General features: G+C 44.7%; 1 long non-coding RNA gene across 2 annotated transcripts; it reads left to right on the top strand.

Annotated features, from left to right (window-relative positions):
- The first annotated feature begins 5,846 nt into the window (after window positions 1–5,846).
- On the top strand, window positions 5,847–17,550 carry Gm41738. Of its 2 annotated transcripts, XR_003952569.1 has the most exons (3): window positions 5,847–6,139; window positions 14,614–15,015; window positions 15,144–17,550. It is a non-coding gene; the product is annotated as a predicted gene, 41738 (long non-coding RNA). The 2 variants fall into 2 exon arrangements; XR_877447.2 differs by lacking the exon at window positions 5,847–6,139 and having other exon boundaries at window positions 11,096–15,015.
- The last annotated feature ends 43,398 nt before the right edge of the window (window positions 17,551–60,948 follow it).

Below are 60,948 nucleotides of genomic sequence, written 5' to 3'. Positions count from 1 at the left end.
TTATAAAGACTTCCTAATAGTCCTTCCCTGCTTGGCCTCCTCATGTTTCCTGAAGACTTCGTGTTCCAGATCAAAATGAAAAAAGATAGGTGGCATCTTTTCCCGTCCCTGCAACTAGAGTTCAGGAAAGCAAAGCAAATGGGTGGTTGGGGGGAGGGGGAGGACGCAACATCTGTATGGTCAGCATGGAAATATAAAACGGTGAAGTTTCAGCCAGATAGCAATGAGTCTCCCGGTCCCATCCTCGAGTTGTCATTCTTCTGAGATTGTTAGACTGAGCTAAGGTTTCAAGAGTCTGACTGAACCAGCTCCTTCCACTTTAATCTTTCCACACCTAATAAAATTCCCAACTGTGTAAAGGACAGGTGGAAGCCAGGTACCCTGTGAGACTCAAGCTCTTTAGTCACACTCGTGGGCTGAAATGAAGGTAGGGGTTGAGGCTCAAACAGTGAAGATGATTTGTGGCTCACAGAAAAGTTGCCCCCCATCCCCACCACACCGCATTCCCTCTACACTGGATCAGCAGAGCAGGGTCCCCCAGCAACCTTATCTAGAACTGTGGCGGTCAGCAGCATCAAAAAGACAGCAAATAGCAGAGCACTTGCCTAGGGCTCAATCCCCAGCACCGAAACCAAAAAACAGTCCTAAGGGGTAAGATAAAAGGATCATCTGGCCTAACCTGGGTGCCAGATGCCCAGTTAGATAGTCAAACTTCATTCTAGACGTTTCTGTAAGGCGTCCAGGTGGCGTTTAATTTCAGTCAACAGTCTGAGTGAATGGGAGGCTGGGATAGGTCAGGACTCTCCTCTGAGGAAGGAAAGGGGGATACTAGCTAATCTCTGGCTTGATCGTCAGCCTTTCCCAGACCTCCAGCCTACAACCTACCCTGTATATGTTAGGCTCACCAGCCTTGAACCAATTCCTTAAAATATACCTGCCCAGTATAAATATACACCCTGTCTGTCTGAAAGGTTTTTAGGAAAACTAGACTAATACACCCTCCTTCTTCATCCAAAAGGTCTGAAAGAGCTAATGAAAGCCTGCAGGTTGGAGTGAGCCACTGAGACAGGAAAGATTCCAACATCTGTTGAACATAGGCATGTTGTGGTCTAAGGCTCAAATTACACTATGGCACACTACATACCGAAGAGAAAACACTGGGGCAGGTGATCGCCACTCCCAAGGTCTCACATACATGACCTAGGCCCCAGCTACCGAGGGCTGAAAAGCCAGGAGCAAAGTAACAATTTAGGAGCAACCAAGGGCTAAAGGTGTGTGGGAGGAGGGAGCAGAACAGACAATCTGTGAGCGGGCATCTAAGAATGTCAGCCTCCAGGGATTGGCAAATGGATTCGATACCTTGTAGAGACCTGAAAATGCCAACCCACAGCCTCCAGGGGGAATCGGTGGAACTCTCAGGTGGCGTCCCTAATCTCCTTATGTTGTGCTTTTTGTTGTAAACTGCGCCACACACGGGGAGTGCTTCAGGAAGTGACGAGGGATGGGGATTTCAGTCCCAGGGCTGGCCTTCACAAATCAAGGAGGATGGAAAATTGAAGACACTACTTTATTATTAAAACAAATAAATTGGTTAAGATGGATCAAAAATAAGAGTAATCTCTTGTCTAAAGCAAAAGTGGAAAGCCAAACAGAAAAATGTTCTTGCATACCTACTGTGTGTAAGGCACTGCTCTCTATTCTTGAAAAGAGATTTCTAAAGACTGGGGAGATGGCTCAGCAGTTGAGAGCACTTGATGCTCTTGCTGACAACCCAGCTTCTATTCCCAGGAACTTTATCTTCATCTCTGTAATCTCTGTAAACTCCAACATCCTCTTCTGGCCTTCAGGAATACATTATGCAAACACATACATGTGCCTACTTACAAACATGCAGGCAAAATACTCATATAAACAAATCTCAAATAAATCTTAAAAGAAAGAGAACCCGGCATGGTGGAGAGCAAGTTCCTGGACAGCCAGGGCTACACAGAGAAACCTGTTTGGGAGTTGTGGGGAAATGAGAAAGAGGGAGATTTATGATTGCAGGCCTAACATATGTGATAGAGGTACCCAGGGCGGGGGGACGGGGGGAGGGAGGGGGGTCCTGGAGCTCTTTGAGCAGTCAGTCTTGCCAATTGGTAAGCATCAATTTCTGGGAGAGAATCCTTTACCAAAAGATAAGGATGATAAGGTAATTGAAAAGCAATTGAGCAAGATACCTAACGTCAACTTCTGCTTTCAGCACATATAATAACACACACACACACACACACACACACACACACACACACACACACTAAAGTAGAATTTGACTGAATATTTGTTAGAGAAGTTTTACAAAGTTTATGAATTGGGGGCTGGAGAGATGGCTCAGCAGTTAAGAACATGAACTGCTCTTGCAGAGGTCCTGAGTTCAATTCCCAGCAACCACTCGGTATCTCACAGCCATCTGTAATGGGATCCAGCGCCCTCTTCTGGTGTGTCTGAAGACAGCAACAGTGTACTCATATAAAAAAGTAATAATTCTAAAAAAAAAAAATGTATTAAAATTTTATGGATTTTCCCCTGGGCACATGAGGAAGGACAGGCAGTGCACACCTCTCAGATTCGAGGGGCACATGGGATTTCTCCTGTTCGTCAAGGGGTCATGAGGTGACACAATGACGGAGAACACAGAGATGTGGGACTACATGCTGAGCCTTATCTCACTGGGACTCTGAGTTGCATCCAGGACTGTCAGGGTAAGTATCAGATCAGAAACAAAGCATAACTGTATCAGAGGAGGTGCCGACACAGTTGGGCCTGCAGAAATGACCCAGCACCTCCGCATCCGCTGGGGGAAAGTGCCCTCCCTGGGTTAACCCCTTCACAGCGCTTCCAGAAGTGTGTGGTCACTGGTAAGATACGGGTTTCATTTCTCTAACTTCCTCAAGCTTTCATTTACTAGACTTCCTTTAGTGGATCCCACTTGGTTGACCTTAAAGTGAAGGATGGAGAAATGAAATCTCAATTGTCATAGGAAAAAGGGAAGTCACCAAATTACAGGAGTCCAAAATTTTTATTTTTTATAATGTTTTTGTTCTTTGAAATTATATTTACATATTTACACCTTCCCTTTTCTCCCTTCAACCTCTCCCGAGCACTGCCCCACTGCTTTATCTCAAATTCACGGCCTCTTTTTAGTTCATTATTAAATATGTACACATATGCTCTCTCACACAAATACACACACACACACACACACACACACACACACACATGATTAAATACATGTACAGCCTGCTCAACCCATGTAATGTCACCTGTACATATATGATCTCAGGGCTGACAGCTCGCTATTAGATAACCAATTGGGAGGGCACTCTCATTTCTCCCACTGTCAGCGTCCCCCAGACACCTGTAATTCTTTTTCTAGGGTTGCGGTCCTTTCATGTTATCATGTGTACTGGTGTCATGCTTGTTCAGTTCTTGTTTAGGCAGCCATGTTGGTAAAGCTTTGTGCGAGTAAATATCTGACGTTCCTAGGAGAAACAATCTCCCAGCAAATGAGCCCTGAGCCCTGGCAGCTGTGTTGGAGGTTTATCTGTTTGGCACCATTTTTATTTCTAAAAGTAAGTTAAGGGCCAGTGAGACTCCTTCCTCAGCAGGTGAGGGTGACTACTGTCGAGACTGGTGAGGTGAACTCAACCCCGGGGACCCACATGGCGGAAGGAGAGAACTAACTGACTCCCACACGTTAGTGTCCTCTGAGTTCCACACAAGTGCCATGGCGTGCGTACATACATAAACATAAGTAAGTGCAGTTTTTTAATTGAAAAATGAAAGTGCAGAGCTGGAGAGATGGCTCAGTGAGTGAGAGCATTTGTTCCTCTTGCAGAGGACCCAGGTTTGACTCCCAGCATCCACATGAAGGCTCATAGCCATCCCTAACTCCAGTTCCAGAGGATCTGATGCCCTCTTCTGACATGGTGGTGCACATACATACATTCAGGCAAAACACTCACACAAAATAAAAATAAAAGTATCTTGAAAAACTTAAAAACAAATAATAAATATGTGAATAAAAGCATCTGTTTTGGGCTGGTGAGATGGCTCAGTGGGTAAGAGCACCCGACTGCTCTTCCGAAGGTCCAGAGTTCAAATCCCAGCAACCACATGGTGGCTCACAACCATCTGTAATAAGATCTGACTCCCTCTTCTGGTGTGTCTGAAGACAGCTACAGTGTACTTACATATAAAAAAAAAAAAAAAAAAAAAGCATCTGTTTTATTTTGTCGTGGACACTGTTTATCTTAGTGTAGCATTGGTGTTAAGAAAATACTGACTAGTACATACAGTGATTGAATTGTTGTAGCTTGATTCAATCTTCTTTCCTTGTTTGTTTTCATTTGGGTTTTTTGTTATTCAAGACTGGGTTGTTCTGTGTAGCCCTGGCTATCCTAGAATTCACTCTGTTGACAGAGATCCTACTGCCTCTGCCTCCTGAATACTGTGACTGAACAGGCTGAATTTAACAAACTTTCAATGAATACCACCGCACGCCGCTCCAGAGAAGTAACAAAGGCAGTCTCCATCCCCAAAAGTGTTAGGGGAAAGGTCATGGTCAGTCTCGTGACTTATGCTGCCTCACAATGACCTGGAAGTCAACCTCTCTCCCAACACAAGCTGCTCAGGCTGCTGGGTGATGGCCAGTCACTTCCCATTGGTGTCAAGGCCTGAATAGACACCACGCTATTGCAAAAGGCCAAAGGAGATAGGATCTATGTTTCTTAGATACAGTATTTAAACAGTCCACCACTTCCACAATTTGAAAAGAAAAGTGAATGTGAGCTTTCTACATGACTACCAGACCAAGCACTGTTGCCTGCTGGACAGAGAAAGGAGAGCATTAAAAGTGCAGCCATCTGCATGCCCTGGCTCCTGGGGAGGCTAGACAAGCTAATTGGCACCCTTACCCACCTCTATACCCACCCTTACCATTATGCCTCCACCATCTGGCTAGACAGTCCCGTCTGCCAACACCAGCTCCTTCCAGCTTTCTTTGGCTGAAGGAAACCATAGATGCGCATCTTCCTAGGAAGACAAAAACAAGCTTCAGTGTAACTTTTCAGCCTTGAATTTGTAAAATTTCAAAAGAAATGACACAGATCGTCCTCTTTGTCCCCACAAGCAATACCCCATCCCTCACTGGCTCTTGTCATCTTCTCCATCTAGGCAAAGTGGTAGGTGTGGGATCCAGTGTGGTTTGTAATTGACAGTTGTCTAATGATAGCCGAGAGACTAATCCCTGTAGTGATGCTCCCCCGATGGTTTCCCTCAGATAGTTAGGGGCATACATGGGATTCAAGTACAGTAAATATAAGGTCTCTTACTATGAAGCCACAAGAAACGGTGACAGGTATGTTTCTGGGATGCTAAAAACTCAGATAGCGTCGATCCTTACAGACTCAGCGGAAAGAGCACCAGTAACGCACACTAAGGTTTTGAGGGGTTTGAGCCTTCCAACAAGTAAACACCAAGTAGCTAACAACAGAGAAGAAATAGGACTCCGTCTGTCTGAGGACAGATGTGACCTGGATAAGCTGATGCTTGGACCACCCATTTTGTTTTCATTTAACAAAATCCTGTTTGTCTGTGTTACACACACATCTTTCCCTATTAGTTCTTTCTTATTCTAAGGGTTTGTTTGTTTGTTTGTTTGTTTGTTTCAAGATAGCATCTCACTTTGTAGCTTTGGCTGTCCTAGAATACACTATGTAAACTAGGCTGTCCTCACAGAGCTCCACCTGCCTCTGCCTGTTCCCCCATGTCTGACCTTTTTTTTTTTTTTTTTCTATTTTGAACTGCAATCATTATAGACTTTACATATATGTCACATATAATATAATGTTTAAATATATTATATATAATGTGATAAGGCCTGTTCGAGACAAAAAGCCATTGAATACCCACTTTGAAAATCACAGAGCTCTCATTGACTCAGAGTGGGAATCCTGGTTACGATGTTGGTAATGGGCTGCGGTTAGCCTGTGATGAGAAGACGTGCTCTGTCTTTCCATTGCAGGCACAGCAGTGTAAACTTGGAAAAGGGAAGAGCAGCAGGGTCCTGGTAGCCCAGTTTTTGCCATGCTGAGATGAGGTAAGTTACTCGAAGAAAACGTCCAAGTGTACTTTTTACTTTACAAACAGTGTAGAATGTTTTTCTAAATTAGGTGAAATGAAGTTGTGGCCCAGATCTGTACAGAACTCAAGGCACTCCTACCTGCAGGAGATTTTTTCTATATTTTTCACCTCTTCGTCCACTCTACTGAGTCTAAGTGTCCGGGGAATTCCTCACCATCTGAATTTAGCAAACAACAGGTACTACCTCCCTCCAGTCCTCATCTTCTTCTCCCTCCTCCTCTTCCTCCCTCTCCTTTGAAAAGGAAAGAACAGGAAGGCAAGCTGTAAGCCCTGGCAGCCTCTGGAAGGGGGAGGCTGGAGAGAGGAAGAAAGATGACCGTAGGGTGTAAGAAAAGAGCGTAAAAGTGAAGGGTCAGCAGGACGATGGAGGCACACGCTTTAGTCATAGCACAGGGAAGCCGCGGCAGGAGAATCTCTCCCTTTGAAGCCAGCCTGGTCTACAGAGTGAGTTCGAGGACAGGGCTGTTACACAGTGAAACCCTGTCTGGGGGTGGGGCATGGGGGTGGAGAAAAAGGAGAGGATGTAACTGGTCTCCAGAAGAACAGTGAGGATCCCAGAGTGTCAAGGAAAGAATGCTTAGGCCTCTGGACCCCTTCCAAAGAAGATATGGAAAGGCTATCCTAGAACTTGCTTTGTAGACCAGGCTGGCCTTGGACTCAAAGAGAGTGAGTGCTGAGATGAAAGGCCTGTGCCACCACTACCAAGGTGGAAAAGCTTTCCTGTTTTTGAGTTTGAACTTGGAAGAGCAGACAGGCTTATTGCTGTTAGCATTGCTTTTGGAGGCTCTGTACTGGGGAGCAGCTCCAGGGACGGCTGAGTACACCCTCTCATTAAGGAGGTAATTACTCCTTCCAACTCGAATTCGCTTTCCTGCAGGGTGGTCTCCAGGCGATTGACAGGCTTGGTTGGGTTAATCCTCAAGGGAGAGAATAGTAGGCAGTTTTAATCTTTGGTCAAAGCCGCTTCTCACCCTTGACACTAAACCTCCAGCTGCCCTTTTCTTAGGCAACTTTGGCCACTCAGATGAACCAGCTCTGTATTTTGACCCAAAACCCAGTGGTCCAAAGCAAGACAAAAGCAGGGAATCCGTTGGCAGTGGGGACATCAGGAGCCTGTAAGTACAACCTTGTGTGATGGCAGCTGTCTAGACTATGCTTGTCGTCTATCAAGAGCAATCTGACCAGAGACGACGTAGGACTCCTGCATTAGCCTTTTTTGACCCTGAACTCTAACCTTCTGAGGAGTCTGTGAGCTACATGGTACATTTTCAGGGCTCCCCTCTTTTGCTTATGTTGAGACTGCTTTCTACTGTAACGAAGAAGCCTAGGAGAAAGAGCCTCTAATAGTAACTTACAAAGATTTACAGCCAGGGATGTAGGTCAGTGGGGATGTAGGTCAGTTGGTAGAGTGTTTGCCCAGCATCCCCGAAACCCTAGGTTTGCTCTTCAGCAGGAGAATCAAGAGGTTCAGGGTCATAGTCAGCTGCTACACAGCAACTTCAAGGCATGTCCCCTGTCTCAAAAAGAAGAGCAAAAAGAAAGGAAGGGGCGGGGAGACAGCTCAGAGTGTAAATCACTTCTCAGGCAAGCGTGAGGACCCTGAGTTTGAAAAGGCTGAGCACAATAATGAATGTCCCAGTCTTCCTACAGAGAGTCAGGGCAGCTGAAAGAGAGTCTCCAGGTGCTCAGGGGTCATCCAGCCTGACACAAGCACCAGTGAGTGACAGAGACCATGACGCAAATAAGGCGGAAGGTTATCAGTCCTCTGGCGACATATGCTGACACCCAAAGTCTCTGTCTCTCTCTCTGTGTCTCTCTCTCAGACACACACACATGATTTCTTTGGAAAGAAGTAGAGAGGAAGAAAGAAAAAAATAAACAAATTATAAGAACTGTTGTGGGGGTGCTGGAGAGATGGCTCAGCCGTTAAGAGCACCGACTGCTCCTCCGAAGGTCCTGAGTTCAAATTCCAGCAACCACATGGTGGCTCACAGCCATCTGTAATGAGATCCGATGCCCTCTTCTGGTATATCTGAAGACAGCTACAGTGTACTCACATATAATAAATAATAAATAAATAAATAAATAAATAAATAAATAAGTAGGGGTATCCACCAGAGAAAACTCCTGAGACACGGCAGACACAGGTTTAAGCCAACAGAACGTCTTTATTAGCTGACCAGCAACTACACGGGGTGCTCCAGGTCCCAGTGTGAGGTTTTTGTTTTGTTTTGTTTTGTTTTGTTTTGTTTCACAAAAAATCATGTTCTGGGTGGACATCAGTTAGTAAGAACAGTTAGCCAGAAACCAAACTACAGAAGCCAGAAGGCAGGGTCAGCACAGTTAGAGACTTTCCCAGAACTATGGGCCTTGATGAGTTCGGTCTTTGCTTTCATTTTGGCAGGTAGTGCTGTCTATGTGCAGAGTTATGGCCTGAATGGTTCTTCTAACATGGGGTCAGTTGTGCTAATATCCGGGGGCCTGTTACTGAAGCAAGGCAGGGAGTATAGGATCTCTTAAACGTGTTCAACTGCTCATAAAGCCATGAGTTGAGGGAGGGCCAGGTGGTTCAGGAACACGTGTGTATTTTACTCACTAGAGAGGATAAGGGAAACTTTTACTGCTTCTTGAAAGCAAGGAAGAGAAACCTCATCTTTTTCTAGGTCTGGGTCCCAAAACATGTGCAAAATATAGGACTTGTCTCTAAAGGTCTCTTGTCCACATGCCTAGTACCATTTCCGCTGCCCTCAAGTCTCCTGAAATGAAAGATCCTCTAATGTAGATAAATGCAGAACAGGTAGATCCTGAAGGTAATGTCAGATCCTTCGAAGTCTATAGCTCCCTGCTCCGACATTAACAGTCAGCGGGGGTTAGAACAACACCTGCTGGAGAGCCATGGGCAGTGCCTGGCAGTGTCAAACTCTTAGTCTCCCCTCCCCACACCCCCCTTTTAAACATTCTTAGCCTAAGCTTGATCAGAGAGCATATTAATCAGGGTTCTCTAAGCAGAACCAATACAGTGAGTATTGTTAAAAGTATCTTTAAAATGAAAGTTTTGTTGGTTTGTTTTATAAAGACAGAGTTTCTACATAGTCCTGGCTGTCTTCATTATGTACATCAAGCTTGCCTTGAATTCACAGATCCCCTCCAGCTCTGCCTCCCAAGTGCTGGGACTAAAGTCATATGCCACCACAACTGGAAAAAAATAAAATAAAGATTTCTCAGACTGGGTTACAGGATGTGATTCAGGCCGGGTAGTCCAAGAATGACTGACTGTCCCGAGACAAAAAGACAGAGAAGATGGTAGTTCCTGTCCATATGGTTAAATCTTCTGCAGTCCCTCTCTGGAGTTGGAGACCTGAGGATTCCTGGAGAGCTGCAGGTCTTCAGTCTAAGTTGACTTCAACACTGGCCAAAGCAACAGGAGTCACTTGCCAGCCAGAGTGAGGCAAGCAGGCAAAAAACAAAGTTTCCTTCTCCCCTGTCCTTTGTATCTGGGCTGCCAGCAGAGGCTGTGTCCAGGTATAGGGTGGCTCTCCCTCCTTCAAATAATCAGATTAAGAAAAATCCTTATGAGCTGGAGAGATGGCTCAGTGGAGGCAAAGGCAGGCAGATTTCTGAGTTCAAGGCCAGCCTGGTCTACAAAGTGAGTTCCAGGACAGCCAGGGCTACACAGAGAAACCCTGTCTCCAAAACAAAACAAAACAAACAAAAGAACACTGACTACTTTTCCAGAGGTCCTGAGTTCAATTCCCAGCAACCACATAGTGTTTCACAACCCTCTGTAATGGGATCCAATGCCCTCTTCTGGTGTGTCTGAAGATAGCAACACTGTACTCATATACATAAAATAAATGATAGAAAAACCCTTACAGGAGTGGCTAGCCTCTTGGGTTTTACTGAATTCCAAATACAGTCAAATTGACAATAAAGATCAATCATCACAGAGAGTATAGCAACATTTCTACATTTTCTTTGAGGTGGATGGCTCATTGGGTAAAGGTGCTTGCTACCAAGCAAGCCCTGAAACCTGTGTTTGATTTCCAGGACCCACGTGGTAAAAGAGGAGAACTGACTCCTACGAGGTTTTCTCCATCTTCCACATGTGCTCTGTGACACACATAGTCACACATAGTTAGACACACACACAAGCTAATATACATAAAAAATAAATAAAGATAGCAAATTTTGCTTTATAAACATTTAACACATATTGATTTATTTTGTTGTTGGTGGTTTTTTGTTCTGTTTTTTTTTTGTTGGTTTGTTTTGTTGGTTTTTTTTGTTGTTTTTTTTTTTTTTAGTCGGGGTCTCTCTATGTAGCCCTAGCTCTCCTTTCTGTGTAAACCAGGCTGGCTTCGAACTCATAGAGATCTACCTGCCTCTGCCTCTCAAGTGCTGGGATGCAATACTACACCCTACCTTTACTTTATATACATTTTAGAAAGAACTAATGTTAGTAGACATGGTATCTGCGGAGGTTTGGATGAAATATCCTACATAGCCTTGGACTTTTTTTTTTTTTAAGATTTATTTATTATATATAAGTACACTGTAGCTGTCTTCATACACTCCAGAAGAGGGCGCCAGATCTCATTACAGATGGTTGTGAGCCACCATGTGGTTGCTGGGAATCAACTCAGGACCTTTGGAAGAGCAGTCAGTGCTCTTACCCGCTGAGCCATCTCTCCAGCCCAGCCTTGGGCTTTTAACAACATAGTCTTTCCAGTTGGTGGTACTTTTTTTTTTTTTTTTTTTTAGTTTTTCAAGACAGGGTTTCTTTGTGTAGCCCTGGCTGTCCTGGAACTCACTCTGTAGACCAGGCTGGCCTCGAACTCAGAAATCTGCCTGCCTCTGCCTCCCAAGTGCTGGGATTAAAAGCGTGCGCCACCACTGCCCGGCTTGGTGGTACTTTGGGGGAATGTTTAGAAGGTGTGGCTTTGTTAAAGGAAGTACGTCACTAGTGGGGGAGGGGGACTCTGAAGTAGACTCTAGACATCCCCCATATCACTGTCTCTGCCTTGTGCTTGCAGTTCAAGATGTGAGCCCGTGCCTGCTGCCTGCTGTCTCTGAGCCACCGTTTTGGACCCTAACCCTCTGGAACCATAATCCCCAATAAACTCTCCCTTCTATCAGTTGCCCTCCTCATGGCATTATCACAGCAATAGAAAAGTAACTAGTGCCGTGTTATGCACGTATACTAGTGGCACTTAGAGACTGAGACAGAAGGGTAGCAAGTTCCAAGACAGCCTTGCCTATGTACTAGGCTCAAGGCAGACCTGGGCTACATACTGAGACCCTGACTCCAAAAAACTTAAAATCATGTTACACTTCAAAAGAAAGTGAATTAGCCAGGTGTAGTGGTCCATATCTTTAAATCCCAGCACCCAGGCAGGAGGCAGATGGATCTCTGTGAGTTCAAGGCCAGCCAGGGCTTTACAGCAAGGCCCTGTCTGGAAAAAAACAACTTCTTATAAACTTTTGGTGGGGCTGAGAAATGGTTCCTGTTGTTTAATAGACTTAGTCACTTTTTCCTTCCCAATGAATTACTGTGTATATCAAGTACGATAGAATCACCAGTGGCTGAAAGTTTGTAATGATACATCAGAGATTAATGCAAAGGGAATGCAACTCCATAAAACTAAGCGTGGCGCGATGGTATGTGCCTTAGAAGACAGGCAATAGAATCACAAGTTCAAGGTCATCACGAGCTACACAGCAGTTTCAAGGACAGCCTCTACTGTACCAGCCCTTGCCTCAGCCAAACAAAAACAAACTAGAGGGGACAAACATCTGTTACAATTTTGATATAAAGTATCCAGGTGTTTAATATTAGTTATCTGTCTAGTGGCAGGAGAGACAAACATCTGTTATGATTTTGACATAAAGTACCCAAGTATTTAATATTAGGAATCTATCTGGCATTATTGAAAGGTAACAGGGTCATGAGAGCACTAATTTCATTGAAGAGATTGTAGCTGTGGTGATTTGAATGAGAATGGCCCCTCATAGACACATAGACTAGAAATACTTGGTCACCAGGGAATGACATTGTTTGACAGGTTAAGAGGTATGTATGGTCTTGCTGGAAGAAGTGTTTCACTGGGAGTGGGCTTTTAGGTTTCAAAAAGCCCATCCCAAGCCAGAGTTGCCATGGCTGCCTGCGTGCTACATTGCTTCCCACCATGATAATGGACCAAATGTCTGAAACTACAGTTTAAAATAATGCTAAACTACAGTTTAAAATAAATGCTTTCCTTTGTGAGAGTTGCCATGATCATGATGTCTCTTCAGAACAGTAGAACACTGAGACAGTAGCTGAATGGAATATTGGGAGATGGGGGCCTAGTTGGAGGAAGCAGTCACTGGGCTATTCCCTTTAAAGGGCATATCATGGCTCTAGTCCCTTACCCTCACCTCTCCTGTCCCTCCTCCTGTCTGCCATGACTCTCTTGAGTCTTATGTCTCACATACAGGAGCCCAGAAACAACAGAGCCAAGTAACCACTAAGGACTGCAACCTTTAACCCCGTGAGCGAAAACAAACCCTTCTTCCCTTAAGTAGTTCATCTCAGACAAAACACCAAGTGACACAAGATCCTTACCTAGAATGTGGCAGTGTGGCCAGACCAAAGTGAAAAATCACCAAGTGAAAAGGAAAGCTGGGCAGTGGTGGCGTATGACGCCTTTAATCCCAGCACTCAGGAGGCAGAGGCAGGTGGATTTCTGAGTTGGAGGCCAGCCTGGTCTACAAAGTAAGTTCCAGGACAGCCAGGGCTACATAGAGAAACTCTGTCTCGAAAAAACAAAACAAAAACAAAAACAAGCTGGGCATGGTGGAGGAGATGAGAGTGCTGCATCCAAATTAGGAGACAACTGGAAGAGAGAGTGACACTGGAGACAACTGGAAGAGAGAGTGACACTGGACCTGACTTGAGCTTCTGAAACTCAAAGCTCACACTCCAGTGACAGTGTTTTGTTTTTGTTTTTGTTTTTGTTTTTTCCAACAAGGCCACACCTTCTAATAGTGCCACTTCCTCAGGGCCTAGGGGGTCGATTTTCATTCAAACCACCATATGTGGCCTGACGTGGTTGGTGGCACATACCTTTAGTCCTAGCATAAGGGAGGCAGAGGCAGGTGGATCTCTGAGTTAGAGGCCAGCCTGATCTACAGAGTGAATTCCAGGACAGTCAGGATTACAGAGAAACCATGTCTCAAAAACATAAATAAATAAATTACTTAACTAATAAGAAAAGAAAAGATAAATAAAGTGAAGCGCATTGGAAAGATATTGGTTAAGTGCACTGGCTACTCTTCCAGACAACGTAAGTTCAAGTCCCTGTACTCACATAGCAGTTCACAGCAATCTATAACTCCAGTCCCTGGGAATCTGACTTCCTCTTCTGGTACCAGCCATGTTGCAGTGTACTTATATGCATGTAAGAAACACATACACATACACACATCTGTGTGTATATGTGTGTGTGTGTGTGTGTGTGTGTGTGTGTGTGTGTGTGTGTAATTGTAGTACTCTGGAGGCTGGGACAGGAAGATCACCAGAGTTCAAGGTCAGCCTAGAAAATCTAACAAGTCCAAGGCCAGCCTGGGCTACATGGTGAGGTCTTATCCCTGTCTCACAATTCAGAAAAAAAAAATTAAAAATGAGTAAATTAAAAGGCTACTGTGCAGCAAGGGGAAGAATTGGAGTTAAACGCTTCCAGAATTGGAGAAAATCTTTTCAGCTATTTGTCAGACAGAGGGTGAATATCCAGAATACAGAAACAGTTCCAAAAATTAAATACTGGAAAGAGATAAAAATTCTTAAAAAAAAAAAAAAAAAGTAGGATGAAGTATTCCTTAGCCATCAGAGGAACGTAGACTTCACTGAGAGCCCACCCTGGTCAGAAAGGCTATCATCGAGAAAACAACAAATCCTGGAGAGAATGAGAGGGATTCTGACATGGTTGGTGGGATGTAGGTTAGTGTAGCCACTTTGGAGTCAGTATGGTAATTCCTCAATAAACGAAGTACAGAAATACCATATGACCCAGCTACACCACTCCTGGGTAGATACCTGAAGGAACCCAAGCCAATAAGCAGCAGTGAGTGTGATACCTTCACACCATATTATCAAGGCCCTGTTCACCACTGACAAAAGAATTAGCTTGGTTCCCATCAACCAATAAACTTATGGCTAAAGCAGAAACCTGGGCTATGCAGAAAGTTCCAGAGCATTCTGAACTAGAGTTATACCCTGTCTCAACCAATCAATGGCTAAAGCAAATACAGACAGCATTACTCAGCTATGAAGGAAGGGGAAATCACTTTGTCTGAAGGAGAAAAGCTGGAAGTGGAGACCACACACATTAAGCAAGACAAACCAGACTCAGAATGACAAGATCCTAAGTTTTCTCTCATGTGTGACTCTAGGACACAGGGTTAAGAAGGCATGAAGAAGAAGAAGTGGTCCATGCCTATGATCCGACTATCTGAGATGCTGAGGCCAGAGAATCAGAAGCCTTAGCTGCCTAGCAAGGTCAAGGCCAGCCTGGGTTACACGCTCAAATAAGCAAACAGAAAAACTGGAGCAACAAAGAAAGAGAGGGGAGAACATCGGAGAGGGGAGAGAGATACACAGACAGAGATTGACAGATAGATAGATGTTCATTAAGAAAGAGAAAACAAACACATTGTAAAAACAAAAGAACACTGGGCTATAGAGTGAGTTCTAGTTTAGTCAGGGTTACACCGAGAAATCCTGTCTTCAAAACAAAACAAAACAACAAACAACGAGGAAAACAACTGGGGAGAAGAATTAAGAGAAGTTAAGAGGTGAGTAGAACCCAGCCATGTCACATGCATATATACATACATGTACAATGTACGTTAAAGTAACGTACAATGAAGCCAATTATTTTGTATAATTAATATATACTGATAAAAAGTTTATTTTTTTTCAGTCTGGAGTAAAGAGTTCTAGGAGTCTCACAAGCATTAAGCCCTTGAAAAAGGAGAAACTGCTTTCTGTGTTGTCAGGGAGTGAAGAAACTTTATCACCTAGACAGGAAGCTCATCTCAGCCTTCCTGGTCTGCATCTCAGAGCTTTGGCAAACACTAGGAACCCAGCCAACTGGTCTGGGGCAGCCCTCTTCCTGCTGATGCCTTGTGAGACTTGTGACACAGCAGGTGTGCTGACCCCTTCTGCATTCCTGAGAGAGAATTTCCAGTCTGTCCAGTAACTCCAGAAAGTTGTTCTCTCACCTCCATATATGGACAATGGCATGTGTGCAACCGCCCCCTCCCGTCCCCCACTCACACTTAGAGAAAGAAGAAAAAAAGACCAGCGTGCACTATGCAGAAAGTTCCAGAGCATCCTGGACTACAGAGTTCGACCCTGTCTCAAAACAAACAAACAAACAAACAGGAAATAAAGGGGGAAAAAAGGAAGCTAAGGAATTTACAGAGAAATGTTAGGACTGTTAACCTAAAGATTTCTTTCCGTTTGGGGTCTGGGTTGAGGAAAATCCATCCACTTCTCAGGAGACTATGAATTGTCACTAGAAGGCCATTCACCTTTTTTCTTTTTTCTTTTTTTTTTAAGATTTACTTTATTATTTTATGTGTATGGGTGTTTGCACATATGTTTGTGCACCACGTGTGTGCCTGATGCCCTCAGAGGTCAGAAGAGGAGAGTCTGATTCCCTGCAATTGGAATTATTAGCCACCGTGTTGTTTCCAGGACTCAAACCCGGGTCCTCCACTCTTAACCACTGAGCCAACTGCCTAGCCCCATCGTTCCACATGAGTCAAATGACTCTCCTTGGACTTAGTCATCAAACATGAACGCTCTTGCCTACCTATGCAGGAAGTAAAAGTTCTAAGTCACTGTGTGCCAGTGAGGTTAAAACAAACAAAACTTAAATAGAAGGAAATGGAACAAAACCATTCCTAGAGCAGGCGGTGTCCTGTCTTGCCATAGCTCATGCTACAACAGCTCTGGGCTCATAGGCTCTGGAAGAAGGTACTAGATGCTTGGTGCCCAGACTGGAGCAGGCAGCATCCTTTAAGTCCCTAATTCTAAAGTTCAGTTGAAACCAACCTTTCAGTTTTGCCTGTTGTTCAGAGTTTGTCTCCAATTGAACTGCACTCTCAGAAACCTCCCTGCTGGCTGCTTTTTCAGAGTCTCTGTCATGAACGTTTCTACACTCCCCCAGCCCACTCCCAGAAGCAGCAGTGCTGGTCACTGGCACCTGAAAGTCTCCATCAGAGGATAGATGAGCATCAGGGACGTTGTCTCTTATGGCCCTGTACTGGCTGGTTTTCTGTGTCACCTTGACACAAGCTAGAGTCATCACAGAGAAAGGAACCTCAACTGAGAAGATGTTTCCATTAGACCCAACTGTAGGACATTTTCTCAATTAGTGATCAATGGGGAAGGCCCAGCCCATTGTGGGTAGTTCCGCCCCTGAGCTGGCTGTCCAAGGTTACAGAAGAAAACAGGCTGAGCAAGCTATGGAAAGCAAGCCAGTAAACAGCACCCTCCATGGCATCAGCTTCTGCCTCCAGGTTCCAGCCTGCTTGAGTTCCTGTCCTGACTTCCTCCGATGATGGACTATGATCTGGAAGTGTGAACTAAATAAACCCTTTCCTCCCCCAACTTGCTGTTTTGGTCATGGTGTCGCAGCAATAAAACCCTAAGACAGATCTCCAACAAAATGATCTAAAACTGAGGGCCTGTTGGGTACAATGACAGGAGAGATTTGGATGAGTCTGTAGCTAATTGCACTATCCTGTCACTGAATTCCACCCTCCCACTAACTTTTTGTTTACAAGAGCTTATAAGAACTTATAATTGTTTATAAGAACTCTGAAGAGAGAGTCTTGCCTAGCCTTGCTAGCCAAGAACTCACAATGTAGACCAGCATGACCTCAACCTCTCAGAGCTCTGCCTGTCCCTGCCTCCCTGATTAAAGGCATGCGCCACCAGCCTAGCTCCCTTTGAACCTTTGGTCCTTCCTCCCCCCTCTCTCAGGACTGAGACTGTAAGCCTGCACCACTACATCTGGCTTGTATGGTGCTTTGTCTCAAACTCAAACTTATTAGGCAAGCACTCCACCAACTGAACCACCTCTCCTGCACCTTGTAAAAGGATTCTTATAAGTCCACGCTCTTCCTGTTCTGAGAGTTTCAAGCATCCCTTAGAGGTCCTTGAGACAGTTCCAGTAAGTGAGTCTCGCTGTCGACTGAAATGGACAATCCCACTGTCCTGAAACAGTCCCTGAGAGCTTGGTATAATCCATCCTTGCATCCCTCATGCCTAGTGTCACGTCTGCTATTCAGAGAGTCAATAAATATTTGTCAAATCAACATATCTTCTGTGTTTTCCTACAAAATTTTTGTTCTCAGAGACAATGAAAGTCTGTCTCAGGAGGCTGGGAAGACAGCTCCGTTCACACAGTAATTTCTACACCATCGTGACAGGAGTTCGATGCCCCAGGAGCCATGTAAAAATTAAGGGCAGTGGTGTGACTCTGTAACCCCAGCTCTGAGGAGGCAAAGTTAGATATATTCTAGCAAAAGTGGAGAAAGCTTGCCGGCCAGCCAGTCTAATCTAGTCTAATCAATGGACTCTAGGTGCCGTGAGAGAACCTGTCTCAAAAACAACAATACAAACCAAGGTGGTGAATGACTGAGTTAGGCAGGTGGTGTCAGCCTCCATACAACAATACACATACACTATTGTATGCACACACACACACACACACACACACACACACACACACACACACACACACACAGTATATCTTAACATGGCATGTGGTAGACACTTGTAATTCCCATATATCCGTGGTGGATGTAAGAGGATTCATAGTAGTTCGAGGCCACCCTAGCCTCCATGAGACATGAGCTCCTGTCCGAAGGAAGAAAACAAAAACAAACAAAACAAACAAAGGGCCACTTTAATACATATCTATCAAATTCAAGAAAATGTACTATGTTCAGCAAGCACACAAAAGTGTCAAATATAACTTGAATATAAAGAACCTTTGGTTACACTGTGAAAACTGAACAAGAAATCACAGCAAACAAACAACGATGCAAAAACAAAACAAAACAAAAGCCAAAAACTTCAGGGACTTTGTGCTTGGAACCAGGATTGTAATCCCAAAGGAGAGGAAAATTTCACCCAGTAAGTTTCAGGAAGATGCCCTGAGCATGGGATTCTCTGATCTGAGGAGGGAGCCCTCAGACCTCGATGACTGCCCCTAACAGGACTCTAAGACACTTTATTCTTTTCAGTTGGTTAATGAGTCAAACCAAAACTGTCATGCAGTCTACCAGGGTTTCCCCTCTTTCTTTCTGTAACTAAGACAAGATCCTTCCTCTGTCTATTAAAGGGAGGTCAGATTATACCACAACAAACTTTAGCAAAAAGAATATTTTGAACTAAAGACCGTTTAAAACAAAAACCAAAAAACCAGGAAATGTCACTCATGTTCCTTCTGCCCCAAAGTAGGTCACAAACACCACCTTGTAAACTCCCCTCACCTTTACTAGGAAGAAAAGACTGACTCTTGCATGCAAGGCACTTACTAAGCACCTGAGTCTACTAGGCATTTTTACGCACCTCCCTATACACGGCAGCTTCTAGAAGCCCAGGCCCCTTTCCTCTTTGTTAAAATGATACATAAACTCCTGGATCCAACCAGCTCTTTCAATTTCTACTTCTTTTGCTTGAGGCCCATATGCACATAAAATACTAACGTTGTCTTAGTCTCTTGTCTATTGCTATAACAATATCTGAGAATGGCATGTTATTTTTGGCACATGGATCTACTAGAGTCTGGAAAGGCCAAGAATTTAGCACCAGCATCTGGAGAGGGCTTTGTGCTGTTCCAAACCCGTGACAGAAAGTGGGACCGCAAAGGAGAGAGAACTCATGGTACAGTGAGCCATCCCTGCTGGAAAGGCATGACGTCACACTTGAGGGTTTGCTGCCACCACGCAGACACGGCCCACAGGAACCCACCTCTCACTACTGCTCTGCTAGGGATTTGGAATTCTACACGTAAACTAGGGGTGGGAGTGGATGAAAATGAGGATGTGACCACTCCTAGGAATGGTTCAGAAGATGGCTTGTTTGTTTTTGTTTTTTTTAAAAACAGGGTTTCTCTGGATAGTACTGGATATCCTGGAACTCACTCTGAGACCAGGCTGGCCTTGAACTCACAGAGATATGCCTGTCTGGGGTTAGTGATGTGTGCCAACATTGTCTGGGAAAAAAAAGATTTTTTTTTTGTTTTTTTTTTTTTTGTTTTTTGTTTTTTTTTGAGACAGGGTTTCTCTGTGTAGCCCTGGCTGTCCTGGAACTCACTCTGTAGACCAGGCTGGCCTCGAACTCAGAAATCTGCCTGCCTCTGCCTCCCGAGTGCTGGGATCCTGGCTGTCCTGGAACTCACTCTGTAGACCAGGCTGGCCTCGAACTCAGAAATCTGCCTGCCTCTGCCTCCCGAGTGCTGGGATTAAAGGCGTGCGCCACCACGCCCGGCAAGATTTTTTTTTATTGTAGGTATGAGGGAGAGAACAGCCAGAAGCCCTTGGAAGGGTCCTAGTCTAAACCAAACCATGAGAGAAGTGAGAGAGAATGTTAGAGCAAGTGAAGAGAGAGGGGGCCAAGTGTGCACATGGGAGCCAAGAGGCCGAGATGGTGTATAGCTAAAACGATTGAGTTCTATAGAGAGCAAAGCTGGGAGAAGGGAAGGCCAGCCCAGTCTCTGGGCTGGAGACAGTTACAGGGTGGGGTAAGAAGTGCTGGGAGGAGCAGCCAGTACTGAGTGAGATTTGTGTCCAGTTTCTATGAGGCCTGACATTCCTGAGTGCTGGGATTGAAGGCATGGGCCACCATGGTCAATGTCACAGGCATCATATTAATTAACTTACCAGGAGTTCAACCATGACAGGGTTGGAGTTGGGGTGGGATGGGGTGGGATGGCAGGGTGTAGCACTTAAACCAGAGGATCTCAAAGGTTTTCAACCTGTGCATCTCAACCATTAAAAAAACAGATATTTGCACTACGATTCATAACAATAGCAAAATTACAAAACAATTAATTCATTCATAACAACTAGCAAAAGTTATGAAGCAGTAACAAAAATGATTTTAGGGTCACCACAACACGAGGAACTGTACTAAAGGGTTGCAGCATTGGGAAAGTTGAGAATCACTGACTTATACCACAGCAAACATCAATCAAAAGCAGGCTTTTGTCCTGACTCCTTCCACTTTCTTTCCTTCCTTCCTTCCTTCCCTCCCTCTTCTCTCCTTTTGCCCTAGTGTTGGAAACTGAACTCTGTAAGCCTTGTGCTTCGAAGCTGAAGCCTCAGCTCGGGCAGTCTGTAAATCTACAGATCCCAGAAGACCTGGCTGGCAGCCAACAGGGGAAACCAACAGAAATCCAATCCCAGAAAACAGAAAAACTGTGCGGTCGGAGTGGACTTACTTGCTGTCTTTGGGAGTGGTCACTGAGGGGTTAACTCAGTTCCTCTTCTCCCCAGGACCTTCTGGGAAGGGAGAGGGAGCTATGCGCATCCCTGCTTCACAGACTTCTATGCATCATGCTCTGAAAATAACTCTTTATCTGGGACTCACATGGGAAAGGGGCCAATGGAATTTCACATGTAAGAGTGTGGTGGTTGTAATATGGAAATAGCTAGAATGGCAAGTGTTACCGAAATGTATACTTTAATTATGCTTTTATTTATTTGTTTGTTTATTGGTGTTTTAAGGCAGTTTATGTAGCAAAGGATAGCAATGAGTTCCTGGTACTCTTCATCCATCTCCCAAGTGCTACGTTATTTTATTTTATTTTATTTTATTTTATTTTATTTTATTTTATTTTATTTTATTTTATTTTATTTTGGTTTTTCGAGACAGGGTTTCTTTGTGTAGCCCTGGCTGTCCTGGAACTCACTCTGTAGACCAGGCTGGCCTCGATCTCAGAAATCCACCTGCTTCTGCCTCCCAAGTGCTGGGATTAAAGGTATGTACTACCATGTCCATATCATTTGTATTACTGGTGCGTGTGTGTGTGTGTGTGTGTGTGAGTGTGTGTGTGTGTGTGTGTGAGTGTGTGTGTGAGAGTGAGTATGTGTGTGAATGTGTGTGTGTGAGAGTGAGTGTGAGTGTGTGTGTGTGAGTGAGTGTGAGAGTGTGTGTGTGAGAGTGTGTGTGAATGTATGTGTGTGTGAGTGTGTGTGTGTGTGTGTGTGAGTGTGTGTGTGTGTGTGTGTGTGTGTGTGTGTGTGTGTGTGTGTGTGTGAGTGTGTAGATGACCAAGGAGAACAGAAGAGGATGTCTGATCCTCTAGAACTGGAGCTATAGGCTATTGTAAACTGCCCCATGTACGTGCCCAAACAAAACTCTGGTCTTCTGCAAGAACATCAGGTGCCCTTATCACTGAGCCATTTTTCCACACAAACACACACCACACTCCTGAAATTTAGTTTTTGACTTGATATAGAATTTCACTTCGCAGACAGACTAGCCTAGAATTCACTAGCTAGACCAGGCTAGCCTTGAACTGATAGAGTTCTGCTCATCTTTGCCTCCTGGCTGCTGGAATAGAAGTTGTGCCTCATCCGGACCCACTGAAATGTATATTTTAAAATGATTAATTGATTTTATGGTGTGATAATTTTACACGAAGAAAACTTGACAAGCAATGAAGTGGCTGTCTCTGGAAGTCATACCATAGTCATGAGATATGTCCATATCGCTTCGTGATTGTGAGTTGCTAGATAAAGCCTAGAGGGCTGAGTGCTCAAAGGAAGGTAAGCAGGGTCTGGGATTCACTCTTAACAATGCTACAGCTTGAGAGTGCTATAATTTTTTGTTTGCTTGTTTGTTTTTAAAGAGAACCAACCCCTTCTTCTTCTTCCTCTTCTCCTCCTTCTTCTTCCTCCTCCTCCTTATCTTCCTCCTCCTCTTCCTCCTCCTCCTCTTCTCCTCCTTCTTCTTCCTGTTCCTCTTCTTCCTCTTCTCCCTCCTCCTCCTCCCTTCCCCTTCCCCTTCCCCTTCCCCTTCCCCTTCCCCTTCCCCTTCCCCTTCCCCTTCCCCTTCCCCTTCCCCTTCCCCTTCCCCTTCCCCTTCCCCTTCTTCTTCTTCTTCTTCTTCTTCTTCTTCTTCTTCTTCTTCTTCTTCTTCTTCTTCTTCTTCTTCTCCTTTTTTCCGAGACAGGGTTTCTCTGTGTAGCCCTGGCTGTCCTAGAACTCACTCTGTAGACCAGGCTGGCCTCGAACTCAGAAATCCACCTGCTCTGCCTCCTGAGTGCTGGGATTAAAGGTACGTGTCACCTCGCCCGGCCCTCTTCCTCTTCTTCATCTTCTTCCTCTTCTTCATCTCCTTCCTCTTCTTCCTCTTCTTTCTCTTCTTTCTCTTCCTCTTCTTCTTCCTCTTTTTCCTCTTCTTCTTCTTCCTCTTCAGATTTATTTATTCATTTCATGTATGTGGTTATACTGTTGCTGTCTGGTGTCAGACACACCAGAAGACTGCATCGGATCCCATTACAGATGGTTGTGAGCCACCATGTGGTTGCTGGGAATTCAACTCAGGACCTCTGGAAGAGCAGCCAGTGCTCTTAACAGATGAACCATCTCTCCAGCTAGAGATTGCTATAATTTTAATTCCTGTTTGCATGTACTTATTCATTCACTCTCTTGTTAGGAAGGACCCACGATATCCACCCCCCTTCCATATTCACATGCCTACGAGTGCTGGACTTGTATAGACCTTGCTTAGGCAGCCATACTTTTGAGGTTTCTCACGGAAAACTTTCTTGTCATTTCTTTCTTAAAAAAACAAAAAACAAACAAAAAAAAAACCCTATTTTTGTTTTATGTGCACTGTGTTTTGCTTGAATGTATGTCTTTGTGAGGGTGTCAGATCCCCTGGAACTGGAGTCACAGGCAGTTATGAGCTGCCATGGGGGAACTGGGAATTGAACCCAGGTTCTCTGGAAGACTAAACAGTGCTCTTAGCCACTGAGCCATCCCTCTAGATCCCTTTTTGTCTTTTTTTTTTTTTTTTTTTTTTGGTTTTTCAAGACAGGGCTTCTCTGTATAGCCCTGGCTGTCCTGGAACTCACCTTTTAGACCAGGCTGGCCTCGAACTCAGAAATCCTCCTGCCTCTGCCTCCCGAGTGCTGGAATTAAAGGTGTGTGCCACACTACCGCCCGGCTCCATTGATGCTTTAAAGTGTAGGTTACCAATAAAGTTTCATCTAAGTATATTAAAACCTTTTAATTAATTTCTTTAAAGATGTATTTATTTATTTTATGCATATAAGTACACCATTGCTCTCTTCAGACACACCAGAAGAGGGCATCGGATCCCATTACAGATTGTTGTGAGCCACCATGTGGTTGCTGGGAATTGAACTCAGGACCTCTAGAAGAACATTCGGTGCTCTTAACCTCTGAACCATCTCTCCACCACCACCCCCTTTTTAAAAAGATTTATAATTAAATCTTTAATTTTTTTGAGACAAGGTCTCATGTAGGCCAGGCAGGCTTTAAATTCTCTATGTAGCCAAGGTTGGTCTTGAACTTTTGGCCCTCCTGCCTCCACCTCCCAGTTCCTGGAATTACAGATAGATTTGTTTGTTTGTTTGTTTGTTTTTGTTTTTTGAGTCAGGGTTTCTCTGTATAGCCCTGGCTGTCCTGGAACTCACTTTGTAGACCAGGCTGGCCTCGAACTCAGAAATCTGCCTGCCTCTGCTTCCCGAGTGCTGGGATTAAAGGTATGGGCCACCACTACCCAGCTAGATTTTTTTTTGTAATAATAATCTGTCTCTCTTAATACAAAATAAAAGTCATTTTAAAGAATACTATTTTGTGCTGGGCGTGGTGGCACATGCCTTTAATCCCAGCACTCGGGAGGCAGAGGCAGGCCGATTTCTGAGTTCGAGGCCAGCCTGGTCTACAAAGTGAGTTCCAGGACAGCCAGAGAAACCCTGTCTCAAAAAATCCAAAGGGGGCGGGGGGGAGAGAGAATACTATTTTGTTACATAGGCATGCTATGTTAGTAAGGTTCTCTTAAAAAAAAAATTTCAGAATGGCTAGAATGAATAGTCTGGGTAGTGCAACACTGGTTGTCTCATGACAGAAAAGCCTAAAATCATGTAATTGTTGAGGGGACTGGATGTCCTACCAGTCCCCTGGTGCTGGAGTCCCTAAGGATTCCTAGAGACCTGGTCCTCTACAGTCTATGTTGAAGTTCTGAAGAAGTCGGTTCTAATACCAGAGAAAGAATGCCTTGGCTACAGCATAAATCAGCTTGCTAGACAGAACAGGGCCAAGCAGGCAACAAGCAAGTGCTTTCTTCTTCCCTATGAGCCGCCACCAGACTCTGTTACCTAGATTAATGGCGGGTCTTCCCAACTCAAATGATCCAATCAAAAAACCCTTCACAGGTGTGCCCAGATGCTTGGGTTATAGTTGATTCTTGACTCAGTCAAGTTGACTGCCAAGATTAGCCATCACATGTGGCCTATATTTTCCCCTGGAAAGAAAAATAAACTCTGGGCAGGGCATAGTGGCTCATGTCTGTAATCCCATCACTTGGGAGGCTGACCAGATTTGCTGGGAGTTTAAGGGCAGCCAGCTCGGGCTACCTGATCACAAATACAGACCACACAAATACACACCACACACAAAATCACATACGTGCGCTTGCGATCGAGCCAACAAGAGAGAGGGCCAGAGTGTGTGTGAGGGTGGAGGTTGGGGGAGAGGAGGCATAAAACCGGAGTCACTTTCCCTGAGAGCCCAAAGGGTGTAATTAAGAACACCTGGAGCAGTAATGGCTCCATCCTCCACAGGGAAAAAAAAACCTAGAAGTGGAGAACTGAAGGCATCTGGATAGCCCCCCAGGGTGGGGGACGGTCATTAAAGACTGGAGATTCTCCCGTAGCTAGCTGTGGGTAGATAGAAGCCAACACGTACGCACAGCAGGAGCCAGAGAGGTGTGCTCCAAACCAGCTGCTAAGTCGCCTCAAGCGGGTGTCGGGAGATAGCGCGAAGCCAATGGAGTCAGGCTGCCCGGAAGATAAGAGTGAGGAATGTCCGGATCGTGGGGCTCCGAGGCTCTGGGGGTAGAGCTTTTACAGTGTTCGCGAGGAACTGGGGTCAGCCCCCAGCAGGAGGAGTGAAGGGAAAAGACGTCTGAGTCGGTTTTAGATTCCCGGCAATCACCTAAAGCTAAGCTTTATATCCTGCTGATTTCAGAATATTTCGCAGTGTCACCTACAAGTTTAGGGTTGGGGACCAGATAAATTTAAGTCCGAGCATCTGGGAGAGCCCACAGAGTCAGTATTTATACAGTATAAAGTTCTTCAATTCCACCTGTTTGCTGGAATACCAAATCAAGGCAGTGTAGGGCAGGGGCCTTGAGTGGGTTCATTTTCTCACCAGTTAAAGAATTAAAAGGAGTCGGGCAGTGGTGGCGCACGCCTTTAATCCCAGCACTGGGGAGGCAGAGGCAGGCGGATTTCTGAGTTTGAGGCCAGCCTGGTCTACAAAGTGAGTTCCAGGACAGCCAAGGCTATACGGAGAAACCCTGTCTCCCGGTCTCGAAAGAAGGAAACAAACAAACAAGAAAAAAGAATGAAAAAGAATGAAAATCTCTGGCTCAGCAGGTAGCAGCTTGAAACACAGCAGGCAGAATTAGCATGTTTTTAGCATGTTTGTGTTTTTTGGGTTTTGTTGTTGTTGTTGTTGTTTTTTAATTGGAGTTGAGGAAACATACCCACAGAGCAGACACACTGAGCAAACCAAAACCACAGTCACTTCTTGAAAGCTGAGTTTTTTTGTTTTTTGTTTAAACTTGCTGAAGGATCCTCCAACCCTAATTTATACAGTTGGTCAGTTTGAAGACAGGCCCAACAAGTACTGATCCTACTGGAACTTGTCCAGCCAGTCCACCAGCCTGGGGGGTGGAGGGGGTTGGTGTTTCCGGGTAGAAGAAAAAAAAAAAGCCCCACTAGACCTTTGTTTTATGCTGCCTGGCTTTTGTCTCAGATCAGGAGGGGGGAGTCAGCCATTTTGGAAGTTTGCAATCTTTATTGCCTAGCCACCGCCCCTCTGTCTGTCTGCCTATCCTGTGTGATAAATCCACTCGCACCTGGAATCACAGTACTTACGAGGCTTAGGAGAGGATTCCAGCTCTCACTGCCTGGTGAGACTCTGTCTCAGAAAAACAGAAAGCCGCCTGTGGAGACCAGAAATCTTGATTCTTTGGACCAGGCAAGAGGCAGGAGAATTGGGAGTTAAAAGCCACCCCTCAGTCTCTAAGCTAATTAAAGGCCAAGCTTGGAATGGGTGAAGAAACTAATTTAACTAGGAATAAATAGTGTAGTGTTTGTGTTCTTTTTTTTTTTTTTTTTTTTGGTTTTTCGAGACAGGGTTTCTCTGTGTAGCCCCGGCTGTTCTGGAACTCACTCTGTAGACCAGGCTGGCCTCGAACTCAGAAATCCACCTGTCTCTGCCTCCCCAGTGCTGGGATTAAAGGCGTGCGCCACCACGCCCGGCTCTGTTTGTGTTCTTTTAAAAAAAATATTTCTAGGCCGGGCATGGTAGCACTCGCCTTTAATCCCAGCACTTGGGAGGCAGAGGCAGGAGGATTTCTGAGTTTGAAGCCAGCCTGGTCTACAGAGTGAGTTCCAGGACAGCCGGGGCTACACAGAGAAACCCTGTCTCGAAAAACCACAAAAAAAAAAAAAAAAAAAAAAAAAAAAAAAAAAAAAAAAAAAAAAAAAAAAAAAAAAGAGGGGTGTGTGGGGTGTTTTATAAAAAAGCCAGGATATGTATTGTAGGGCACAGTATGGTAAGGTGGGAGGGGTGCCTCGGAGGGCTCATGCTGAGGCATCCCTTCCCCCTGAGGTACCAGCCATACAACGGGTATAGTATAGAATAGAATTTATTTGTGGGTATAGGAAAGGAAGTTGAGAAAGGAGTAGAGACAGAGAAAGAGAGGAGGACAGAGAAGGATAGGGAGAGAAAGAGGAGAGAAAGAGAGAAGAGGCCGGCTAGGAACACGTGGAGAAGGGGTGGGGGTGGGGACAAAGGGTCCCGGAGAGCAAAGGAAGTCAGAGAGAAAAGGAGCAGAGAGATCGAGGAGGGGCCAAACAGCCCCTTGTATAGCAAGCCAGGCCTCCCTATTGCCAGGTAACTGCTGGGCGGAGCCTAAGAAGGAATGCCTACATGGGGTACCTGGAGGGCTCATGCCAAGGGACCCCTGAGAAATATCACCATGCAACAAATTTGGTATAAAGAGGATTAATTGCGGGGAAGGCCGGGGAGTGAGGGCCTGGAGAAGGGGTCGAAGCAGACGGACAGGAGCAGAGAGATGAGGGCGGTGAACGAGGAGGGAGGGGGAGGGGCAGAGAGGACAGAAAAAGGCAGAGAAAGACCAGCCAAAAACACGTGGGAACAGAGAGCGCCAACTGAAGTGCTGGGCTATGCTTTTATATGCTCGCACCTGGTGGCCAGCAATGGCGGCAGGTGATGATGATGTAACCATTGCTTAGGTCACTGGGAGGAACCTAGTGAAATCGCCTGCAAGCTAAGATGTATGAATGAATAAAAGCCATGTGTGTGGGTGCTCGTGGGAGCCAGAAGAGAGCTGTTATAGGAATTAGAGGAGTTTGTGAGCTGTCTGCCGTGGATCCTGGGAATTGAGTTCAGGCTGTGAGACCAAATCGGTAAAAACATACCTTGAAAGTTAAGAGTTCTGTTTGCAGTTAAGACAGTTAAAAAAAAGTTCCTGTTTGTCCTATGTTAAGTCCTTGGAAGTTAAGCTTTCTAATTATAATTAAGTTCCTGTGTGTCCTGGGCTAAATCCTACTTAAAGAATAAATTTTTGTTTGTTCTGTGTTAAGTTCTTGCAAAGTAAGGCTTTGTTAATCCCACCAGGCAGGAATAAGACCACGACCTCAATTCTGAGCCAAATTTGAAGCAAGCTGTAATTTCATACTGGCTAGGATGATGAAGTCTGGCCAGGTCCACTCCTTGGGTTCCCAGAAAATGGCGACGAGCCACATTTTTGCAGAAGCTTAAAAAAGGCAACCCCATAAGGCCACTGTATTTCCTGTCATGTCCAATCAGGGACAAGCATACATCCTGACGTGTTTCCTGCTCATGTGCCCACCCCTGCCCCCCACACCCCTGCCACCTGCACTTGACCAAGCACGTCCTGTGCAATTGAGTCAAACCAACTTGTGTGGGGAAGTGAAAATGGATGGCTTGTTATTTCCCATAAACTCCAGCATTTCAGGGACTATCTGTCCTTGGGAAAGGGGCTTACAGGTCAGGGGCATTCTTGTTTCACGGATCTCTTAGCACAGTAGTTGAAATTAAAACACAACTTTAGTTCTCACTGTTTTTATTTGTAATTACGAAGCTCCTGTCGGCTCCGTGTTAAGTCCTCACTAAGGGGCAAATCAATCGCTGTTAAGTCCTTGCAAAATAATGTTTCTATTTGTAATTAACAGTAAGTTCCTGTTTCTTGGGTGTGATGTAAACTGCTTGTACTCCATTTACATGCTTTATATTCCTGCCTCAGTGCCTTCTCTTTTCACTGTCTCTTTGTAACCTTGTAGAACTCTAACCCCTCTCGGTCCTGTGAACACCTCTTCTCTCCTATAAGAGGGACTTCAAGAGGCCTCACTTGAGGTGTGGCAGTTGGGGGGCCAGTCATGGGTGTACCCCAGAATACAGCTTGCCTTAACTGGACAATTGTGGACTTGGCCTTTTTTTCCTTGAGAATCTCATGTTTTACAAGGTTCCCAATAATTTTGTTTGCATAAGAAATTTATTTTAGAGCTGGAGAGATGGCTCAGCGGTTAAGAGCACTGACTGCTCTTGCAAAGGTCCTGAGTTCAATTCTCAGCAACCACATGGTGGCTCACAACCATCTGTAATGGGATCTGATGCCTTCTTCTGGTGTGTCTGAGGATGGCGATGGTGTACTCATATATAAAATAAATAAATCTAATAAATAAATAAATGAAATGTATTATATTTGACATGGGGGCAGGGTAGGTAGAGGGCAAAGGACAGCTTTCTTTCTTTTTTTTTTTTTTTTAAAGATTTATTTATTTATTTACTTATTTATTTATTATATGTAAATACACTGTAGCTGTCTTCAGACACTCCAGAAGAGGGCATCAGATCTCATTACGGGTGGCTGTGAGCCACCATGTGGTTGCTAGGATTTGAACTTCGGACCTTCGGAAGAGCAGTCAGGTGCTCTTACCCACTGAGCCATCTCACCAGCCCGACAGCTTTCAGGAATCAATTCTTTCTTCTACAGTGGGATCCAGATAGCAGACTCAGGACATCAGGCATGCATAATGACTTAACACAATTCTATGCTTTTATATGATTAGCCATTAATACTTTTTAAATATTTTTTTAAAGATCACCGTGGTGGTTTGAATGAAAACGCCCCCCCCCCAAAAAAAACAGGCTCATAGGGAGTGGCACTATTAAGAGGTGTGGCCTCGTTAGAGTGGGTGTGGCCTTGGAGATACTGTGTTTCTGGGGGTGGGCTTTGGGGTTTCAGAAGCTCTGGCTTGCTCTCCCTTCCTTCTGCCTTCTGATCCAGATGTAGAACTCTTAGCTCCTCCAGCACCACATCTGCCTATGCACCAACATGCTTCCTGCCATGACAAGAATGAACTAAACCTCTGAACTGTAAGCCAGCCTCAATTGAACATTTTTCTCTATAAGTAGCCGTGGTCATGGTGTCTCTTCACAGCAATAAAACCCTACCTAAGACATGATCTTATAATGTAATATTTTTAAATATTTAAAAATGTGCGAATTCCCCTTTTGTGAAGGCATCCCTAGCTCTGCAAATCCCTCTGTAGGGAGACTTGTCCTTTTTGTTTCTCAGTTTACATTGCTGGTGGGAGTGCCTGCTACACCGTTCAAAAGGTACTCAATTCATCTGGCAGATGTAAAGGGAGAAGTAAGATGAGGGAAAGAACCTTGAAGTCGGATGAACCAACCATGGTCTCTGGGCTTGCCAAAACCTCCCGGGTGTGTCTCACTTCTGATTGTTTTGACACTTCACGCTGGCAAATTGGAACTTGTAACATTTCCATAACAAACAATTATGACTGATTATTTCTCAACCACATAAAGGGTATTGAAATGATCTCCCACAGCCGGATTCCTCTCTCTCTCTCTCTCTCTCCCTCTCCTGTGTCGGTGTGCTTATGCTGGGATGGCATCCACAGAAAAATCTCTCAAATATACCCATTTGTATTATCTGCTTATATAATCATCCTGGTCCAGGCTAGCTTTGAACTCCTGGCCTCAAAGGATCCTCCTGGCCCAACTCAGCTACACCCAACTTTTTATGAAGAGGTAGGACCCGTTCCGTAAACATCAAGGGCCTGCCACATGGACCATTGCAGCTAGGATGCTTGTACTGGATGTATGTTTCACACATCTAAACGTTTCTTCTAGTTGCTTGATCAAATCACACTATTAGATCCCTGTGGTATCTAAAGGTTTGGGAGGCAACAAGATGGCTCACTAGGTAACAGTGCTTACCATATAAACTTGATGACCTGAGTTCAATTTCTGGAACCCACCACTGAAGAAAAGAATGGACTCCTGAAAGTTGTTCTCTGATCTCTACATGGGCACCACGACAGCATGCACACACAGACACACAGACTCACATAATAGTATTACTAATAAATGAGGTCAAAGGTTTTAACCCAAAGATACAGAAAGACAAAAATAAAAACAAGCAGAAATATCATTTTTAAAAAAGATTTATCTGGGGCTGGAGAGATGTAGCCTCCCCCAGCCTTGAGTGCTGGCTTTGACCTTACTGCCACTGAGAATGAGACTACCTGGGGTGGAGCCGTCGGACCTAGATGGCTCTATTATTCTGTCACTCTTCTCCAAGACACTCCTACCTGCTGAGAGGCCCTGGAGATATTCTAGAGACAGCATTGGGCAGATCACCTACAGGCTGGCAACAGGCATCAAGAATGGATTGGCAGGGGATGGGCCTCCCCGCTTTGTAAGCACAGACTCTTAGTAAACTTGGGGGCCTTGAATAGAAACATGTCTTGGCCTCCATTATTTCTCTCAATGTTCCCTTCCATACAGCTCTGGCCTCCCACTCAGGAACCCAGTTAGTGTGGCCGCAGGTGGCTTACAGAGAGATGGCTCAGCGGTTAAGAGCACTGACTGCTCTTTCAACGGTCCTGAGTTCAAGTCCTCACAACCATCTTCTGGGAATTGAACTCAGGACCCTTGGAACAGCAGGTCAGTGCTCTTAACCACTGAGTCATCTCTCCAACTCCAGAAACATCACGTATTAAAATGTCTTATAAGTAGATGACTGGGAAAATCATAAAGATCTGAGACTCAGCTAAAGTAGAGCTTGCCGACTATACCCATTTGTTAAGTTTGTTGTTGTTGTTGTTGTTTGCCTGTTTGTTTTTGCCAATTTGACACATGCTGGGGTCACCTGGGAGGAAGGAACCTCAGCTGAGAAAATGCTGCAATGGACTGGTTTGTATGCAAGTGTGTGGGACATTTTCCTGATTAATGATGGATGTGGGAGGGCAAAGTCCACTGTGAGCAGGGCCGCCCTAGGCAGATGTTCCTGGGTTGTATGAGAAAGCAGACTGAGCCAGGCGGTGCACGCCTTTGATCCCAGTGCTTGGGAGGCAGAGGCAGGTGGATCTGAGTTCGAGGCCAGCCTGGTCTACAGAGTGAGTTCCAAGACAGCCAGGGTTACACAGAGAAGCCCTGTCTCAACAAAACAAAACAAAACAAAAACAAACAAACAAAAAAAAAACAAAAACAAAAAAAGGCAGACTGAGTAAGCCTTGAGGAGCAGCGGTCTCCTGTGGCCTCTGCCTCAGTTCTTGCCTCCTGCCTCTAGGCTTCTGCCTTGGGTTCTTGCTCCAATTTTGCTTCGTGATGAACTGTAAACAGTAAGCTAAAATAAACCCTCTCCTCCCCAAGTTGCTGAAAGTCATGGTGTTTGTCAGAGGAACAGAAATGTAACTAAGACCTTGGTTTTGAACCCTACCAACACAAAGAGTAAAAAAAATGTAGGAAGTCTTCTATTCTGTTGTAGGAATGTCCAGAAAGGCAGAGCTGGACTTTATGCAAGTAGCAGTTTCACATCTTCTGGGACGAGCTTGTGTAGTAAAGTTTATCATTTTGTTTCTCTGTATAGTCCTGGCTGTCCTAGGACTCACTATGTAGACCAAGCTGGCCTCGAACTCAGAAATCACCCTGCCTCTGCCTCCCAACTGCTAGAATTAAAGGCGTGTGCCACCACTGCCCGGCCAGTTTATTTTATTTTTGAGACAGGGTTTCTCTGTGAGGCTCTGGGCTGTCCTGGAACTCACTCTATAGTCCAAGCCTACCTATGCTGATGCTGGGATTAAGGACGAGCCCTGTGCCCTTTTCCCAGCCGTGAGCAGCCTAAACAGACCTTAATTGTTTGCCACAGTCGGTCTCGGGTCTTCGGCTGACCTAGCCCATTTCTGCCAACTGCTGACCTAGCCCACCTAGGGTGGAGTCTCCCTACCAAGGTGGAAGTCTTTAGTCTTGTTGCACCTGCAGTCTCCTGCGGGAGCCCACTGTCTGTTGAGCTTGTTTTGTATCATTGTCCAGCTAAAACAAAACAACATAATCTAGCTGAAACAAAAGGATGGGTCTGTAGGTTTTCCCAATATAAATGTAGAGCTGAAAATTAAACTTTGAGCCTTGATCAGAAACCTTTGTATTGTCTTCATCTTCTCTCTCCGGCCAGTCCTTTTTCATTTCCAGCCCCCCTTTCGGACCCAGTTCTCTGTGGCTGCTCGACTGCTACAACGCACCACTACCATCTGGCAAATTTATACTTCTTAGCCTTAACTGAAAATACTTAAATTTGCATGATATGTGAATTGGCTATAGGGGACAAAAGTGAAGACTCCGAGAAAACCTACTTGCTTTCTTCTTCAGCAAAGTCAGTCTTCAAAAATGTTAGCAACACAGGAAACCACAACAATGCCAGGGAATCTGCTACTCCACCAGCCAGATATAGGAGGCCAGGAAACTCACTTCACACTGGGATTTATATCCCACTGGAAACCACACCACAGGCCGCTGTGCTTAGTGCACGCAGGCAGGATTCTCTCCCAGCACAAACATCTCAGAAACACCTAAGCCAGCCTCGGCCAGGAGCCAAGATAATACAATAATCTACTTGGACAGCTGAGAAGGTAAAGTTCGGTCAGAGATAAGCAGCGCCCCGAGTGTTCCAAGTGCATCTACCACCTGACAAGCCCAGGCACCACTGGCTGTAAGGCACAGCAGGTGTGCCCACGTGCCTGACCCAGGCTTTAAGATGCCATGATCCAGCCTCTGATACTGTAGCTACATGCTCCCCTGGCAGGGAACATGTGCCGAAGAGAATAAATTTCCTAAATTCATGAATAGACGCTGAAATAAAGTCCTCAGGTTTGTTTTTGTTTTCAATACTGTAATTGTACATCTCTCCTGGGTTTTCATTTCATCCGTTCAATAAATATTTATTGAGTACCTCCTGTGGCAGGATTTTCCCTATGGTTGAGTCAAACAGAAGACAGATGCCCACACTGGCCTTGGTCAGTTTCCCCTAAGTCAACAAATTCCCCAAGGAGTCAGGCTTTGGCTGAGACTGTGGCAGCTCCCAGCTTCAGGGGAGCAAATGCACCATGGCTTACTAACGACAGATGGGAGTAACAGCTTGGGTTGGAAAACCAAAGAAAGCCAAGTGTCTGGACCAACAGGACAAGAAAGTCAAATTTCTTTAATATACACATCTAAGTTCAACAGCAGTAGAACAATCTAATTGAGACGAAGCGTTTCTATGTTGTCACAACACTAATTAGATTTGAGAATTAAAATATCATGCTTATGAAGTAGATTAATACCCTCTGTATACTCCCAGTTTCTCCTACAGTAGCCAGCACATGTTCCTTTGCAAGTGACAGAAACCCAACTGGAAACAGCCTAGGTGTGAGGCGGTTTATTGGTTTGTGTCATTGCTGTGTGCAAAGAGGGGCTGGTTTCAAGATGACAGACAGGGTTAACGTCTCAGATGAGTTTTTGTAAGAGTTTTCTCTGTTTAGGTTTGGGGTGCTTGTTTGTGTGCCTCTGTGTTTTGTTAGCTTTAAGATATGACTTCACTTTGTAGCAGACGTGGGCTTTCAACCTTGTAATCCTACTGCCTCAGCCTTGGCGGGGAGGGGTACTGGGTTGTAGAGTATGCAGCACACAGCAGATAATTGAAGATGTGGTTGCTGTTGGTGCCAGGTTTCCATTGTTCTACAGAGTCTCTCTCACAGGTGGGCTTTCCCCAACAGCAGCACTAAGGAGCACCATCAGAAGCTGTGCCCTAGGTCATATCTGCTCTACCTCCAAAGTACAAAAGAGAAGGCACTTTCTCCCCAGCTTTGGTTACATGCCCTGGCCTGGCCTGGAACAATTGGGAAGGCAGTTAGGATGTCAGCAATGTCTGGACCATCAGGAGCCCACTGGTAAGCAGGATCCCCGTTTACTTGTCCCACACTAAAACCACAGCATTGCTGTGGAGGATAGATTCCCCAAAGGACGAAGAGATTTGCACAGCAAACGAAACCAAAGACACTTCAGAAGATTCCATTCCAAAATTTAAACCTGTTCGTTCTTCCCTTCTGTTTCAGCCATATTCCACTGAGTTACTGAGTAGCATGGTGATGCTTCTATCTCCACGGGTCTTAAACTTTAACACAGAACAGAATTGTGTCCGTTATCAAAGCACAAATGACTGGGATCAATCCCAGAGTTCTGAAGCTGGGGTAACAGATGCTGCTGGTCTATCGTCTTGGTGAACTACTGCTTGAGAACCTGTGAGTCGCATCCTGGGTATCTGCAGGCCAACGCGTTTGCATCTTTTGGGAACCTGTGGTGTGGAACTCTCACACTGATTAACTCTGACACCTTGGACATTACCCAATCACTGAAGCAGTTTCCTTCTTGTTTAAAACAGTGCTTATTTCAAATGGCTCGTGCTCATTTCAAGTGTTCATGGCAGCAATTAAACGAGTTATGTATAATACACCTAGAAAGGTTCCCAGCATGCAGTATGCAACGGGATAATGTTTGAAAGTATGGAAGCTGCTGCAGAAATAGTCACGGAACACAATCATCCACAGCACTTAATCAAATTATGTGCTAGAGTCCAAAGATTCTGACCGAGCAATGAAGAATCCCAAATGGGATCCAGCTGAGCATTAAATGCAGCTACACAACTGTGTTAGTTGCTTTTGTCACTGCTATAGCAAAATACCTGGCAAAAGCAATTAGAAAGGGAAGGTTTATTTTGGCCAACACCTTTTTTTTTTTTTTTTTAACAGATCTTGCCTGAGTTTATTTATAAAAACAGCATAGGACACTGGTCATCTGCAAATAGTGTGTGGGTAGGTGTGTCACAGCAGTCCATCTGTCTTCACACTGGCAGGAACCTTTTCTACGGGGCCTTCACAGGGACCTGGGCACCTTTGGGAGCCTGGGCTGGAGCTGAAGCCTGGGCCTTAGCTGGAGCTTTGGCCTCTGCCTTGGTTTGAACCTTAAGCTTTGCTTGACAGAGTCTCTGAACCTTGGCCATGTAGCTTTGAATCTCCTTCCTAAGCTTGGGGTGAGCGATGAAAGCCAGACGGCTGAGTTTGGGACAGGGACCCTTTGGCATCTTGGGCACTCGCTGCCTTTGCGTTGCTGGCCTGCATCTTCTTCAGGCCTTTCTTGTTGTGCTTCTTGGCAAGGCGCATGTTCCTCAGGAACTTGGGGTCAACCCCCCTAAGAGGGTGTTGGTCTTTGTGACCCGGGGTTTCTTGATGCCATTTCTGTGCCATTTGCGAGACTGGTTGTGTGTGGTGTGGTTCTTGGACTTGGCCACATCTGCACGGTAACCCGCGGCTCCCGCAGCCCCTGGGACTGGAAGAGCTGGCCAACACTTTTAGGGATATTTCATCATGGCAGGAAAGTCCTAGCAGCAGAGGGTGAGGTGTACCCCAGTCAAGGAACACAGTGAAATGCTCAGCTCCCTTCCACTGTGTGAGTGTGTGTCCACTCAAGCATGCATGCATGCATACAAACACACTTTTGTGTTTGTGTATGAGCATACATGTCACCATAGAAAAGGATGAATGCTGGCACTCAGAACTCTCTTGTATATGTTATATGCATCTGTGTGCTGACATATGTTGGCCTCATCTTGAAGAGGGGTTCTGAGGAAGGGGTGTCTGGGAGCAAAACAAATATCTTGAAGTCAAATTATGGGTTACAAGCTGACGGTCTACGATCAGTTCAAGACAGCTTTCCAAATCATTCTGTTCTGCTTGAGACAGCTTTCTCTTGATATTTTTTTTTTTTTCCTTTTTTGAGACAGGGCTTCTCTGTATAGCTCTGCCTGTCCTGGAACTCACTTTGTAGACAAGGCTGGCCTCGAACTCACAAATCCGCCTACCTCTTTCCCAAGTGCTGGGATTAAAGGCGTGCGCCACCATGCCTGGCTCTCTTGCTATTCTTAAAACTCTCTGGATAGCTAACCTCTTTTATTTACATATCAATTCAGTTATTACCACAGGTTTCCTTCTGAATATTCCATTAATCAGTATCCTACGACCCTAACCCCTTCATTCTTAAAAAGAGACTGCAAGCACTTTTTTTTTTAAACATTGCAAAAGAATTCAGAGATCTGCCTGCCTTTGTTAAATACAGACCATAAGGTAGCTGGGTGAGACCCCACCCTGAAATTACCATTCATACCATACCTGGACCTGAACCTAAACTCCCTCTGTCTCAGGATATCCTTGAACTCAGGAAGCACAAACAAAAACTTAGCTGTGTGAATCATGCCCTGCGATCACCACTCCCTAAATCTCTTTATCTCTTCTCTTTGTACTTTTCTGACAAAATAGCTCATGGTGCAGCTGCTGTTATTCTTTTAGATCTATGGAGCTCCTTATACAGTTCATATTGCATCCTTATATTTTTTCACGTTGAGAACCTATATAGTTTAGAACTCAGGTTTTCAGAGTTCTTTCCCAGAGCCTGAGAGGCTGTCCCGAAGGTCTCAGCTTTTACCATTTTGCTGAGACATTAGACACACCCTCAAATCCTGGACTCATGCTGTTTTTAATTATCATGGAGTCATTAACCTTGGCAGGGGAGCATTCCTTGAAGGAAGAACATAAAAATATGTGTGTTATTATACAAACAAGCCTTACGTTCACAGCAACCAACAACAACACTCAGGGAGGTCCATGTCCTGCTGGCTCTGTTCCAGGGGTGGGAACCATGTTAATTTTGTCCCTTGCATGACCAAGCCAGACTCAGCAATATGTGGAGGCCAGAGTTCAACTCAAGATATCTTTACCATTATCCCACTCCCCTCCCCACGCAAGACAGTCATCATACTTATATATCAAGTAATTTGCCCACAATGAAATCATGTACCCTGGTGCCCCTCCCCACTTGGTTTTTGGAGACAGAATCTATCTATATTGTCTATAGACTATATACTTGTACTTTCACTATGTAGACCAGGCTGGCCTTGGACTCAGAGATTTGCCTGCCACCGTCTTCCAAGTGCTGGAATTAAAGGCTTGCACAACTCTGCCTGGTCCAGTTTCTCTTTCTCATTCGGTCTGGAACTCTAACTCTCAGAATGGTGTTGTCTACATTCAGGGCGGTCTGCCATGATCAAATGAACCTTTCCAGAACACCTGGATACGTGTTTACATAGTGATTCTAAATCCTACCAAGTTGCCAATGAAGACTAACCATCAAAAACCAGGTGGGTTAACGTCACACAGTGAGGCTTTTTGACTCATTTGCATGCTGTGAGCTTTCTGATGAATGCTCTGTTACATAAAGTTCTGCATACAACTTCATGCACCTTACACTCCCCTCAGCTCCCCCCCCCCCCTTTCAGAGATGTGTGTTCCACTGTCACCTTCAGACTCTCTGGAGGATCTGGAACCATGCCAGTGGCTTTAGCCAGCTCTAGTTGGCCTTGGCCTGAGGTTTCCAGCCCCGCCCCGTTGTCTTTGCTGTTGTTTTAAAAACTAAGTTGTGGCAAATCAAATTTTACCACAGAAGACTCAGGAGCCAGATGCTGGGGTGAACACCTGCTAGTTCAGAAAGGCAGAGAAAGCACCCAGCTGACCGTCCTACTCACTGCCATCCCAGAAGAAGAAAGCTCCTTTGCTTCATGCGATGTCTTAAATACGTTTTCCTCAACGTCCCTCCGTTCTGTTTACTTAGTTTCACTCCCGTCAGCTTGGTACTCTGCCTCTTGACCTAGGGCTGACTTTATTTAGCTCTTGGATGAAAGGTGTGTGCTAGGACTGAACCACACCTCAAGTACTTGTTTACAGTGTACAGAAAACTCTAGGCTCAAAGGCTGAGGATGCCACCTTAGAAACAGGTTTTTACAGTTCACAACTCAGGGTTCACACTGTGATCAAATATCCTACAACACTTTGCCACCTTGTTCTTTCTCTCCAAGTCATTCTTTTCACACTACCCTCTTACCTTGTTTACTATGGCAATAGATCTAAGGGAGAAAAAAGTACATGATTATATCAAAATGCTTAACATGTAACTTATATTAGTTGACATGTTTTGTGAGGGCAGGCTAGATGAGTAGTGTATATTTTGTCGTTGTCCAGCACAGAGTTTGGGTGAATCTTGGAAGGGATGGTATCTTAGTTAGGGTCTCTATTGCTGTGATACAACATCAAGACCAAAAGCAACTCAGTGAGAAAAGGGTTTAGATTTCATCTTATACTTTGAGGTCACGCTCCATCACTAAGGGACTTCAAGGCAGGAGCTGAAGCAGAAGCCATGGAAGTCATGGCTTGCTCAGCTGCTTTCTAATCAAGAACCATATACCTGGGGACAGCACTGTCCACCATGGGCTGGGCCCTCACATATCAATCCTCAATTCAGAGAATATCCTACAGACTGTCTACAGTTCAGTCTGATGAAGGCGATTCCTCAGGCAAAATTTCCGGAACTTCCCAGCTTTGTCCAGGTTTGTGTTGACGAAAAAAAACTATCAGCATAGCTGGGCTTTACCTCAAAGCCACTCTGAGTGTGTGTGTGTGTGTTTGTTTGCTTCTAGACAGGGTGTAGCTCTGGCTGTCGCAGAGCTCACTATGTAGACCAGGCTGTCCTCACAGAGTTCAGCCTATCTCTGCCTCCCGAATCCGGGGACTGAAGAGGTGCACCCAGCAAAAATTATTTATTTTATTTAATGTTTGAGAGTTTTGCCTGCTTGTATTTCTGAAAACTATGTGCATTCAGTGCCCACAGAGACCAGAAAAGAGTGTCAGATACTGGGCTGGAGAGATGGCTCAGCAGTTAAGAGCACTGACTGCTCTTCCGAAGGTCCTGAGTTCAAATCCCAGCAACCACATGGTGACTCACAACCATCCTTAATGAGATCTGATGCCCTCTTCTGGTGCATCTGAAGACGGCTACTGTGTACTTAGATATAATGATAAATAAATCTTTAAGCCAGAGCAAGCAGGAGCGAGCAGAGGTCCTAAATTCAAATTCTCAGCAATCACATGATGGCTCACAACCTTCAGTACAGCTACAGTGCACTCAATAAAATAAATAAATCTTAAGGAAAAAAAGAGTGTCAGATACCAGGAACTAGAGTTATGGATGGTTGTAAGCCCCCTTTATGGGTCCTGGGTATTGAGTCCAGGTCCTCTGCAAAAGCAACAAGTGTTCTCAACTGCTGAGCCATCTCTCCAGCCCCAATATCCAGTTTTTAAGTTGTCAGTGTTCTTGTATGCTGAGTTTGTATCTTCAGCCTTCCCAGGGAGTCCACAAGCCACCACATACCCTTCCAAATTTTTCTTAGCTTAAGTTACTCAGATTTTCTTTTACTTTTAAACTTTAACATGTGTTTATTGATTGTGTGTGAGCACACACCTGCAGGATCATGTATGCAGAAGTCAAGTTGGGGGGAGTCAGTTCTCTCCTTCAACTGTATAGCTCCTGGGGTGCAACCTGGAGTTGGTGGGTTGGGTGGCAAGTTCCTTTACCCCCAGGGCATCTGTGATGATTTGTATATCCTGGACCAGGGAGTGGCACCATTTGGAGGTGTGGCCTTGTTGGAATAGGTGTGACCTGGTTGGAGTAGGTGTGTCACTGTGGGTGTGGGCTTAAGACTATCACCCCAGTTGCCTGGAAGTCAGTCTTCCACTAGCAGCCTTTGGATGAAGACGTAGGACTCTCAGCTATGCCTGCCTGGATGCTGCCATGCTCCCACCTTGATGATAATGGACGGAACCTCTGAACCTGTAAGCCAGCCCCAATTAAATGTTGTTTTTTATAAGACTTGCCTTGGTCATGGTGTCTGTTCACAGCAGTAAAACCCTATCTAAGACAGCATCTCACTGGCCCTGGGTTTTTTGCAGATGTTTCAAATAAGGACTTGGTGAATGAAGTCTTGGTGAAAGACAACTAGTTTCTCTTTTATGTTTGTTGTGGGTTTTTTTTTTTTTTTTTTGGTTTCTCGAGACAGGATTTCTCTGTGTAGCCCTGGCTGTCCTGGAACTCACTTTGTAGACCAGGCTGGCCTCGAACTCCCGCCTGCCTCTGCCTCCCGAGTGCTGGGATTAAAGACGTGCGCCACCACGCCCAGCTTGTTTGTTGTGTTTTAAGGCAGAGTCTTATGTAGCCAAGGTTAGTCTCAAATTCGCTGAATGACCTTGAAAGTCTGGGGTTTCTTCCTCCATGTCTTGGGTTCTGGGATTTCAGTTATGTATTACCACAGCCAGTTCGATTAACGCTGAAAACTGAACTGTCTTCTTGCATCCTAGGTAAGCGTGCTACCAACTGAGCTAGTTCCAAGATGAAGAACGTGGCTTTTAAAAGAGTGCATCTCAAATCCAAAGCCAACAGGATGTGTGTGTGTGTGTGTGTCCATCTGTCTGTCTGTGTGCATACAAATACAGTGATGTGTGTGTGTGGGGTTGTGTTTAAGCATACCGGCAGAAAAGGCTATCAGATCCCCTCTCTCCACTAATCTCTTGAGGCAGAGATTTTCATGTGTCAGCTAAAGTCAAGGAAACCCCAGCAATCCTCTCGCCCCTGCTTGCTCTCTACCCTACTCATCTTTATCCCTGGGGTTACAGATGTGTGTGGTGTGGTCATGGCTACCTTTCACTGTGTAGTCCAGGCCAGCCTTGAATTCACAGCCTGTCTCTGCCTCCAGAGAGCTGGGATCAAAGGTGCGTAGCACCTGGCTTTTTTGTTTCTTTGTTTGTTTCTTTGGGGTGCTGGGATCAAGCCTCAGGTTCTCATGCTTGCACAGCAGAGCCTTTTCCCACTGAGCCATCTCCTGAGCCCTGGACAGTATATTTACTCATGAAAACAATGAGTTTTCGGGCTGGTGAGATGGCTCAGCGGGTAAGAGCACCCGACTGCTCTTCCGAAGGTCAGGAGTTCAAATCCCAGCAACCACATGGTGGCTCACAACCATCCGTAACGGGATCTGACGCCCTCTTCTGGAGTGTCTGAAGACAGCTACAGTGTACTTACATATAATGAATAAATAAAATTAAAAAAAAAAAAACAAAAACAAAAAAACGAGTTTTCCATTAGTACCAGCACCAGACATGGATGCTCTCCGTGCTCATCTCTAGGGAGTGCGTTGTCATTTTTGTTTCTAGGGAGGATATGGAAAGGGACAAAGCCTGGTATGGGCGAGGTGAATAAAACACCCAGAAATTCATGGGGAGCTTTCCATAGACCAAGCCAAAGGGGAACCTAACTATACCTAACACTTCATGCTCCTCCCTTGCTGGGCTGCTTCTGGGATCCAGCCTAAGAAAACAATCAGGGCTGAGAACAAAGGGGTGTGTGTGTGTGTGTGTGTGTGTGTGTATGTGAAGCTAAAAAAATCTGCACCTGGCCTCCACCATTGACAAGCAGCCTCACTGGGGAAGAAGAAATGGCTTTCTGGTTTTTTTTTTTCCTTTCTCCCCTTTCTCTTTAATTAATCTTTAAATTGCATTATTATTACATTTCGTGTGTGTGTGTGTGTGTGTGACTGTGTGACTATATACATGTGGAGATTAGGGACAACTTTCAGAGTCCTTTCTCTTCTACTTTGTGGGCCCTAGGAATTGGACTCCACCCTTTAGATTTGGTGGCAGGCTCCTTTTCCCAGCTGAGCCCAACCATCAGTCCAGTGCCTTGTCTTTTAAAGAAAGAAACTGCTTTCTCTTTCTTCTCCCTCTCCCTTGTTCTCGTCTTCCTCTTCCCTTTTCCTTTTGTTTTTCTCTCTCACATAAAGGAGCTGGATGCGTGGCTCAAGGCTTTAAGTCCAGCACTTGGGAGGCTGAGTCAGGGGGAGTGCCACAAGATTGAGGCTAGCCTAGGCTACATAGTTTCAGGCCAGTATGTACAACAATGTAAGCCCTGTTTTGAAAGAAGAGAGGGAGGGAGGGATACTTACACATAGAGAGAAAGAAACAAGAGAAAGTACCTTTGGGGTGGTCTAAACTGATACACTGGGAGAAAGGATGATAACTGCTTCTAAGTAATGAGAGTTCTGTGGGCTTTGAAGCCCCAAATAGTGGTCCTTGAATTAGGGATAAACAGAGTCTGTGCAGGATGTGGAGGGGTGGTGGGCAGTGGTAGGGGCATGTCTCAGGATGAGGAGTGGTCCCTAGCATCGTAGTAAGAGCTGGGAGCTTATAATTCCTGTAGCAGAGAAGGCCGAATGGACCCAAAGGCCAGAGATGTCTGATTTATTTTTTGGCAACTAATTACATTCTAGTATGCTGAGAGTGGTACTGAAGACCCACAGCACAGAAAAAGTGGCTTGTGTTGGTGGAGGGCTGAGGGGGACACACAGCAGCTCAGGATCTTGTATCTGTAGGATGGAGCTGGGGCTGAGGAGAACTCTAATTCCACCATCTTCCAGGAGTTTCATTCTCACAACTGCTAGGGTAAAACTAGGCTTTGAGAAACAAGGAGTTTCACAGCACTGGAAAAAGTAACAGACAGGGCAGTGAGATCTGGGGTGTCCTGAAGTGTGTTTGCGTTTATACACATGTGTGTGGACACATGCCAAATGACATGTATGGAGCTCAGAGGATAATATGCTGGAAGGAATTTGTTATCTTCCTCCATAAGGGTCCAGGGATTAGAATTCAGGTTGTCAGGCTGGGTGACAAAGTCCTTTACCTGATGTCCTGGTTTTTGTTGTTGTTTGGTTGGTAGGTCAAATTAAAAGGAGCTGGAGTTAGTTGAGAGGAAGGGACCTCAATTGAGAAAATACCCCCATCAAATTGGCCTGTGGAAGGACCCATTTCACTGTGGCTGGTGGTATTCCTCAAAGGTAGTCCTGGGTTCTGTAAGGAAGCAGGTTGAGCAAGCCAGTGAACAGCACCCTTCCATGGCCTCTGCTTTATTTCCTGCCTCCATGTTTCTGCCCAGCTTGGTTTTAGTGTGTGTGTGTGTGTGTGTGCGTGCTGTTGGTGGTGGTTGGTTGGTTGGTTGGTTGGTTGGTTGGTTGGTTTTGGAGACAGTGATTCTCTGTGTAGACTTGCTATCCTGGAACTCATTCTGTAGATCAGGTTGGCCTCAAACTCAGAGATCTGCCTCCCTAGTTCTGGGACTAAAGGCATGTGCCACTAGCACCCAGCCCTGCTTGAGTTTCTGTCCTGACTTCTTCAATGGTTGTTGGGCAGTGGATGTGGGGTGAAAAAAGGAGGGGGGTAAAACCCGCCTCCCACCAGAGTTCCAGTGCTCTGGTCAGGCAGACACTGGAAGATTGTCGCACGCTTTCCACGCTGCCCCAGGTGGGTGTCTGGCTGTAGGAAGCCACTGGATCCCCAGCTCAGTGGGTGGTGGACAAGGGGAAGTCCTAGGTCTCTGAGTCTCACATAGGCCAGAGATAACAGGTTCTCAGTCTTGGGTATCCCCGACACCGCTGGACACCACGGAAGAGCTGAGAACAAATGGGGGCCCTTGGGGGCAGCTTGGCCAGCTCCAGGCCAAAGGGAGGAGAGGGCAGGGGGAAAGGGGGCACTGGGTGGTCCTTGGTCCAGTCCGTGGGTAGAGCAAAGGAAGGCCTTCCGGCAGGAGGTTGGACTCAGCTCCTTAGGGGAAAGCCTATCCCATCGTTCAAGCACAGTGAGCCATGCAGAGAAAGTCTATGGTTTTAGAGCTTTATTTTAGAAAGGCAGGGGGAAAGAGAAGGTAGAAAGAGGGAGAGAGGCTGGCCATGGCCATGTGGAGAGAGGGTGGAAGGGAGAAAGAGAAGGATGGCTAGAGAGTAAGAAAGGTGAGAGCTTAAAGAGAGCGAGGAGGGGCCAAGCAGCTCCTTTTATAGTGGGCTGGGCTATCAGGTAACTGTGGGGAGGAGCATACCTGGCTATAGTCAGGTAACTGTGAGGGTGGAGTCGAGCCAGAATGCCAGAAGCTTGGGACATTGTCTGCGTGACTTATAGTCACAGAATTATGGAGTTGGGGGCTCTGTGGTTTCAGGCACCTGTCTCTGGGAACGTGGCTCGGTGTTCCGACCCTTGTAGAGTTTTCTACTGGGTCGCCGGAGCAAGCCTCATTCAACCAAAATAGGCTGCCTATCACGGCCCCACAAATGGTGAACTGTTATCAGTAGAAGATGAAATAAACACTTAACCTCCTCTCATTGCTGTAGGTCATCGTGTTTTATCACAGCAGCAGAAACCCTACGACGCCTGCTAAGGCATTTCCCCTGCTTTTTTTCCTTCCTTCCTTCCTTCCTTCCTTTCTGCCTCCCTCCCTCCCTCTCCCCTTCCTTCCTTTCTGTGTGTTTTTGTTGTTTGTTGTTGTTTTGACACAGAGTCTCATGATATAGTCCAAGCTGACCTCAAACCTGAGGCCATCTAGATTCAAGTAGGATTATGGGCAAGCACCACCCCATCTCACTTGGCTGTCAGCTTAGAATTCTCAAACCCACTGTCAACTCCAGCCAGCCCTGCCCAGCCCTGAGCCTTTATAGCCTGCCCTCTGTGTCCTCTCAGCATGGGTCATTTGTGTGCAGCCATGGGAAGGCCTTGTCCCAGATACAAACTCCATCCACAATCTTGTCTACCCCTTGGATCTAAGATCAAGCATACAGCACTTCTGAACAAAATGCATCAGGGCAGGACTCAAAGAAGGTCCAAAGTGAGCTTTCACAATTACATGGGCAGCGAATGAATTTCAGCGTACCCACGAGGAGCAGCTGCCTTACAGGCCTGGCACAGGCTTTGCTCTTTGGGACAGGGTGTGTTCAGGGGAACATTGAATCAAAGTAAAAAGAATTTCACTTGAAGATGACCTTAACTTTATTTTTTTTTCTGTGATTTCATAAGTCTTTGTAAGGTTCAAGTATATCTGCAGACATGTGTACTACAGATAAGTATGAAAAATACTGTATAGCAGATGTTAATAAAGAAAAGGAGACCCCATTAAAAATGGGGTTCAGAGCTAAACAAAGAATTCTCACCTGAGGAATACCGAATGGCTGAGAAGCACCTGAAAAAATGTTCAGCATCCTTAATCATCAGGGAAATGCAAATCAAAACAACCTTGAGATTCCACCTCAAACCAGTCAGAATGGCTAAGATCAAAAATTCAAGTGATAGCAGATGCCGGAGAGGATGTAGAGAAAGAGCAACACTCCTCCACTGCTGGTGGGATTGCAAGCTTGTACAAACCACTCTGGAAGTCAGTCTGGAGGTTCCTCAGAAAATTGGACATGATACTACTGGAAGATCCAGCAATACCTCTCCTGGGCATATACCCAGAAGAAGTTCCAACTGGTAATAAGAACACATGCTCCAGTATGTTCATAGCAGCCTTATTTATAATCGCCAGAAGCTGTAAAGAACCTGTAGCCGCCTAGGGCCACACTAGCTGGGTTCCTGAGTGGGAGGCCGGAGCTGTATGGAAGGAAACAGGCGAGAGAAATAATGGAGGCCAAGACATGTTTCTGTTCAAGGCCCCCAAGTTTACTAAGAGTCTGTGCTTATAAAGGGGGGAGGCCCATTCCCTGCCAATCCATTCTTGATGCCTGTTGCCAGCGTGTAGGTGGATCTGCTGGATGCTGTCTCTGGAATATCTCAAGGGCCTCTCAGCAGGTAGCAGAATTTTGGAGAAGAGCAGACAGAACAATAGAGCCATCTAAGTTGGAAGGCTCCACCCCAGGTGGTCTCATTCTCAGTGGCAGCAAGGTCAAATTCTGATCAGCCTGCTTCAAGGCTGGGGGAGGCTACAAGAACACAGATGTCCCTCAACAGAAGAATGGATACAGAAAATGTGGTACATTTACACAATGGAGTACTACTCAGCTATTAAAAACAATGGATTTATGAAATTCTTGGACAAATGGATCTATCTGGAGGATATCATCCTTAGTGAGATAACCCAATCACAAACGAAGTCATTAGATATGCACTCACTGATAAGTGGATATTAGCCCAGAAACATAGAACACCCAAGATACAATTTGCAAAACACAAGAAAATCAAGAAGAGGGAAGACCAATGTGTGGATACTTCATTCCTCCTTAGAATAGGGAATAAAATACCCATGAAAGGAGTTACAGAGACAAAGTTTGGAGCTAAGATGAAAGGATGGACTATCCAGAGACTACCCCACCCGGGGATCCATCCCATAATCAACCACCAAACCCAGACACTATTGCATATGCCAGAAAGATTTTGCTGAAGGGACCCTGTTATAGCTATTTCGTATGAGGCAATGCCAGTGCCTGGCAAATACAGAAGTGGATGCTCACGGTGATCTATAAGATGGAACACAGGGCCCCAATGGAGAAGCTAGAGAAAGCACCCAAGGAGCTGAAGGGGTCTGCAACTCTATAGGTGGAACAACAATATGAACTAACCAGTACCCCCAGAGCTCATATCTCTAGCTGCATATGTAGTAGATGGCCTAATCGGCCATCACAGGGAAGAGAGGCCCCTTGGTATTGCAAACTTTATATGCCCCAGTACAGGGGAGTGCCAGGGCCAAGAAGCAGGAGTGGGTGGGTAGGGGAGCAGGGTGGAGGGAAGGTATAGAGAACTTTCGGGATAGCATTTGAAATGTATATAAAGAAAATATCTAATAAAAAATAAATTAATTAATTTTAAAAAAAAGAAAGAAAAAGAGATTATTGGATAGTGTTTAAGACAAATGCCTAAATTACTATTGGGTTTTGTGTAAGGCTTTCTGCTCTGGTATTCCAGATTGCAGGTAGGTATTAGCGTGGATTTTCTTGGTGTAACTAGTTAACCACTAAGGGACAATTTCCCAAGTTGTCTTTCTAGAAAATCCCCAAGGAGGTGATACCCCAAACCAAAACCAAAATTTGAAAACTAGTTGTTTGGGTAAAAAGTGGCTCTCCTTTGTGTAACTTGGCTTGGTGATGTAACAAAAGCATCACTCCCCCTGCCCCCCCAGCCCCTGCCCCCAGCATCCTTCATGGGACACATCATGTCTTTCCATATTTCTTGGAAATATCTTTCTCCTGGCGGCTCAGTGCATTATAGAGTAAGCTCAGGGAGATGTAGAACAGAACTTAATTGGCTCCTTTCCCACTGCTGTGACAAATACCTGACGAGAGGCAACCCAAGGACGCAGGGTTCCTTTGGCTCACAGTCTTAGGGATACACTCCTTCACGGCGGCAGAGAAGTCATGGTGGCAGGTCACTCCATAGCAGAGGGGACAGGCATCTGTGGATTCTCAACTCTCAGCAGCATCTTTGTGAGACAGGAAGCAGAGACTGGCTAGTGTCTCAGTTACTTTCCAATTGTTATGGCTAAGTACCATGACCAAGGCAATTTAAACAAGAACCTGTATCATGGAAGCAGCATGGTGTCAGGCAGCCCTCATGCTGCTGGCAATTTTGAAACTGTTTCATCAGCTCCGGAAAGCAGGACAACTTTAAACACACACAAGGTCTGTATGCTTCTGCACTAGGGGACAGGTTCTGGGAAGGAAATGTACACTCTTTTTAAAGAGCTAATGTTTCTGCCTTCTTTCCCCCTCCAAGGGGTGGTCCTTAGCCTGTGATTGAGCCAGCTCAACTGGAATGAATGTTAAGTTCCACCCAGGCCAGAGACTCCATTCTCTTCACCAGGAGTTGGGTTGTTTTGTATTTTTGTTTGTTTTTTTTCTGTGTTAACAGTGGACAAATGGGCTGGAGAGATGGCTCAGCGGTTACAAGGTTACAAGCACTGACCGCTCTTCCGAAGGTCCTGAGTTCAATCCCCAGCAACCACATGGTGGCTCACAACCATCTGTAATAGGATCTAATGCCCGTGTCTGGTGTGTCTGAGTCAGCTACAGTGTACTCACATACATAAAATAAATAAAGAGGGCTGGTGAGATGGCTCAGTGGGTAAGAGCACCCGACTGCTCTTCCGAAGGTCTGGAGTTCAAATCCCAGCAACCACATGGTGGCTCACAACCATCTGTAACAAGATCTGACGCCCTCTTCTGGAGTGTCTGAAGGCAGCTACAGTGTACTTACATATAATAAATAAATAAATCTTTAAAAAAAAAAGAATTCTTTATTTATTTTATTTTTTTTTTTAAGATTTATTTATTATATGTAAGTACACTGTAGCTGTCTTCAGACACTCCAGAAGAGGGCGTCAGATCTTGTTACAGATGGTTGTGAGCCACCATGTGGTTGCTGGGATTTGAACTCCAGACCTTCGGAAGAGCAGTCGGGTGCTCTTACCCACTGAGCCATCTCACCAGCCCCAATAAAGAATTCTTAAAAAAAAAAAAAAAAAAACAACAGTGGACAAAAGGAACTTGCTCAAGTTGTGTACACTGTAATACACAAATACATCTATCTGTCTGTCCGTCCGTCTATCTATCTATCTATCTATCTATCTATCTATCTATCTCTCTATTATTCTCTCTATATCATCTATCAATTATCTAACAGCCAATCCATCTATCATCAATCGATCTATCATCTATCTATTGATCTATCTATCTATCTATCTATCTATCTATTATTCTCTCTATATCATCTATCAATTATCTCTCTAACATCCATCTATCATCAATCGATCTATCATCTATCTATTGATCTATCTATCTATCATCTATCTATCTATCTATCTATCTATCTATCTATCTATCATTCTCTCTTCTATATCATCTATCAATTATCTCTCTAACATCCATATATCATCAATCTGTCATCTATCTGTTGATCTATCTATCTATCATCTATCTATCTATCTATCTATCTATCTATCAACTGTCTGTCTGTTTGTCTATTTAATAAAGCCTTACTTTTATCAAATCTCAAGGTTATGTATCTCGAAGTCCAGTCCGTGATTGACAAGATCAAAGTCTCTATGTAGTAGAAGTGAAGTTTCAGCCATCTTGCCTTGGAGCTGACAGACAAGAGCAAGCACTCACAACGGCCGTTAGCTCAGCAGTGAGAGCAGACCTCCCTCGTCTGCAGCACAGTGGCATGCTAGCACCTTCTGTGCTAGAGCAACCATCTTCACTTCACATGGGGATGTCTCTAAGGTGGGGGTGACAGGCATACGGCACGGGCGTCTGCGTTGACACAGTGGTAAGATGTAGCAAGCAGGACCAGTCATTGAAGTGAGCAAGTGTGTTTGGGAATTTCCTAACGTACTAGGGAAGAAGGGCTGAGGATGGGAGCTGAACCTGCTAATGATCTGACTGAGGCTATGTAAGTGGCAGGCAATTCTGTACCTCGGGTTATAATATGGGATGATGCTGTGCTTCATCCATTTTCTGAGACATTTCATCACACTGCCTAAGTGGCTCTGCAATTTGCAGACTCATGAATGTCTCAGCTTCTAGCTAGCTCAACTGTACCCCAGCCCCCAAGCCTGGCTTAAGCATCAGGCTTTTGTGGTTTTTTCCAATGTTGGGAATTAAACCCCAAGTCTTGCACTTACTAGACAAGTGCTCTACCACCGAGTTACAACCCCAGGGCTAGTTATACCTTGAAGAGAATTTACACTATTGTTTTAATTCATTTATTAAGAGTATATGTCTTTGTGTGTACAAATATGCTTGTGGCTGCTCAAGGACGTCAGAGGAGGATGCCAGACTCTCTAGAGCTGGAGTTTCAGGCTGTAGTAAGCACCTTGATGTGGTTTCTGGGAACCAAACTCGGGTCCTCTGTGAGAGCGGCAAGGTCTCTCAACCTCAGAGCCATCTCTCCAGGTCCTGACTATTGCTCTGGAATTCCACGGTCCTCACCTTGGATATGGGGGCAACTTTAAACTTTATCTCATTAAGCATACACCCAATGTTTAGATCTCGTTGCTTAGTGTCATCCAGCCTTTCCCACCATCTGGATGGAAACCTGCATTCAGTGTCTTCTTCCCTCTATCTTCAGAAAATATAAAGAATGTGGGTTTTTTTTTTTTTTTTTTTTTGAACACTGACCCTAAAAGCTGGGCTTGGTGGCTCCTGGTTGTAATCTCAGGCACCAGGGAGTCTGAGGCAGGAAGGTTACTGACAGATAAAGGTCTATGCGGAGTATGTAGTGAATTCAGCCTGGGTTATAGAAGGAGACCCTATCTCAAAAAAACACAAACAAACAAAAACAGAAATTAAGCTGAAATGTGTCCTTCTGTTTAAGGCAATGCAGTATGGGTTTAATCCATCTTCCATAAAACACCTTCAGGAACCTGAGACCTTCTGTTTTCAAAGCCAAACCTCCAAGTTTTAGGGGCTTTATCTCCTGCTTTATCTCCACAAACAGGTTTTCTTTGTAAGAATTTACTGCCATGTGTCTGGGTAGAAAGAGTAGTGAGCGGTCCCTTACGCCTTTTGTGAACACAGGCTGGGGTCATACTGTTCTAAGGGAGGGCTCTTTGTAGGGCGAGGGGAGAAATCTCAAAGTGGGTTTGACTGGTGCAAGTGCTGGCTGCCTTCACCTGGTCACTTTTGTGTTAGGAATTGCTTTTGTTTCCAGGCAATTGCTGGGCTGGAAGTCCCTAGGGGGTCACAGTCCAACAACCTAGGCAGAGCTTACGGATCCAGGTTTCCAGATTCTGGGCAAGCCAAAGCTTTCTGTTACAGGTTGTAGCTCTCTATAAAGGAGTGACTAAGTATCTTCCAAACATTAGTGAGGATGCCAATGGCAGTAAATACCTATTGCTGTCTAGATACGAGAGCAGCGCCGGGATCGTGAGCATGTTTGGATTTTCATATAAAGTTTTCATTCAGTTTCACAATATCTTTACTATCCCAGTCCTGAAAAATTAATATTGCAGTTTTTTAGGGGGAAAAAAAACAGTAGTGGAGTCTTTGAGAGAGAGTATACTGAAGATTGAACCCAGGGCCTCACTGGGCAGCTCTTCAAGGCTTGCTAGTGGCCAGGCCCCGCCCTTGAGACCTCTGACCCCCCTCCCCAGGCTCCACCCATAGAACCCTGTAACACTCAGCCCCTCCAGATGAATGTGGCTAAGCTCCACCCTACTGAGTAAAAAAACCCAAGCTCGGGATTTGAAATCCTCACTAATCCCCACACTGAAAATCTCTACCCTAGAAAGCTATCTGCCCATCCCCACCCATCCCCGCCTTCACCAAAGAAGCCGTTTATAAACCTGGTCTTGCGTACAGCTCACTGCTGCTTCTCTGCTGAGCAGATGCAGCCACCCTCCTGAGGTTTTCCCCTCTCAATAAGTCTCTTGTACGAGGTTTGTTGCGCGCTCTGACTTTGTGGTATTCCTTGGCTTCTGACTGCTTCCGTTGGGGAAGACTTTTCCCTCAGAGCTGTAACACGCTCTTCAATGCTAAGTTTAACGAATGCGCTACTGAGTTATACCCCAGGCTCTGTAGACTATTCTGTGAAGCTTCGTTTTTTTGTTTTGTTTTGTTTTGTTGTTGTTGGTTTTTTTTTTTTTTTTGGTTTTTTCGGGACAGGGTTTCTCTGTGTAGCCCTGGCTGTCCTGGAACTCACTTTGTAGCCCAGGCTGGCCTCGAACTCAGAAATCCGCCTGCCTCTGCCTCCCAAGTGCTGGGATTAAAGGCGTGCGCCACCACGCCCGCCTCGAAGCTTCGTTTTAAAGCCTCGTTTTGGAAGACTTGTCACTGAAATAACACCGCATATGTCACCACAAGGCCTAGGTCCACTCCTGGGAGCCAACATTGGTGGTGCATGCTGGTTCAGTCCACTACTTGGGAGGTGGAGCAGAAGATCAGAAGTTCCAGGCTAGTTAGTATAGATAGTATAGCGCTCTCTGTCTCTGTCTCTCTCTCTCTGTCTCTCTGTCTGTCTGTCTGTCTCTCTCTCTCTCTCTCTCACCTAGATTCACCTTTTAGTCTCCAAGGGTTTGAGAAAGAAAAAACAATAAGTGTTTCGTTTTAAATTTATTTTTGTTTTATGTTCATTGGTGTTTTGCCTGCATGTATGTCTCTGCGAAGGTATCCGAACCCCCGAAACTGGAGTGACAGACAGTTGTGAGCTGCCATCTGGATTCTGGGAGTTGAACCAGGGTCCTCTGGAGGAGCAGACAGTGCTCTTAATCCCTTTGCCATCACTCCAGCCCCGTTTTGTTTTGTTTTTGTTTTTGTTGTTGTTTTTGTTTTTGTTTTTAAAGAAAATAGAATAAGGGGTTGGTGAGATGGCTCAGTTGGTAAGAGCACTGACTGCTCTTCCAAAGGTCCGGAGTTCAAATCCCAGCAACCACATGGTGGCTCACAACCATCCGTAAAGAGATCTGAGTCCCTCTTCTGGAGTGTCTGAAGACAGCTACAGTGTACTTACATATAATAAATAAATAAATCTTTAAAAAAGAAAAAGAAAATAGCATAGGACTTTTCAAACGTTGCCCTTTTGTCTTGGTATCAAGTCCAAATTTACAGAGCTTACAAATGTCAATTCTTAAAGATACTTAGCCCAGAGCAAGGAATCTGTCTAATTCTTAGGAGATTTCAGGTTCATAGGAGTTTTTGAGGGCTTTTTGTTGTTGTTCTTTTTTTCTACTTTCCTTTTTCTCTTTTCTCTTGGTTCTGGGGATTGAACCTAGGGTCTTGAGCAAGCCTAAGCTCTTAAGTTTCTTTTTTTCTTTTTCTTTTTTAAGCTTCATATCTGGGTCGTTTTAAAAAGCCTCGTAAAAATTCAGCTGCGGCTAACTTATCAGCCCCAAACAAATGACTTCATACTTCATGATGCAAGTGACAGAATTTTAAATCACATCTGGACTTACGTTATTGTAACCTAACCCAGGCACACACTGCTGAGGGAGGACAGTGAGCAATGCTGCGCCACAGACTCAGAATTCAACTGCCTTACCTTTCCTAGGGGAATTACAGAGGTGGCCACCAAGGCAGGCTGATATTTCACTCTCCAAAAGTAAAGAAATAAAATAAGTTGGTTTTTCCCCCCCTTAAAGCAAATACTGAAGAAGAGCCAAAACCTACTTCTGCGAATCTCCTCCCCCCCGCCCCCGCCCCCCCCAATCCCGGTGGTCCTCTGCTTGCACATGCGCACTTAAATGGAGATTTAGAACTGGCCCTTCCTCTTTTTACCCGGAGGCCCATTCCTAGGTGGAATTTCTGCAGGCGGAGGTGGCAGATATAAGCAGTACTTACTGTGTGTTGTGTGAGCTCAGAGTACCATCAGTTCCCCTCCACGTGTTCTAGCCCTTCTTCTGCCTACTACTGGGGCTTAACGCAGTTATAAACGCAAGGGAAGGCGCTGTCCCACTTCTCCTCTCAATGGTGGATCACATGGCTCTCTGATACCTGCTTCCTCAGGTGCGAGCTACCGGGCCGGGGATGGTGGTAGTGGGCAAGGCTCTGTTGAGAAAAGTGCCTGTATTCCTTATTGACAAGCAGTGTCTGGTATGTGGATCACTTTGGGTGTCTGCTGGGAGCACGACTATTACCAGACTAGGATGGTTAGCAAGACAACCTAGCAGACCAGGAGCCACCTCACACACTGGATGACCTCTGGTTGTCGCTGACATTGGCTTCCATGGTCCAGTCCAATGCTGAGGCTCTTCCTCAGCACGTCCAAGGGGGCTCTTTCCTTCCTTTGTTTTAGTGGGGTATATACAATGTTTGTTTGTTTTTATGTGCATTTGTGTGTGCTTGCATGACTTGATGTGCAAACTGTGCGCCGAGGAAGTGAGATGAGTACCCCAGACCTCTGCCACTGGAGTCATTAATGTTGTAAGCTGTCTGCTGAGAGAACCAATTGCAAGGCCTCTGCGAGGGCAGTAAGTGCTCCTAACTGCCGAGCCATCTCTCCGGACCCTCTTAGTGGTTTCTTCATTTGGTCTGGAGGTAGGGGTACGGTACTGTAAATATTTATCTCAATTCTCGTCTTTACCTAGACTAGCGGCTTTGCGCCTCCGCTGTGCAGATAATGGAATGTTTGGCCTAGATCCAAGCTTGACTCAGATTTAGCTCACTGGGCAAAGCTTTTGAGGTACAAGGAAGAAACTCGGTGAAATGTGGTGTGTTTCAAAGGCATGACGATCACACATTTATTCTTGGAGTTTCTTATGACTAAATGTTCTTAGAGAGAACTGTCCCTTAGAGGAAACAGATAACTTATAACTGATAAATTATAATTCATAATTTAAAAAAATAATCAAAAAACTAAAAATACTTTTAGGAGTAGAGCCTCTAGATTCTATAGGAAAAAAATGAAGGAAAATTTGGAAATATCAAAGGTACTGTAGCTTATGGAGGAAACATTAAATTCCTGGGTGGGAGGGTGAATCTTTGTTTTGTTTTGTTTTGTTTTGTTTTGTTTTGTTTTGTTTTGTTTTTCGGGACAAGGTTTCTCTGTGTAGCCCTAGAACTCACTTTGTTGACCAGGCTGTCCTCGAACTCAGAAATGGGAGGGTGAATCATAGTAGTGACCCTGAGTGTTAACATTTGTGGTTGGCTTCCTCCCCCCCCCCCCCAAGGTTCATCACTGGGCCTTCTGAACCTCTTAGCAGCACTCATTGAATGATTTTTTTTTTACGATTTATTTATTTATTTAAATGTACACAGTGCTCTGCCTGCATATATGCCTGCATGCCAGAAGAGAGCGCCAGATCTCATTACAGATGGCTGTGAGCCACCATGTGGTTGCTGGGAATTGAACTCAGGACCTCTGGTAGAATAGTCAGTGCTCTCAACCTCTGAGCCATCTCTCCAGCCCCCATTGAATGGATCTTATAAGCAGTTTGCCACAGATATCCTTATTTTTTGACAATTCCACATATGTCTATCATGTGTTAAGATATCTATTTTTTTTTGTTTGTTTGTTTTTCCTGAGACAGGGTTTCTCTGTGTAGCCCTGGCTGTCCTGGAACTCACTTTGTAGACCAGGCTGGCCTCGAACTCAGAAATCCACCTGCCTCTGCCTCCCGAGTGCTGGGATTAAAGGCGTACACCACCACGCCTGGCAAGATATCTATTTTTAATTTAGTTTTGGATGTGTGTCACAGCACACTTGTGGAGGTGAGATGACAATTTGAGAAGAGAGTCAGTTTTCTTCCCCTACTATTCAGGTCCTGGGATCAAACTTAGTTTGTGAGGCTTGGCCATCTCCCTGACACTGTGTAGTGTATTTTGATCTTATATAAACTAATTAGCCTCTCTTATTCCCCTCCTACTTCTTCCGAAGCCCTTCTCAATGAATTCACCTACTTTCATGTATATGTGTATATGTCTCGCTGAGTTTTATCAGGGTAGTTTGCTGGAGCATGGGAAACTTACCAATAGTTATACCACTGAAGATATAGTTATACCCACCCACCCCACCCCAACCCCCCCAGCCATTAACTGGACATTTTTCAAACAAAAATTACATGCACACGATTTTTTCTTTTTCCCTTTTTTTTTTTTTTTTTTTTGCTTTTTGAGACAAGGCCTATCTATGTAGTCCTGCTGTTCTGGAACTTGCTATGTAGATAGACCAGGCTAGCCTTAAACTCACAGAGATCTTCCTGCCTCTGTCTCCCCACTGCTGGGATTAAACTTGTGTACCATCTGGCCAGTTTGTCCACAGTTTTAAAATCTCAGACAATCGTACAGAGTGGTGGTGCAGTCCTTCATTTCCAGCACTCGGGAGGCAGAGGCAGGCAGATTTCTGAGTTCGAGGCCAGCCTGGTCTACAAAGTCAGTTCCAGGACAGCCAGGGCTACACAGAGAAACCCTGTCTTGAAAAGAAAGAAAGAAAGAGAGAGAGAGAGGGAGGGAGGGAGGGAGGGAGGGAGGGAGGGAGGGAGAGAGAGAGAGAGAGAGAGAGAGAGAGAGAGAGAGAAAGGAAGGAAGGAAGGAAGAAAACTGCAATCTAACCCATAACCCACCTCTGACTTTTATCTCCTAGATCAGTGCTTTATCTGTTCTTGCTCATCCTTTTGACATTTCCATGTCTTTCTTTCTTTCTTTCTTTCTTTCTTTCTTTCTTTCTTTTTCTTTTTTCTCTATTCTTTCTTTCTTTCTTTCTTTTTTTGTTTTTTTGTTTTTTTTGTTTTTTTGTTTTTTTTGTTTTTTTGTTTTTTTGTTTTTTTTGTTTGTTTTTTTTTTGAGACAGGGTTTCTCTGTATAACCTTGGCTGTCCTGAAACTCACTCTATAGACCAGGCTGGCCTCAAACTCAGAAATCTGCCTGCCTCTGCCTCCCAAGTGCTGGGATTAAAGGCGTGCGCCACCATGCCCAGCAAGACTTTTAAAATATCACTTATTTACACACTTTCAGAAAATCATCCTGTTCATCCCTGGTCTTGCTTCCTTCTCCTCCTGTTTCTCTCCCTGTCTCTGCAACTCTTAGCTCCGCCTCCCTTTTTCCTGTCCAATCACAGGCTTCTTGTATTAATACTTAAAGCGATTGAACGGGGGCGGGGGGGGGTGTAATTCTGCTACATTAAACATAAAGTTAAAAGTTAGTTTATGGGGGCTGGAGAGATGGCTCAGCAGTTAAGAGCGCCGACTGCTCTTCTGAAGGTCATGAGTTCAAATCCCAGCAACCACATGGTGGCTCACAACCATCCATAATGAGATCTGATGCCCTCTTCTGGGGTGTCTGAAGACAGCTACAGTGTATTTATATATAATAAATAAACAAATCTTTAAAAAAAAAAAAAAAGTTAGTTTATGAGCCGGGCAGAGGCCAGCCTGATCTACAGAGTGAGTTCCAGGACAGCCAGGGCTACACAGAGAAACCCTGTCTCAAAAAAACAAAACAAAAAGTTGATTTATTTCTATATTGTTCCCTATGGCATTTATCTCTAATCATGTCCCAAGCTAAAGATTAACTTGGGTTTTTTGTTGTTTTGTTTTTTATTTTTTTAGTTGCTCTTCCTCTATAAGCTTGTGATTTACACTTCATAAATTGCTTCTATTGTTTCATGGTTTGTTCTGAGAATTGGCTAACTGTTGAGGGTTAGTCTGGTGCTCCTTGTTAAATTATCTATGAACTGGTTGCCCCAAGACAAACAAATTCCCACATACACCACATGTGTTGTGCAAACACTACTCCCTTATTTATTTATTTATTTATTTATTTATTGGTTTTTCGAGACAGGGTTTTTCTGTATAGCCCTGGCTGTCCTGAAACTCACTCTGTAGACCAGGCTGGCCTTGAACTCAGAAATCTGCCTGCCTCTGCCTCCGGAGTGCTGGGCGTGTGCCCCCATGCCCGGCAGCATAATTTATTTTAATTTATATTTGAAGCACAATGTAAGACTTAGGACCAAAACTAACCTGAGACAGGTTACTGGGTAGAAACATGTTACTCCCTGAAAATGGGGCTACAAGGGTCAGAGCCTACAGAGAGCTAACTGGGATGTTCTCCCTACACAAGGCTCAGCTGGAGACAGCACCCCAGCGCAGAGCTGGGACATACCATGGTGCCTATACCACAAGACAGTAGGGGCTACTAGTGCCGGGGAGAGAGACTAGGCAGTCTGAGGCCGCTGCTGCCTGGTACACAGCCTCTGAAACTGAGAATCAGCATCTGAAACACATCAACTGTCTTTCCAACACATTTCTCACTGGCACAGAGGACCAAACTGGGCATCTCCACACCAGCCTGTTGTGTTTCCAGCCTGCCCACCCATGTTTACCTTCGTGCCCTGCTGCAACCTCACACACATTTTCCCAAGTCCTCATGTCTAGACTCAAGCCATGAAGCCAAGCCCCTCTTCCCCAGATGCAGGCACTGAGGTAGCTGAAGCCTAGGATCAGTACACATGCTGCTGGCTGCTGTCCATGTCCACGTCTTCGAGCCAGCTGCACCGTAGGAGTGGAAATGGACTGCTGCCATTTTTCCAATAAAGGCACACATGGGACACAGAGGACAGCACTGGTCAGGAGCACAGAATTTGTGACTTTTTTCTATAATCAACACCTCCCTATAGATAGAAGAATCAGGTTGTACAAGTTTCAAAAGAAACACCCACTGACTTTCTGTAAAGATTAACTTCAGCTGTAGATAGACCAATTTAGAATGATTTTTTAAAAATTACTGGGATATATTAACTGGCTCCAGTCTTAATTGGTTTGACTACTCAAAAATTGAGTAATTATTTTTTAAATCTTACAAGGTGATAAAGAATTAAATAGTCCAAGAAGATTATCAGCTGAAGCTGAAAATGAATTGGTTTTCATAGAAAAAAAACATTAAACTACAAAATGACCATATAGATCCAAAGATGGCTACAAAATGACCATATAGATCCAAAGATGGCTTGTATTTTAGTTATCTTTCCTTCTACTATGGAGAGCTTTTGGCACCACTTATAGAAATTTGGCAAGTACTTGTCACTAGTTCAAGGAAGTAAGCTCAGACAAGAATATTCACATCTGAGCTGGTGCAAGGATCAAGGTAAACACAGCCAAGGGATGTGTGACTTTGCTTTTGTCTTGGTGATCCTGCTAAGCCCCCCAGACCCAGCGATTCGGGGGACTTTGCTTACTACTTTGTTTGATTACTATCTGGTGTGATCTCTTTGTTCATTGCCTTGTTCAATCACTTTGTCTTTGATCTAAGAACTGACCCTATTCTCTGCTAGTACCTAGAATGGTATAAAAGCTTGCTGGGAAAAATTACAGGTGCTTCAGCCTCAGAATTGGCTGGAGTCATGTTGTAATGTTTGCCTAATTGTCTTGTTCTTTTCCATCCTCACTCCTGCCCTTGAGACCCTGCTGACTGAGCTGACTTGGTCATTCTACTTATTCTCCCACAGGAATTCTTTTTTTTTTTTTTTTTTTTTTTTTTAAAGATTTATTTATTTATTATATGTAAGTACACTGTAGCTGTCTTCAGACATTCCAGAAGAGGGCGTCAGATCTCGTTACGGATGGTTGTGAGCCACCATGTGGTTGCTGGGATTTGAACTCCTGACCTTCGGGAGAGCAGTCGGGTGCTCTTACCCACTGAGCCATCTCACCAGCCCCCCACAGGAATTCTTATGCAGAGGGACGATTATATCTTAGAATAGACATGTTTAGCACACAAACAGAGTAAAAAAAAAAAATTAAAGACCTCTATAGAAAAGGTTTCTGAACTAAAGGGGAAAATAAGTTCATCGATCAGCTGGAATGGATCCGTCTGAGAGTGGCACCATTTACTAGTGCTCAGATTGCCTCATTATGGACACAAGATAAACACTGGGAAAGAGCTTGCAGTAATTTTTGGGGGAGAAATTAACAACAAATACCCAAAGCAAACGACTTCAGTTTATAAAAGAACTAATTAGACTTGCCCTTCTATTAAAAAGGGGGCGCCACCGGAATCCCTACATTTTATACTGACGCTCATACATCAGGAGAGGCAGCATATAAGTCAGGAAATATAAGTAAGGTCATTGAGAGTCAGGCCCTCAAGCACAAGGGCATGATGAAATTGATCAGCTATTGATAAAAAATGTGCTAGTGGAATCAGAAATTTATAAAATTCACCACGTTGACAGCAAAGGTATAAAGAAAGAATTTCTAGCACTTGGCAATAAGCCAAGGAGATTATAAAGAAATTTTCTACTTGATATATAATCAAACTTCATTACCTGCAGGAAGTAACCCTAAAGGTACCCATAGAAATAAAATTTGGCAAAGAGATATATTCCATTTTTACAGAGTTTGCTAAACTGAAATATGTACACCATATTTTTTACACATATTCAGGATTTCAATAGGCTATTGCTTTAACTTCTGAAAAGGCAGATTCTGTAATTACACATTTATTAGAAGTTAAGGCCATTATGGGAATATCTTTGCAAATTAAGAATTACAATACTCCCAGCATACATCTCTAATAAAATGAAGCAATTTTTTACATATTATAATGTAAAACATACAACAAATATACCACACAGTCCCACAGGACAAGAAATTGTGAAAAGATTCAACTGTACATCTTAAAAATGCATAACAAACAGAAAGGGAGTAACAAAGACCTCCCTAGAGATAGAACACATAATGTTTTATTAACTTTGAATTTTAAAAATACTAATGAGCAAAAAAACCCAAAAAACAAAAAACAAAAATAAAACCAAACCATAACCACCCAAAAACTACAGCTGCTGAGAGTCATTGTGATATAGAAAAAAATAAACTGTCCTGATTATTTTAAAAGATGACCTAAGGTCAGAATGGAAAACAGGGAATGAATTATGCTAGGAGAGAGAG

Source organism: Mus musculus, chromosome 18 (genome assembly GCF_000001635.26).
Source record: "Mus musculus strain C57BL/6J chromosome 18, GRCm38.p6 C57BL/6J".
Classification (NCBI taxonomy): Eukaryota; Metazoa; Chordata; class Mammalia; order Rodentia; family Muridae; genus Mus; species Mus musculus.
The sequence above is the reverse complement of the archived record's forward strand: the minus strand, read 5'-3'. Positions and strand labels throughout refer to the sequence as shown.